The sequence below is a fragment of the Marmota monax genome, unplaced genomic scaffold (genome assembly GCF_021218885.2).
Source record: "Marmota monax isolate L192 unplaced genomic scaffold, Marmota_monax_Labrador192_F-V1.1 WCK01_AAM20220418_F8-fsc00030, whole genome shotgun sequence".
Lineage (NCBI taxonomy): Eukaryota > Metazoa > Chordata > Mammalia > Rodentia > Sciuridae > Marmota > Marmota monax.
This window is the reverse complement of record NW_026691988.1, coordinates 4,663,562-4,735,650: the sequence shown is the minus strand read 5'-3', so window position 1 is coordinate 4,735,650 and position 72,089 is coordinate 4,663,562. Positions and strand designations below refer to the sequence as shown.

General features: G+C 37.5%; 4 protein-coding genes and 1 pseudogene across 4 annotated transcripts; 1 reads left to right on the top strand and 4 right to left on the bottom strand.

Moving 5' to 3' along the window:
* Positions 1-9,208: 9,208 nt before the first annotated feature.
* Taar5 (trace amine associated receptor 5) lies at positions 9,209-10,225 on the top strand. Its single transcript, XM_046448571.1, has one exon. The coding sequence runs from the start codon at positions 9,209-9,211 to the stop codon at positions 10,223-10,225; it is 1,017 nt and encodes a 338-aa protein (XP_046304527.1).
* Positions 10,226-23,659: 13,434 nt separating this feature from the next.
* Positions 23,660-24,697, bottom strand: LOC124095434 (trace amine-associated receptor 6). Its single transcript, XM_046448557.1, has one exon. It carries the CDS (start codon positions 24,695-24,697, stop codon positions 23,660-23,662), a length of 1,038 nt encoding a protein of 345 aa, XP_046304513.1.
* Positions 24,698-32,076: 7,379 nt separating this feature from the next.
* LOC124095424 (trace amine-associated receptor 7a) lies at positions 32,077-33,251 on the bottom strand. The gene has a single exon (XM_046448551.2). It carries the CDS (start codon positions 33,234-33,236, stop codon positions 32,205-32,207), a length of 1,032 nt encoding a protein of 343 aa, XP_046304507.1. The 5' UTR covers positions 33,237-33,251; the 3' UTR covers positions 32,077-32,204.
* Positions 33,252-40,855: 7,604 nt separating this feature from the next.
* On the bottom strand, positions 40,856-43,562 carry LOC124095705 (trace amine-associated receptor 6-like; annotated as a pseudogene).
* Positions 43,563-51,144: 7,582 nt separating this feature from the next.
* On the bottom strand, positions 51,145-52,185 carry Taar8 (trace amine associated receptor 8). The gene has a single exon (XM_046448544.1). It carries the CDS (start codon positions 52,183-52,185, stop codon positions 51,145-51,147), a length of 1,041 nt encoding a protein of 346 aa, XP_046304500.1.
* Between the last annotated feature and the right edge of the window lie 19,904 nt (positions 52,186-72,089).

Sequence of the window (72,089 nt, the reverse complement as noted above, 5' to 3'; positions counted from 1 at the left end):
CTTGATCCCAAGGTTTCTAACTTAATGAAAGTTTCATGAACATGTGAGCAGTTTCGAATCTACCCTCACTCCAGCATATGTATTGAGAAACTACTTATTATTCCAAAGTACTTTTAATAAAATATCTCTATTCAATTGAGAATCCCCCTTGACTCTCTTGATCTACATGTTCTATTGAACATTTTAGCTTCTAGAGGTCAATATTTGTAATTTGATGAGTTGAATATAGCATTTTAAGTTACTGAGATGTTTCACGAAATTACCACGGTTATCACAACAGTAGTTGAAATAAAAATTGGATTTTGAGATATTCAGTAGCTTATTTATTATCTTGTGATTGCAGGAATTTAATCCTTTAGGAGATTTCTTTTGACTATTCTTGAAGGTAGCACTCAGAAGCTAGGGCGTTTCTTTTTGAAGAGTCAAAGGAGCAGGAAGTATTCCTCAGGCTTCAGGTGGAGTTAGATCTCAATGAAAGTCTCAAAGGGGCAATAGGTCACCTTTTAATAGCTGGAGCATTTTACAGTTCACTTTCTATTATGAATGTCCTTTCCTGTCTAGGATTTAATCAGGACATCTACAAGGAAGAATCTAAGAGAATGAATATGAAGGGCAGTCATTCATTCAATATGTACTCATTTTCTCAAATGATCCTCAATGTAACACAAAATATGTGACAATCACAAGAAACTGTGGTTTGAGGGCAAGAAGTGATCCTCTTCATAGATAAGCATTATGTTTCACTCACTCGGACCAGTAAATTGAGGAAAAATGAGAAGTAGGTGGAAACCTCTGTTTCAGTTATAATCATTTTTTACCTTAGCAAAGGACTTTTACAACTTACAAAGGTGTCCATAAACTTTATTAGCTCATTTTTTTTCTCAGAATATCTCCACATGCTTTTGCTAGGCTAACCCAAGGAGAAATGAAGCATTCCCGACATTATTGTTATTTTAACTCTCTTCTTTCCAAAACTTATATAGGTTGAACAGAGTAACCTCAGGATGAGGATGACTACCATGGGTACTCTGGCTGTGTGTTGAAAGTCATTTAGCAGCTTCACTTCTGCTCTAGAAATCTCACACGTCCTTTTCATGGGGAATCCAGAAAGAGATTGAGCAAAAGCAGTTTCCAGCTTAAGTTGACAAAATACAATAAGTGACCTTGAACAACTTATTTTGTATGGCTGAACCTCCACCTCTAATCATTAAACAAGACCAATAATGCCTTCTCTGTTATGGTAGAGATCAATGGCTTTGCACACAAGTGGTGACCAATAAATTATTACCATTATTAACTTTTTTTCTCATGAAGATTTTTAAAAACTTTTAGAGTTTAAAGATTTTTTAGGGGCATCTAGTTTGGTTCCACAGTTTAGTTAATGTGAATTGTGCTGCTATAAACATTGATGTGGCTGTGTTCCTGTAGTTTGCCGTTTTTAAGTCCTTTGGTTACAGACAAGGAGTGGGATAGCTGGGTCACAAAGTGGTTCCATTCCCAGTTTACCAAGGAATCTCCATACTGCTTTCCATATTGCTGCACCATTTTGCAGTCCCACCAGCATTGTATGACTGTGCCTTTCCCCCCACATTCTCATCAACACTGCCATTCTGACTGTAGTGAGATGAAACCTTAGAGTAGTTTTGATTTGTATTTCTCTAATTGCTAGAGATGTTGAACATTTTTTCATATATTTGTGGATTGGTTTTATATCCTCTTCTGAGACGTGTATATTCTTGGCCCATTTATTGATTGGATTATTTGTTTGTTTGGTGTTTAGCTTTTTGAGTTCTTTATATACCCTAGAGATTAGTGCTCTATCTGATATGCAAATGGCAAAAATTTGCTCCCAAGCTGTAGACTCTCTCTTCACCTCACTGGCTGCTTATTTTGACAAGAGGAAGCATTTTAGTTTGAATCCATCCCATTTATTAATTCTTGATTTTAATTTTTGCACTATAAGAGTCTTATTAAGAAAGCTGGGGACCTAATGCCACATGATGAAGATTAGGGCCTACTTTTTCTTCTATTAGGCACAGGGTCTCTTGTTTAATTCCTAGGTCCTTGAGTTGAATTTTGTTCATGAAAGCTATGGGGTTTAATTTCATTTTGTTGCATATGGATTTCCATTCCCTAGCACCATTTGTTCAAGAGGCTATCTTTTCTCCAATGTATGTTTTTGGTGCCTTTGTCTAATATAACTGTAATTATGTGGGTTAGTCTCTGTGTCCTCTATTCTTTACCATTGGTCTGAAGTTTTCTTTTCTTGATGTGTCTTTGCCTGGTTTTGGAATCAGGGTGATATTGGCCTCATAGAATGAGTTTGGAAGTGCTCCCACTTTTTCTATTTCCTGAAATAAATTAAAGAATATTGGCATTAGTTCTTCTTTAAAGGTCTTGTAGAACTTGGCTATTTATCTATCAGGTCCTGAGCTTATCTTGGTTGATAGGGTTCTGATGCTGTCTTCTATTTTCTTGCTTGGAATTGATCTGTTTAAATTGTGTATATCTTCCTGATTCAATTTGGCAAATTATATGGCCCTAGAAATTTGTCAATGCCTTCAATATTTTCTATTTTATTGGAGTATAAGTTTTCAAAATAATTTCTAATTATCTTCTGTATTTCTGTAGTGTCTGTTGTTATATTTCCTTTTTCATCATGGATGTTAGTAATTTGAGTTATCGCTCTTTCCCTTCATTAGCATGGCTAAGGGTTTGCCAATTTTACTTACCTTTTCAATGAATCAACTTTTTGTTTTGTCAATTTTTTCAATTGTTTCTTTGTTTCAATTTCATTGATTTCAGCTCTGATTTTAATTATTTCCTGTCTTCTGCTGCTTTGGGGGTTGATTTATTCTTCTCTTTCTAGAGCTTTGAGATGTAATGTTAGATCATTTATTTGTTGACTTTTTCTTCTTTTAAGGAATGAACTCCATGCAATGAACTTTACTCTTAGTTTACTCTTAGTTAATTGCCTTATAGTGTCCCAGAGATTTTGATTTGTTTCATCTGTGTTCTCATTCACCTCTAAGAATATTTTAATCTCCTCCTTGATTTCTTTTGCAACCCATTGTTCATTCAGTAGCATATTATTCAGTCTCCAGGTGTTGGAGTAGCTTTTATGTTTTATTTTATCATTGATTTCTAATTTCATCCCATTATTATCTGATAGAACAAGGCAGTATCTCTACCTTTTTATATTGGCTAAGAATTACTATCCTAATAACTCTTAAATTTGATCTTTTCATGCTATTCCATATTTCTTGAATGTTCTACTCATGGTTTCTTAACATTCTTACTGTGTGGTCTATATTCTTTTCAAGATTATATATTTTGTCTTCATTGTCTGAGGTCCTGCCTTCCAAGTGGTCTAATTTCTTGGTGATGCTTTCAATTGAACTTTTTATATGATTTATTGTTTCTTTCATTTCAAGGATTTCTGTTTTTTTGTTGTTGTTGTTGTTGTTGTTTTGTTTTTAGAACTTCTATCTCCCTATTGAGGTAATCTTTTGCTTCCTGTATTTGTTTATATAGCTATTTGTCAAAATGGTCTTTTGTTGCCTGTATTTGCTCTCTTATATCATCCTTTAATTCACAGAACATTTTAATTTTGTACATCCTCAACCCCTTCTCTGTGATTTCTTCTGTTGTGTTGGCCATGGATTCTAATAATGTGGTATCTTGATTTGTTTGGGACACTTTCTTCTTTTGTCTTTTCATATTTCCTGTGTGTCTTTCTTTATAGCACTGTGGATCCAAGGAGTTACCATTTTTATCCTGTAGGCTTATAGTGCCCCTGTAGGGATCCAATACCTCTCCTTTGAGGTGAAGGACAATGTTAACAGATCCCAATATGAACAATATACATCCTACAAAAACAAATGTTTGCTATTAAGATGCTTAGAGTTAGGACACAATGTACAGAAATGGTGAATTCAATTATTATTTACAATATACTCAGTAAGTTTGTAAAAGGGTCTACAGTTTCTGATGGTGGACAAAAAACTGAGGGTGAGGAGTAGGATTATATGCTGAGGAGGTAGGAGGTGAGGATATAGAGTTATTATGTTTTAGGAAGTGTTAAATAGAAATCTAAAGAAGAAGGAAGAGGAATTAATTTGGGGTAGACAAGTAAATGGGAAGACAGTAGAGTACATAAAATGAACACAGACATATATTTAGAAAAATAAAAAAATATTAAAATAGTAGAAATTGGTGGAAAAGAAGAAAGAAGAAAATAAAAATAATATACAACACAACTGTGATATACTATTCAGACATCCCAGACCTTGAAATCCTAATTCATGCAAAGTATTTGGTTATACATATATTGGAGATGTGAGGGCAAGAGAATAGAGAGGGAGTGGGGGGAAAATCTTGAAGGAAGAAACAGGTATTATTTTGGTTGGAGATCAGTATGGTTCCTGCTTCCCTTGTCATCCAATAGGTGGGGTCATCTGTTGTTAGGTGGTATCTCCACCCTCAAGATGGTGAAGGTAACCAGGATATCACTGTGCCAGGTTAGCAGCTGCTGAGGAGAGGGGGGAGTTAGAAACTGGGTACCTGGCTGGCTGGAGTTTCAAACTGGGAATTGCCCCCACTGAAGATGGTGATGAAGGTGGCCCAAGATGGAGGTGCCTGCTTTCAGTGGTGGATTGTCAGGTCTGGGGAGGGGAGCTGAGTGATGGTTTAGGACAATGAGTTCAGAGAGGAGCTCCATGGCTTGCAGTGTATGGTTGCCGCTGACTTCAGAGCCTGTGTGGGGTTCCGGGTGCATACAGGCCACTATGTAGGGGACTGTCTTTGCTGCTGCAGAGTCCCCAAATGGTGGTGATGGGGGCCCCCTCGTTGGTAGATAGGGGTCCACACGGGAGTGGGAGCTGGAGTACCTATTTGTGGGAAGCTGCTGGGTGTCCTGTATGGGAGTGACGTCAGTGATTTCTGCTTGGGTGGGTGGCCAAAAGTTCTGTGTGGGTGCTGCTGCTGCAGATGATCTTGCTCAGGTACCAGTATTCCTGCATGGGTGAGTAGTTAGGAGACCTACTCTGACACTGAGGCCCGAAGCCCTGAATGGGCATGGGACTGTGATTCTTGTGCAGGAATAACAGGAATATTGCTCGCAGAGAAACAGTATTCTCACTTGAATACTTGAATCCCCCAGGTTATGGAGGGACACAGAATGCTACCTCCCTCTGGCCTGCCATCTTGGATCCCCCTGGTAGCAGCACTCTTGACCATAAATGATGATTAAGTAGCTATCACTAACATCCCATGAAACCTTTGAAATCACTAAATTATAGAGGTACATACCAAATTAGGAGGTGCTGTGATTCTGAGACTATTTTAAATTAGTTATCTGGGATACTCCCCTTTGTGAATTTTATTCACAGATAACAATTGAAAAGCGCAGTATACCTGGTTAGGGGACCTGAGGCAGAACTCAATTTCTGAGCACACATAAAATCTATGCATATTTCTCGGAGCAAAATTAAAAACTCTCCCCCTTTGGTTAAAATCATACAAACTTACTATAAAGAATGAAACAAAACTTCAAGCACTAAAAAAAAAAAAAAAAAAAAAAAAAGTACAATGAAGGCAATAACTCCAAAACAGCCCAGAGAGTGCTACTTTCAGCTCCTTCTCCTTGTATAAATGGGCCCATAGAAATATTTATGTTTAGTTTTGCTATACCTGTTTTCTTGATATCTGTCTTTAGCACTCAATAATGTATCATGAATATAATGGTTAATAGAAAAGAAAAAAATCTTCCCTGGATTGTTGAACCAGAGTATACTCTTCATTTACCTTTAAAACACATTCTAGTTATTTAATTTCATGTTTTTTGTTTGTTTGTTTCATTTTGCTTTTTAGTACAAGGGGGTTGAACTCAGGGGTACTCAACCACTGAGCCATATCTCCAGCCCTATTTTTGTATTTTATTTACATAACTGTATTATTAGCTTTAATAATTGCAAAATATTTTATTGCATGGTATATACTGCAGTTTCTTTAATCCATCCCATGTTAGAGGATATTCAGATTATTTATATTTTTCACTACTATTAACAATATTCCATAGAATATCCTTTAGCATGTTTATCTTTGTGTGGTTATCTCCCTGGTATATATTACTTGAATTTGTACTGATAATTCCAAGATTCATAATAATAATAATAACTTTTACTTCCACCTCTTGCTCCAGAAAGGATTTAAGAACGATTTATATGAATGTGTACAAGAAGGAGAAATACCCAAATTAATTTTTAAACTTAAAAAAAAAAAAAGCAGAACAAAGAGGGAAGTGAGATTAGAAAAACAAGGTGAAGACACTGGATCCAGGAATGGTTCCAGGCCATAGAACTGAGTCCAATGAACTTGAACCCTAAATCCTACCCCCAGGCCAATGCTTTTGTTCTCACCACCACCCTTTCTGCTCTTTCAAATCCCTTCCTGGTTCCCCCTGTTCCCATGCTACATCTGGAGACCACAGATCCTTACAGCCAAAACAACTCTGTTAAAGCAACCGCACAACAATGTCTAAGTGAAGTTGCCCTCCATGTCTCATAACTCGCCTTGTACCTGAGTAGTAGGAGAAAGCTACTAATTAAAGTCACACTGTTGACCAGTATTTTCATAGCATTCTTACAGTGCTGGCTTGTCTAGGCTGTGATGAATCACATTCGATGCATGTTCTTTATGTGACTAATATGTGCCAGGCACTGAAACAGGCATCAAGCCCTATGGGTAAATTACATAAACTCCTTATCTCATGAAGATTGTGATTGATGGAGCCCTGAAAAGAAATAAGGTCGTAATGGCTGCTAAACAATAAGGAAGTACAAGAATTAAAGAAGCACATAAGTAGGACATGGAGTCCAAGCTTTGGAAATCTAGGATCAATTATTTCAGCATTAAGTACAGTGCAGAGAAGGCTATGTACAGCACAGATCAGAAAATTCCTGTATTCAAGACATTTACCAGCACACTGGGGTAAAATATGAATTCCTTGAGGACAATTCCAAAAGCATCATAAAAGAAAAACTCAAGCAAATATCTGACACAAGGTATAAATACAGAGAGGATATAAAATAAAGGCAATATAAGAAATCAATTTTTATTAATTGCTTATTATGATTCAGGTGACTGGTTTGTATTTTATTAATCTTCTAAATATTTTAACACCCCTTACAACTTGTATATTAGAACTTTTGATTCTCGGAGAGGTTAAGCAACTTTTCTGAGACCAAATAGCTCATATGTTAGGAGCAAGATTTAGAACCAGTTCTCTCTCTATATAAAGTCCTATTGTTTGCATTGTCTAATGATTACCACTGCCTTTCCTTTGTCAACATTTAATTTACCTTTATTGGATTGCATAGGTTCTACTAAAAGTGGGTAGTTCTGTACTCCATACACAAGTTCTGAAATTGCTTCTTTGTTTGCATCTCTAAAAAAGTAGCTTCCCGGGTTTTTTGTTTGTTTGTTTGTTTGTTTTAATTCCCACTTTATTGGCCTTACAGCAATTGCTCATCTGGCTTACAAATATGACTAGAGGCAGTTTTTGGAAACTTACTTCTTGTCTCAAATGCTTCTGAGGACACATGGGCTTCTTAAAAGTCCTCAGCTAGAATTTCTTCCCTGCCGGAATATCTCCTTACAGCCTTTCCCTCCCCATGACCAACATTTAGAACTCTTTCCTCTGGTAATGATTTGCCAAAAAGAATTAATTCTCAACTTTTGCTCATATTGAGAAACTCACAGAAAGAATTCTAAAGTAGAAGGGATGTATGGAACTTACGGAAAATGAAATAAAATAAAATGGAATTTGATAAATATTAACATCAAATATTTTAATTGTCTATAGTTGTGGATAGAAACTATCCACACATAAGAAAATAGAGTACCTTTGTGAATAACCCAGAACTCAGGAGTGAAAGAAAAAGTATATCTAAATCCATTATCTTTAAATTTCATCTCTAATTAATTTTCAGAGTAAATAATCCCATATTGAGAAAGAAACCTAAACAACAGAGACTTGTGAATAGTGCAAACTAGGTCCCTTGGTACTCCTCCACTGCCCATTTGTATCCCACTACATGGGGAGCTGTTTCTATGGAAAGTATAAATCATGAACTGGTAGCACATCTGTCATCTGTGGGGAGAGAGTATTCTACAGTCCTAATCTCTACCTGCTTACACAGAAAACCTTCCTGTGAAGTGACTCTGTAAGTAGCTTAGAAACCCTGAATTCAGATCATTAGAATTTTTTTGATAGTTTACAGACTAGTGTTTGTTATACAAAATACTTTCTCATATAGTTTCTCAGATAGTTCTTCTAAGATGTGTAAACACTGTGTATAATCTTTAGAAAATGTGCAGTATGAAAAACTAAAATGGGGAAATTTTTTATTCTTTTGATTATGTGGCTGCTGAGTTTTTCTTTTTGGAAAAATTGGCCTAATTAAAAGCTTTAATTGATTTTAATTTATTGTTGATTTAATTATTGAAGAGAGGTGATAGAATTTCCTTTTCCTGAAACAATGATTTCTTAACAAAAATTAATTTGTCACTTGGCTCAGATTCATAACTTTAAATGTCACTTTACATTTGACAAGTACTTTATTAACATGGGAAAGACACCCTTTAAATAATTTTATTCTAAATAGTATCACATGATCAGTTTTTCCTTGAAGGATTATTTAACTTACATCCTTCTCTTTCCATAAGGATCTTGTATGCACTAGTTAGACAAACCAAGACTAGCAGAAGTAAGTTCAACAAAACCTTGAACCCTATGCTACTTTTGATTTTCAGTGCACTTTTTTGGGGGGTGGATACTAAGAATTGAACCTAGGGCTATTTTACAATTGAGCTACATCTTAGTCTCAGCCCTTTTTCTTTCTTTATTTTTTAAATTTAAGCCAGGGTCTCATTGAGTTGCCAAAGGTCTTGCTAAGTTGCTGAGGCTGTCCTCAAATTTGCAAGCCTGCCTCAGCCTCCAGAGTCACTAGGATTATAGGCATGTACACCACACCCAGCTTCCAGTGCACTTTTGATTCAGTACCCAGGGAAACTGTACTAGGTTCAATTGACATTATTTTCTCTTTTGCTCTCACTTTCTGATTTTTTAGCAGAAAAAAAAAAATATATGTACTTTTTTTTTTAATTTTGGTGGCCAGTTCCAAAGAGAGAAGAGTAGAACTTATCAATGAGAGCTGTGTTCACCCATGGTGGTGCTGAAGAACTCCCTGCAGCATTCTGTTACCAGGTGAATGGGTCTTGCTCCAGGACAGTCCATCCTCTGGGTATCCAGCTGGTCATCTACCTGGCCTGTGCAGCAGGCATACTTACCACAGTCCTAGGGAATCTGTTTGTGGTGTTTTCTGTGTCCTACTTTAAAGTGCTTCACACTCCCACTAACTTCTTACTGCTCTCCCTGGCCCTGGCTGACATGCTGCTGGGTCTTCTGGTGCTGCCACTAAGCACTGTTCGCTCTGTGGAGAGTTGCTGGTTCTTTGGGGACTTCCTCTGCCATCTGCACACTTACTTGGACACTCTTTTCTGCCTCACCTCCATCTTCCATCTCTGTTTCATTTCCATTGACCGTCACTGTGCCATCTGCGACCCCCTGCTCTATCCCTCCAAGTTCACAATCAGGGTGGCCCTCAAGTATATCTTAGCAGGGTGGGGAGTGCCAGCAGCTTATACTGCCATCCTCCTCTACACAGATTTTGTAGAAAGAGGACTTAGCCAGTGGCTGGAAGAGATGCCTTGTGTGGGCAGTTGTCAGCTGCTGTTCAATAAGTTTTGGGGCTGGTTAAACTTCCCTGCATTCTTTATCCCCTGCCTCCTCATGATCAGCTTGTATGTGAAGATCTTCGTGGTTGCGACCAGGCAGGCACGACAGATCAGCACCTTGAGCAAAAGCTTGGCTGGGGCTGCCAAGCGTGAGAGAAAAGCTGCCAAGACCCTAGGCATCGCTGTGGGCATCTACCTCATGTGCTGGCTTCCCTTCACCGTGGACACCCTGGTGGACAGCCTCCTTAACTTTGTCACACCACCACTCATCTTTGACATCTTTATCTGGTTTGCCTACTTCAACTCAGCCTGCAACCCCATCATCTATGTCTTTTCCTACCAGTGGTTCAGGAAGGCACTGAAACTCATCCTGAGCCAGGAGATCTTCTTGCCACGAACCTCCACTATTGATTTGTACCAAGAATGACTCCTTCTGCTGAATGCAGGCAAGAATCCTGTAGGAAGGCATGGTGGGTAGGATGAGTGGCACTGGAGCTGAGGGTTGCGTGGTGTCATGAGTTTGTAGGTAGCTTCCAGGGTTCAAGTGCAGGAGAAAGACAACTTAATTTGGAAAGAGATGAGTGCTCCTCTTATTCAGTTCTCTCATAGTAGAATGTAGGGAAAGGAGAGAGGTAACTCATCTAAAGACCTCCTGGATAAGCCACAATGCTGGGAAAATATTTGACTCCTAAGTCATTGCTTCCTTGAAACAACTAAGATGCAGAGGTGGAAGGATTGAGCTCCAGGGCCTGGATTTCTGAGCTCCTGGTTCTGCCACATGAAGCAGCCAGGTGAGACTTCAGCTATCTTTGAATCCTCCATCTCCCTTGCTATATAGTGTCCTCATTCACAAAATCTGGGGTTGGTACTGTTTTCTTTTTAAAGTGTCCTGAAGCTAAAATATTGTATAGTATAATATTGGAAACCTTGTTTAAATCATAATTTTACTTCACATTTTTAAGTCATTGTCAAGAGTTTGAAATACCTCTTTTTAAAAATGTTCATTTTAGAGTTCTTGTCCTCTTGGAAGTCAACCACTAAATAGAATTATAAGTCAGACTTGTTTATTTTAATGACATTGAGTAAATATATTCTGTTCTTGAAGGAATGTTGTCATTTTTCAAAATTATCATAATTTGAAAACATATGGAATATTTTAGTAAGTGATAATTATTCACATTTTGTCATTTTAATTATTTCCTCCTTTAATCACCAGTTAGAATCACTATCTTTCCACTAGCATGAGCTCATGGTTTTCACTGGGAAAAAAGTACCTATGTCACATACTTCTCAGAATTGGATCAAGTGTGTCTCAGCTGCTATTACTAGCAATGGCAATAAATCTGTGAGTAGGACTGGCATTAAAAATCAGGAAGGAGAATCAGCTTCTAGAGAATGAAAGAAATACAGAGACATGAGTATAATGGTACAGTTTCTATCACCAATGAATCAGGGAGGAAGGAGAACAAGAATCAGACCTGTGATGGATACCACATGGGGAGCTTAAGCTGATGGGTGGACAGGTAAAGACCTGACCCCAGTACTTGAAGTCCAGCTCATCATCATTACTTATGAGAACAGAGTATAAAAAGCAAATGTTTTGCACCTGGCAAATCTGTTTAAGTCCTTGGACAAATGGAAACCTGCTTTCCATACCAATTTCCTGAGACCCTGATGTCTAAACAGAACGTTTCTGGTGATACTTTATTATGGGGTTATTGTCCCTCTCCCTTACTGAGAATTAACTATACTTAAGGCAAATATTCTTACTTTTTGTGCTATGACTGTTTTGACACTCTGGTTATGATCATAGACTCCCATCCCATAACAAGACTTTCAAGTGAATAAAATTGTTTTTAAGGTAGCATTGTAAAAGAAAATAGTTACTCTGAAATATAGTTATCATGAAGTAACACAGGTCAACACAGCACAGTCTTGAGATCTGTTCCTGATCACCCAGCTGGTATTCATGCCATTTAGATATGGTGACAACATCAGTGCATCTTTGTTCTTCCGGATATGGTCTAGATCCCATGGCTGACTGTGAGTTCACCTCCTTATCCCAAGAAACTAGCATAATGCCACCCACACAGTAGGTACTCAATCAATATTTATTGAATCAAATATATGCAAATTAGGAGTCAAAACATTTTAAATACTTTGAATCAAAATATTTAATATGGAATTTTATGAATTCTAAATGCTCTAAACTCTGTAAAATCTCTGGTCCAGTAAATGCTCTATATTCTTCAAAAAATAAAAAAGAAATACAGTTTATCATAACATCCTAGAAATAACCAAGGCTGTAATATATATTCATATGTGGCCTTTTTCTGAAGGCATTAGATAAGATCTTCTGGAAGGTGCAATAAAACCATTGTAGTTCAAAATATTGATGGGTATAAGTGAAACTGCACAAAATCTGCAACCATTGTGTGATATGAAAATATCAATTTCTACAGAGGACAAAAATCAGTACTAATGTCACTGTATTTTTTTGCCTACTTTCCAAATGGAAGGAAGTGCTAAAATTTCAGGAAGAGGTTAGTGAATATAAAGATAGAATATTTTCCCCATATAAATTCATGAACACCGGAAGTAAGAATCTCCTTTAAACACAAACACCAGGACATTCTTCCAACCATGATGGCTTTGGGATCAGATTTGAATACAAGGTAGTGGCAGTCAGACCTCACTATTAACTGTGACAGCTAATGCCTGATGAGACTCATCTTCATCAAGAGCCTGCCACTGATAAACATGTGGACAAGCACAGCAATTTCTTGCTCTTTTTGTGCTTGTTTAGAATGTTTTTTTGGTTTTTAAAAAAACTTCCATAATAAATATCAACAGAGTTTCAAAATCCTTATTTTGTATGAACCTACATACAAAATCCTTATTTTGTATGAACCTAACCATTATTCTTTTTTTCTCTAAACATCTCTCAATTATATTGCTTTCTTATAACTCAGTCAAACCTTTGTAGCTCACCCCATGAGTGAATATGTAATACACCTGAGTGTATATGTATATGAGTAAGTTTGTGTGTCTATGAACTATATGCCAGAAACTATATAGACAAGGGTTCTGAGCAAGGTGACTTCCATCGCTAGGGGCCTTTTGTGTCATTTCTCAGTGCCTCTGTTCTATTCAGTTAGTCCTGCAAGATCAGGAATCAAGGGGTCATCTTGGTATGGTGGCACACATTCATCAATCCACCTGGTAGCTATTGTGCACAGAAGCTACCAGAAGCCAAGACAAAAGAGCACTGGCAAATGAATCCATTGTTCTGCCTGGGTCTTTTCAAGCCAACTTTATCATTGGGAGTCAGATTGCAGGCATTTACTCAATGATCCCTCCACAGAGTAAAAGTTTAAGAGTTTTTAGTACTTACAGATCCAATGGGTAAGAGGTATGCACACTCAGGACAGGGAACTCAGGCAGAGAGAGAAAGAGGAGTTGTGGACCAACACTTTTATTAGGGTCCAGGACATCATCCCAACAAGGTTTCCCATGGGGAATTTTAATTGGTGGGCTTAAAGCAAGCAGGCATGAGTTGCAGAAGGCCACACTGTGACTGAGAGGTGATCACTGTGTCATATCTGCACAGTCCCTGTGGGGCATGGGAGATACTGGAGTCAGTCAAACTGGCTGCATGTAGCTCTCCCATAAGGAAGTGGTTACTAGGGACCAGCTGTGTAAGTCAGATATTTGCACGGGCCACAGGAAGGAAACACAGGAGGATGTGTACAACTGGAAATTATGTCAAGGGTGACTGGGCCCTGCTCCTGGTATGGAAAAGTACAACTTGTATTCAGAATGGATCCTGAGGCAACATTAAATTATAAGCATTTGTTCTAGCTGAAGAGTTGACTAACACAGGCAAAATCCAGTGGCTGTCTTGTCCTGCCCTCTGACTATTCAGTTTCTTTTCCAATATTCACTCAACATTGAAGTACCTGCCAATGTTTAAAGTGACCTTCCTCTACTTCCACAGTTTGACATCAGCTACATGTGGGGGTAGTTTGAACTCACAAGCAAGCTCTCTTAAAAACATGTACATTCCTACATGCCTGTTTAATTCTTTCCACTTAGTGCAACTCCCACTGCAGGGCTGAGTCCTAAGCAGAGAGCCTAGGAGTTCTGAGGGCTTTGTACACGTTGCTGAAATTCCTGGCTCACTTCTTCCCAGCCTGAGGTTCTGCAATATTACTTTACATACTCAAATACAATATATTTAAGACTCTCAATTAGCATTTATTGAGAATCTATTATATGTAGAGTGTGATGCTACTCTGTTGGACCTGAGATTCCTGAAATGTGAAGTGAACATTGCACTCAAAAAACATTTGTCCAAAGGGATAGAAATAACTACAAATAAGAACACACAAAGCAGGATAAAGTCAGTTCTCAATAAAGATGGACTGAAGAGCTAGAGTAATGAGAAGAGGGAGTATTTCTGCGTAAGTCAATATTCAAGTGCAAGGTCTAAAGAGTCAGATGGCCTGGCCAATTTCAGATTTAATCCTTTCCTTTTCCTATAATCTTGGGCAAGTTACTTCGCTACAGTTTTCTCCTCTGTAAAAAGGAACTAATAATAGCTCTTCCCTAGGGTCTGGACAAGGAATGAGATAATTATGTAAATAAAGTGCCTGCCAAAATACTGGGCACATATTAGTGCTCCATTAATTGTCCACTCACAAAGAATTACAAGAGGAGTGGCATTTAAACTTCCCACCAGGGGAGGGAAAGATAGAGAAATACATTTTAAACTCAAGGAACTCTATAAAAATAATATTTTAAAAATAATATTTAAATAAAACCCATACTGAATTTGAACACTTACACAAAAAATATATCCAAAGACAAGGCCAAAGAACAAGGTTCAGAAAGGTTAAGGATGTTGTCCAAGGGCTGGGGTGTGCCTCAGTGGTAGGGTGTAGTTAGTAAAGTGCTTGCCCTGGGTTTGATACCCAGCACCTAAAAAAAAAAAAAAAAAAAAAAAAAAAAAGAATATTGTTCAACAGATATCCCCCTCTTGTGGTCTCTCATGTAAAAGCTAAAAATGTTTGTCTCAAAGAAGAAGAGAGTGGAATGGTAATAACTAGAAGATAGGAAGGACAGGAAGAGGGAAGAAGATTGGGTGGCAGGTAGATAAAAGGAATAATTTCTGGTGTTCTGCACACAGTAAGGAAACCCATTATATATCTGATGATGAACTATAAGGGAAGAGCTCAAAGACTCTGAACATAAAGAAATGATAATTATATGAAAATTTTAATCACCCTAAGTTGATCAGTATGTGTTGTATGCATGTACTAAAATAGCATACTATACCCCATAATTGTGCACATGTATTACATGTTGATTAAACAGAAAAAGTAAAGTTAAAAAAAGTGCTATTCTCTCTTGTTCATACATTCAGCAAGGAACAGCTCTGAGATTGAACCACCCACACCCTCCAACAGTGCCTCTCTTGAATACCACCCTGTCTCTTTTCAAGGAGCAAAATTTGAAGGACTTCTGCAGGCTGAGTCTTTTTGGACATGGTAAATGTTTACTGAACTGAATTATTTCATATATTGGAAACAATATATTTGATGCATTTTTATGTTTTTATTTTTTAAAAAATAAATTATCTTGTTCATAAAAATAATAATTCATTGCCTATGTGCACAATTTGGAAAATAAAGAAAGCACAGAGGGGGAAAAATCCTTTCCCTAATTCTCACTTGCTAGAAAAGACTACTGTCTATTTTATATATTCCTCCAGTCTTTTCACTCAAGAAATGCTGCTTTAAAATACAGAATCTTGCTTGTATTTCTCTTACTTATTTTGCCCTGGGCTCATGGTAATTTGTGAACTTCATACTTTCTTTATACCTGGAAAGGGTTCTAGTGATAGGCCCAATTAAGAATCGCAGATTACTACCACTTAGTGATTTAAAATGAAACAAATTTGGCCTTTGGATTTTTGGCACTGGCTTATTTCACTTAGCATGATATTCTCTAGTTCCATCTATTTACTGGAAAATGTCATGATGTCGTTCTTCTTTATGGTTGAGTAACATTCCATTCCAAATGGATGGTTGTACTCTGTGGATGTATAATATGTCAAAAATACACTCTACTCTCATGTATATTTAAAAACAACAAATAAAATAAAATGAAACAAATTTTATTATTCTATAGTTCTGTAAGACAGAAGTTGGAAATGAATTTTATAGAGCTAAAATCAGGGTGTCCACAGGGCTGTGTTCCTTTGAGAGATTCTAGAGAAGAGCTCCTCTGTGCCTTTTCCAGCTTCTGGGGTATTCTTCTGATCCTTGTCATGTGGCTGTGTCATTCTACCCTCTGCTTCCACCCTGCCTTCTCCTCTCTCTTCTCCCTCAAAAGAACCCTGGTGATTGCAGTAAGCCTACACTGGTAATCCAGAGCAATATTCACATCTCCATATTGGCCAAGACCCTTGGCTAAATAAGGTAACATAGTCAAAGGTTCTGAGGATTAGCATGTGCTCACCTTTGGGGGTGATTTTCCTTCCTACAAATCACCTAGGTTTTCCTTCTCTTGTATTTAACCCAAGATTTTATGTTTCCACTATCAATAACATTAATGTCTGTATGGTTGAGGTCACACATTTCCATATGCTCTCGACCTAAAATTATGACTGAATTTCTTTGACTTCCAATTACACACCTTCAATTCTAGCTTTGAGAGAAAAAAAATGTAGAGTTAGCCTGAAAGCACAGGAAACCTACTAAACAACACTGATAAAGCAGAATTTTTGGCAGGGAGGTATGTAAGAAATAATCAGAAGATCAAATGACAATTATAGATGAATTTGACTTCAGTCACCATGCAGTTAAGTTATGGGAATCCATTCCAAGGGCCTGCCACTGCTCCAGTTAAATCCAGGCATTGTTTCTTTGTTCCTTTAATTTAGGAACTAGACATTGGGAGGTAAACCCTCTCTTGGTCTTCCTACTACTCTTTCCTGTGGGTTCCAGGTAGCTCACATTCTGCTTCTGCCATGGCACAGGCTGGCTTGGCCTACAGCCGTGACTTCTACTACAGTCCTCTCTACTCTTCTCTACCCTAGTGTTCAAACTGCTTATCTCATTCTAGGGGAGGCTCTTGCAAAGTATGAAAACTTGTGTGGCCAGACTGAGACCATTTACTTCCTAATTTATTCTTTAGATAGTAAATATAGTGCAGCACTTACACGTTTATACACCGTATTAAACTCTCAAGGAATGGAAAATTCTGTACAACTCCATTGTCTGGTATATTCTGACACTTTTAGGTCCTCCTAAACCTAGTCCTTAGGTGCATGCTGAACCTGTCACTCATCTGTGCTTTTCAGTGGATTCCTTGACTTCTTGAAGTACATCTCCTATACTTCCTCTGTTTGGATCTTAACCCTGAGGATCAGAATTTTGAACTCAGTTCAAAGCTGACTTAATTATGTTCCATGCAACTTGAGCTATTTTGCAAATGGGCTCCCCAAAGCTATTCATGACTAGAACCGTAGGCACACACAGAAAGTCCTACTATGTTGCTCAGATGTACTTTATGTTAGAATTTCTAGAACTGAAAGGAAATTTAGAGGCCGTCTATTTGAATTCTGCATTGGGATCTACTGAGGTGAACTGACTTGTCCAAAATCCCACATGTCTAAGTGACAGAACCAGCACTCAGGACCTAGATTCCCGGAATTTCTAAAGTACAGATAGCACACTTTGTACCACCTCAGGATCACAGAGTAGGCAAAAGGAGGAACATCATACCTGTCAGACCTGTTTCCAAATCCCAAATTCCAGCTGCATGGTCTGGTCTAGATTTCTGTTGAAATCTTAGGAAGAAGAGATCTGGATAGATGGGATTAGCCTGTACCAGGATCCAGAGGCATCTGGTAGGGTCACTGAGGGGAAGGGAGTGGGGAAACATGCTACATAGTGAAGTGAAGGAGGGTACAATTGGATGTAATTAGAGAGTTTTGCAGGACTAAGACTGTGAAGCCTCACAGACAACAGCAACAGAGTTAGAATCTGATTCTAAATTCTATAGGAATGAGGCTTTGGGCTTTGGATTATGAACTCTTCACAGAACATGGACACCAAGATATGAAGCTGGGGCCAGTCAGGATCTCTAGGACATGGTGGTGTTTGGCATATGCCACCTACTCTCCATGCCCTCATCTAGCCATCTGGTGGAGGAGGGCCCTCTTGGGGAGATATTTTGAGGGGAAGAGGAGAAAATTTTTATTTTTAAACTTCCTCATTCAAATCCATACCACGTACATTAAAGGCAACATAAGATTATTTTTTTGATATGCTATATTTGACTCAGACAATATTATTTCATCTGAATTTATTTAGAGAAATATTACTTCACCATTTTGCTTGTAAGTATCAATGAAGTTCAAATGAGGAAAAAAGACATTAATAACCAGAATTATTAAATTGGTCTCACAATTTTTTCTAACTTGCTATTGGGTTAACTGCTATAGTCCAGTGAGATTTTAATTATTCTTTGTTAGGCATGGATAAGGTGTTGGTTAGCTTTCTGCTGATTGCTCAAAGACTGCACCTTATTTTTGAATGATTATGACACTGTGAATCTTTGACTCTGTCCCTGGTGCTGATTTCCTTGTGAACTCCAGGAAGATGTCTCTGTCCTAAGATGAGAACTTCAGGTGATGCTTGTCACCCCAGACTTTGGTGACAAGTCTCTGAAGTGACTGGGTCTCATTCACTCTCATGTCTCATTCATGTCTCATGCATTTGCCAAATCAGTGTTTTCTACATTGTGCTGAATAAATGTTCATTAGTTGAAAAAAAAAATAATACTAAAGGAGAAATTTAAAAGGTCAAAGATGTCATTGAGAAAACCTTAGTTATTTTCTTCTGTTCTATCTCTCTCAATTTACTCTCTTATGGATTTGTAGAGAAAACACATTTGAGAAGATTCAAGGCATTTTTGTTGTTGTTGTTAGGTTTCATTTTCTCAATTATTTCAGGGCAGGAGTGCTTATTTCTCACCTAATTGCCGTGGCCTCCTTTCTCCACGGCATCAGAACCTTCCCTCCATAGATGAAGATGTAGCTGTTGAGAGAGGCTCCAGGAATGCCCTCTCTCCCTGTCTCTTGCTCCTCCCTGTGTCCAGGAATATGTGAGATTTGGCTGGAGCTCCAGAGGCCACTCCAGAACCAGTAATGACATTATCAGGGAATCATGGCACCCTTAACAAAAGGTGCTTTAGATTTAAAAATTATATTTAAATCATAATCACAATATTTAAATCATAATCACCAAACCAAAGCCAGCAACCTCTTCTTTCAGTTTCACTATTACTTAATAAACTCTAATATGTTTAAGCCAGTTTGTGTCAAATCCAAATCCTGAGAGATATGCCTTAATACACAGCAGAGGCACACCAGCAGCACATTCCACTTGCTCACCCTACCTTTCCCAAACACTAGGTGGGGCTGCCTGCTTGGTTCTGCTCTTCATAGACTGCCCTGATAATTTACTCCAGTTGAGGCACTAACTGGTCTCTTGCTAAAAAAATGGAGCCACAAAATCAAAGGGGTCTGCATCACAGATGTTGAGGACAGCTGCCGAGGATAGTGCTCCAGATTCATAGTAGACTTCACACGAGCAATAAATAAACTTCTCTTATGTTAAAGTTACAGAGATTGTTGAGGTTTTTGTACTTCAACCACTCTAATTTGGGCCTGACTTGGCAGCAGTGTACCCATGACCTCAGGGGTTTGGGAACCCTAGGAATAGGACACTAAATATTATGAAAATTTGATTATGTGAATTTTTTTCTTGGCAGTGGATACTTAGATTTTAGTATATTTTTAATGTGACTATGATCTAAAGTTTACCAGGAACTACTAGCTTGCATGATAAACTCTGAGTGCTGGGTACCTTCTTATGGGTAGCATTTATATAATTGTATTATTTTGTGATATCCACTTTTTTCCCCTAAATTCTCATTTCTGTAAAAAAATTAATTTGAGCTTAAATTTTAATGATTTGAATTCAAATTTTGGCAAATAGATTTTTACTAACTGTATAATTTCTTGCAAATTACTTTGTTTCTCTAAGATCCCAGTTTCCTCATTTGTAAAATGAGTCAAACATAGGAATAAGTTCTATATGCATTTTTACACACCAGTTGGAAATAAATAGTCTAGTTTTATTATAGTTCATATATTTTTACTTACTTGTTATGTTTATGCCCTTGAGAGTTAGAATCCTAATTTTTAAGCCCTAAAGGGATTAAATCAGGTCTTATGATTCATTTTTATTCTCTATAAAGTACAACTGTCCTATAGAAGTATGTTATGAACTACGTATGTAGTTTAAGACTTTTCTAGTATCCAACTTGAAAAAGTTTAAAATTGTATTTAAATTATAATTTAACCCAATATATAAAAATTGATAGTTTCAATTTTTCAAATATATAAATATTAAGTTTAAAATGTATAAAAAATAACCCAATATATAAAAATTGACAGTTTCAACATGTAATTAATGTAAAAATTAATGAGAGATTTTACGTGCTTGTTTGTGCTAAGTTTATGCAAATCTGATGGGCATTTCCTACTTACAGCCTACCTCAATTCAGACTAACATTTTTCATGTGCTCAATAATCACATATTGGTTATGTTATGGTTGTTCATTGGGTGGTGTAGTGATAGGGTCTAAAACAATACTGTGATTGATTGCGGCACTCCAACACAAACACTGCTTTGTTCTGACTGGTGTTTTGACTGTTCGTTTTGTATGCTTAATGATGCTTGATATCCCACCAACTTTATATATTTCATGAAAATTTACTCTGAGTAGGAATTGTCTCTCTACTTTTATTCTATTTAAATGAGTGATCCATGCTCAGGCTATATTCTGAGCTCTCCAAGGGACTTTCTCAGCTTCCTCAGCTCTTAGCATTCTCTTTGCCTTCTAAGTCACACTGTGTTGTGTATTACATATCATATAATTTATCTTATATATCACAGTTGATAACAAGTACATCATGAGTATTATTATTCATTATTATACCATGAGTTCTAAAACCATCTTTGCCTTTTAGAAATATACGTTGAACTGCAAGAATGGGATCCTAATTAGAATGCCATACTCCATGTATGTATAATATTTCAAGATACACTCTACTGTCATGTATACCTAAGAATAACAAATAATAAATAAGTGAAATTGTACAAAAAGAAATACACATTGAACTTGGTGGATTATAGTGAAAAAGGCCAAGACAAGTAAGGAATGTATTTGATTAAGTACCAAATCAATGATATAGACCAACGTTTTCCTAGGACAGGAGTCCTATTATTCAGCCTTTCACCTCAAAGAGGTCTTCATGGGTTAAACATTTTTTAAAAATTCATATTTAAACAAGGTCAGATGGGTTTTTGTTAAAATAGGGTTTCTCAGAGTCTTTAATAGGACTTTGAATAGTGGTATACTCCATGAGCAGGATATATTAAGCAAACTATCTCAAATGTTATTGATACAGAAACTCTTTTCCTTGGAATAACTTTATGTAATGCTCACACCAGGAAGCTTTAAAGGGTGCGTGCTCTTTGTGTGGTTGTTAATTGTTTTATCTCTATATTCTCTGAAAACTATACTTTCTTGGTTTCTTTTCTCATGCTCTTCCCTCAGCTTGATAATCCCATTTCTTCTTTCCTTCAAAAATCTTTTTATAACTTAAGGCCTAACCTAAATGGTACTTCTTTGTCTCCCTGGTCTGCCATTCACATATGAATTCTCCTTTCCTCTGTGCTCCTCAAATGTATCTTTTACAGCTTTAAGTCCTATGAATTATAAGACATAATTATTGGCAATTTGCTTTTTTCCCATTGAGGATTCTGCATTCTTTGTTTTCTATTTCTAATCATACTGAACCCAAAACGGTACACACTATCCTTCACAGACATTTGTAGAGTGGAGAAATGAATGAATGTAAGGGATGTGCCTTGTTGTCCTCAGGTAGACCAGTTGTAAACTTCATCAAGCAAGAATTGTATACTCCATTTATACACACACACACACACTCACACACACATCTATTATTTTGGAGTAGTTTTAGATTTACAGAAAAGTTGCAGAGATAATGCAGAGAATTTCTATATACTCACCCACACTTTCTCTAATTATCATTTTAATTACTATGGTGCATTTATAACAACCTATAAACAAATGTTGGTACATTATCATTAAAATATTAATAAAAAGTACATTCATTTTCAGATTTCCTCACTTTCCCTGATATCCCTTTTCTGCTTCAGCTTCCCATTTAGGATATCACAGCACACGTAGTTGTCACATGTCTTCAGGTTCCTCTTGACTTGGACAATTTCTCACACTCCTTATTTTTGATGACCTTAACAGTATAAAGATACCAGGCATGAATTTTGAGTAGTCCTTAATAAGAATTCTTCTGATGTCTTCTTTTATATGTTTGTGGAGGGGTGATCACAAAATAAAAGGTCCTTCTCATTGCATAACATCAAGAATACATGCCATCAAGAAGACTGCTCACCATGGATGTGAACCTCCATTACCTGCTTGAGCTAGTGTTTGTCCTTTTAAAACCTGTCCATCGTGACCAACATTGCATATTGCTAGAGTCAAAGCTTATTAAAGACAAATGTTATTACTTACATCCAAGGCTCTGAGGACAGATTTCAATATGATGTAGGCATACACCCTATTTGGTAATTGAACAAAATGAATGGATACCCGAATGTTTGTTATTGATTTATATTCCACTGGCCTTTTAAAACTTACAAATTCTCTATTCTGATTAAGCTTTTTTAAAAGAAAATGAAAGAGAACTAGAGACCACCACAGTCAAAAGAGATTCCCCCTCCAAGAACAAGTGATAGCCATTGTGTTTAAACAGAAGCTTGTAACACAGGATGTTGACCATACAAACTATTCAGTGTCCAGCAATAGCAAGAAGAGAAGCCACATGATCACCCTAACACCATTCTGGTAACCATGGGAGCTTTTGCCTCCTACTTTGGGAGGGAATATGATGACACAGAAGGATAGTAATTTGTTAGACAATCACAACAATCTGGTCAAGAAGATGTCTATATTTGAAAATTGCCCCCACACCTGAGATCTCCCATCAGACTGAATAGATTAAGCAGCTATCCAAGAGGCTCCTTTGGTAAAAATTATTTTTTTAAAAAAAAAGGTAAAAGAGAACAAGAACCCAGAAAGGCTATTCATGTGTGAAATTTTTAACAGGCTAAGATCAAGTAGCAAACTTTGTAAGGAGAAAAAGAAAGGGAATCAAAGGAGAACAAAGATATTGTCAGGGAACATACCGCAACAAACAGAAATTCTGTAACTTGAAGGAAAAGAGAAGGGAGGGAAGTTTCCTCAGGGATGAGATATGTTGAGCTCTGAGCAATTAAATAATAACTTGGTATTTAATAGTCAAATTGATATTTTTGGAGAAGTGGCAGAGACATCTTAACATGACTGAAAACATGGGCATATCCTATCTATTTTAAGAGCAATTTATTTGTATTCATCAGTAGTCTTTCTTGAGTTTTTAAAACACTTCATTTGGGTTTTATTTTTTATTTTTGTGATGCTGGGGTTTGAACCCAAGGCTTTATGTATGCTAGACAAGCATGCTACCACAGTCTTCATTTGGATAAGTTAAAGATATCTACATACTAGAGAATGAAATTGAACAAATTATGTTCTATGAATCTATGAATGTGTAACAACAAATCCAATTAATATGTATAATTATAATGCACAATAATTTTTTAAATGAAATCTTCTACTTCTTCAATCCAATTGCTTACATTTGATCAGAGAACAAATTCATGGTTGCCGAACTGTTCCTTAAGATCTGACCACTAATAATAACTTTAATAGCTTTCTTAAACCATGGGTAAAATAAAGCATAAATCAAAGGATTCATGGCTGAGTTATAATAAGCACACCAAACACAGATCTCATAAATATAGGCAGGAGTGATAAATCCCATAAAAGCATCAACTAATGAATCAATGCTGTATGGTAACCATGAGATCATAAATGCTATCACAGTGATCCCCAAGGTTTTGGCTGCTTTTCTCTCTCTCTTGGCCACTCTGGCTTTGTAACTTTCTGAAGATGATTCTGCTTTGCCACTAACATTTTCAATCTTTTTAGCCTGCTGTCTAGCCACAAGAAAAATATTACCGTACAGAATTATCATAACAATCGTAGGTATAAAGAAAGAAAGAAAATCTATCAAAACCCAGTTTTGATTGACAACTACCTGACAACCTCCTATGCAGTTGAGGGCATTGGATAATTCTTCCAGACCATCATCATAGACACCTGTGTAGAACACGGCACCACTGTACACCAGGGGCAGGATCCAGGAGATGCAGATGCAAATCCCTGACACAGATACTGTGAATTTGGTGGGATAGACCAGAGGGTCGGTAACAGCAATGTACCTGTCAATGGAGATGAAGCACAGGTGGAAGAGAGAAGAGTAGCAAAACGCCACATCACAGCAAGTGTGAAAAGTGCAGAAACTTCGGCCAAAGTACCAGCAGCTCTCCACGGACCTGACCATGCTGAAGGGCATCACGGTCACTCCCACCAAAAAGTCAGCACAGGCCAGAGAGGCGATGAGGAAATTGGTTGGAGAGTGCAGCTGCTTGAAGTGGAGAATGGAAGTCATCACCAGCAGGTTTCCCAGCACAGCCAGCACAGCCCCAAAGCCAAACACTGCATAGAGAATCACCCGGGGCCCTGGCGAGTAGGGAGTTTTAAGACAGGACCCATTCAGGTTCTCATAGCAAAGCAGCAGAGCTACAGGTGGGGATGAGTTGCTGCTCATTGGTGCTGCTGCTTGCATGTGCAAAAGCTTCACCTCTGATTGTCAAGAATGTATTATTCTGATCCTACATGCACCAATACAACAGAAAATTATCAGATATCATCCCTACAATAATTTTCCATTTGCATTATAAATTCTAAACTCTTTCTAGAAAATAATAAAGTCCAAAAAATAATATTGTAAAAGATTACTGAGGGTTGATTTCAAGCAGCCAATGTTTCTTTTCCTTAATTTGATAAAATTCGCTTTTACTCATAATTTTTGTTTTACATTTTATTTTTACCTCTACAGTTCTTCTGAGCAACGGTCACTAATAAATGTGATTAGAGTTGATGGATCATCTTCTCCAGATTTATTTCCATGTTGAATGTCTTGCATCATTGTGTAAAGGTTCAGTCCTTCCAGCTAAACAGACACTTTCAATGGGAACTCCCTTAACAGAATCCCTGTGGTACAAGGTGTGAACTAGAAGACTATTTCCAACAGTGGTTATTAGGAAAGTTATTTTACAAAACAAGTCTCTATTCTACATTAAATTTAATTGACATTATGTATTTGGGGCCAAAGATTTTTTTTCCTTCATGTATAGACTTGAATAGGGGTGTTCCCAACCATGACCTAGCCACCTTACTGGATCTTTGTACCTTGAATTTTTGTTACTAAGATTTTTGTACGTTGGATTTTTGTTGCAAAGATATAATAAGGTACAAACTTTAAAGTTCAAGTTGGCTCTTTATATCCTGTCAAGAATCATTTCTGCATTTGCAATATCTACCAACAATCAAAAAGATAAGATGCAGTGGGGGAAACTTGAGATTGATGAAATATATTACTTCAAAGCATTAAAGATTTAGACACGTGAACATTCCTGAGATGCTGGTAGAAAGTCAGCTCTTCTCTCAGGACCTTGTCACCTGAAGCACATCTGTAATGTCTATCCATCTATGTGACAAATAGGCGGTGAACCTTATCACTACACATTCAGCTGTGGTTCCTGGTGATTGGTCTTTCTGCCCAGTGATAAAGAAGTGTCATAAAAAGGAATAATGAGAAATGAGGACTGGGTATGTCACTCAATGAAAGAGCACTTACCTAGCATGTGTGAGGCCCTGGGATCAATCCCCAGCAAAACCCACACACACACACACACACACACACAAAGGAGTAATGAGCAGGAAGAAGTGAGAATGTAGAAATGAATTCCTTAGGAATTGTTTCAACCCTGGAACGGTGGAACATTGAAGAGCAAGGAAAAGCAATCTTCAGTCTTCCTGAGGAAGAATTCAAGACCTTGGCAGTGCAGGGCTGGTTGAGAGATATTTGTGAACTTGCTTTTCACATTATAAAAAGCAAAAGGTATTTTTTTTTCTTTCTTTTTTTTTTTTTTGTGTGATACTGGAGATTGAACCCAGGGCCTTGTGCATGCAAAGCAAGCACCCTACCAACTGAGCTGTATTCCTAGACCCAAATAAGAGGCATATTTTTAGTAATCCAACTGGCCATCTGATTACTAATGAATAAAATTAGTGTTATTAACCAAATATTCTTTCAGATTTCTCCTAATTCTTTCTGAGTGTCTTTTTTTTTTTTGGTGAATTGATGTCGATTGCTTAGTAGACACAACCCTATTGAGGTTTTTCTCAACATAATCTGTATTGACATTTAAATTTGAAGATACTTCGGTGTGGGGAGTTGTCCCATAGGTTTTTTGGCATTTAATGTCATCATAACTTTATGCCTCCCTCCAACCTTCTGAGATATATTTATTAATGAATTCCTGTATTGAAAATATATTTAGTGAATCCTTTAGGTTGGTATAAAATAGTGGCCCAAACACATATGATGCCTATTCTTATGATGTTTTAGGTCTTGAGAGGATAAGAAACATGAAGCTAGTAAGTATAGAGATGGATTTATGAATTCAAATGGTGATAAGCACTTTAAGGGAGAAAGACAATAGCTTGTGAGTATAGTAAGCCAAAGACAGGCAGATACAATCAAAGGAGTCACCAAAAATAGCATTAAACAAACAAGTTTCTTCAATATTTGTATGTTTTTACTGTATCATCTAAACTTGATACAGGAATCTAATTCAATTGGCATTTCCACATTGGCACTTAGTCAATAAAAAGCACTTCACCCAATACTGAGGTGGGATGGGATTAGAAGTTCTTTTCCAAAGCCTCTAAAATTCTTGTACATATCTGACTCTTCTGGTGTTGGTTGTAAGACCATCTTCAGGAAGTTAAGATTCTAATACCCAAGGCATTTGCAGGCAAATTTTAGGTGGTCTTGCATCAGCTGAAGTTTTCAGTGTCATTTTTACATTGACCTTTAGCTTGTGTGTTGTGAAATCCTCAAAGACATTTCAAAAATAAAAGCCCACTAACTTGACTTCCTCCCCAGTGACTGAGAGTGTGAAACTCCCTCATTATGACCAAGGAAAGAGAAAAATGTGATAATGATGCCCTGTAGTCATGGCAGTGCCCAAACTCAGAAGACTATTAATGAGAGGAAGAGGAGAGAAATGATCTGTACCCTGTCTCTATGGATTAAAGGCTACAGGTCACCAAACAAACAGTTGGGCCAAAGCGCTAAACAATAAACGAAGAGTGATGAGCATTGTTTATATGCAATTAATTCATTTCAGTAATTATCTAAGCCATTCAACAAGTGAGCATTATCACTGAATTAATTTGATTCGCTATATAATCCATTTGGGTTTGATGAGTTAAATATTCATTAACTGCTTATGGACTACTTTGAGTATGATGACGAACAAGAAGCAATCACATTTTCTGTGATAACAGCCTCCCATGTTCTTTTGTTTATACCTCAGGTATGACTCATAATGGTCCAGTCACTTTGAGTATTGAAAATTTCAGTTTCAGGGCACTCCAATTTAAAACCTCAACCTATACCTACTTGAATATTCCTGTCCTCGCTGCCTCCAGGAAGCAGGTATGAGCTTAAAGGGCTTGGTTTTAGGAAAAGGAAATACCTGCTTTTTAATTTCTTGTCCCTCATCCCTTACCCCCCACTTTTCTGTATCTATTCCTCAGAGAAAAAGAGAAAGTGTGTGGGGGAGGAAGGACCACATAATTTTATACCAAATTTGGTCTGCTTCTAACATTCACTTTGTGGGCATGGTTTCTGTATATTGAACGTCCAGATCATGACACTCTCATGCAGTGCAAACCTAAAGTCTTCAATAATCTCTGCAGGAGCATTCCCACTCCCCAGTTACCTGAGGCTCATGGTCACTCTCCTCAAAACTTGCATTTTCTTTACCAATTCCTATGGGATGTGTCACAGAGACTTGGTGTACCTTGAAATAGAGCAATTGCAGGAAGGGTTCCCTTCTCCCTCCCATGTGTTCTCTAAGCCACAAGAACTCCAGCTCCTTTACCTCCTGGACAGTGACAGCATAGGCTTCTCTCCTCATCAGCCCACTTCTCCTCCCACCATATCTGCAATTCTATCATCCTTCTGCTCAAAATGAGCACAGGGCAGCACAGTGAGATGAATGAATAAGGAAAGCTAAACAGGGAGTTAAACTTGAATAATCTTACTAGTACTCTCTTCAATGGAGTGGTTCCCTGGACAGAATGATCCCTGATGCAAAAGTCATAAGGTTTCTTCTCATGGACATACTCAAAACAGGAGTTGGAAGGGATCCCAGGAGGCTTACCCCATCAGGGATCTGTGTGGTATGCAAGCTTCCCCCAAAGATGTACCTCATCACAGAGCCTACATTTGTACATTGAGAGCTTGGTCCTTCAAGGCTACCACACTATGGGGTATGATTTAAAACTTCTGTACCATTGTTGATGTTCTCTATTCCATTTCTGCTCTATCCTGGAGGGTGACTGCATGAAGAAAAGAGACCTCATTTAATTTTAGAAGGTAATAATGAATAAATAATAATTAAATAATAATGTGTTAATTCTGAGTCCATTATTCAATTTCCCCCATTTAAGATAACATGATCAAAAATAAATTTATTGTTGAGCAAGTCCCCTTCAAAATGTGACCACTTAATTTATGGATCAACATTCAGACTTGATATGCAAACACTGAAAATACAGTCTTGCAAGATGTGGGCCATGATCTGTCAGAAAGGAGGCTCCTCTCAGAGGTGGACATGCCCTGAAGATGCCTTCCTTTGCCTAATATTTGTCATTGCTTTTGTGGATCATGAAAAGTCTTGGGAGGTGTGAGGTGAGCTTGCATGGTGGCTCACACCATAGCAATAGCTACTTTCAAAGTAAATATGTATCTTTGTCCTATAAACAGCCATTTAAGCATTCCAAAATTTTAACTGTGGAATGGTTGTATTTTTACATATCGTCTGAAGATCACCCCTGTTGAACAAATTGAGCATGTAGTTTTAGTTATATTACTTCTGAAATTCCATTGAAATGCCCCCCAAATAGAAAGCAGATGGGATCAAACCAATTAGAAAACCAGAGAATTACACAGCCTGTGCATGCACGTGTGTGAACACACACAAACACACACACACACACATACACACAATCTCGAGGCTATTCTTTCTTTTACCTCTCAATTGATTTAGACCAAAGTTCCAAGTTACAAAAAGAGCCACCAAAGAGAAGAAAGGAATGAATATAATAAAAGCAATTCTGGAGAAAGTTTCTTCTGGGTTAAAGAAAGGTCTAAGATTTCACTTCAAAGTGTCTGCCATCACAGAAAGGCAAGTGCCACATATTTTCTTTTCTATGGGGAAGCTAAAAGGAGTGGACCTAAAAGTAGGCTCAGTGGCCAGAGAAAGACAGTTGTTTTAAGATGGAAAATGACTATCAAATTTCTCAGTATCCCACTAGGTCCTAGAAGGCAATGGAGAAATAGTTTTCAAGTTCCGAGGGATTTCTTTTTGAACTAGAGTTCTATTTCCAGTTAAAATTATAATTTTAATAGAATTACCATAAAATCCTCCATAGGTAATTCAGAAATAAAATTTAGTATATGTGTATAGTAGAGTGTGGAAGAGATAGCCATGGATCTATAGAACCAGGCCAACCCATTTAAGAGAGGAACATTGAGGCAATCCTCATAAAGAAATTGCACTTTGACTTGTTGTTGGTTCCAAAGAGGGATAACCAACAGGCTATCCTTACAAGGCCCAATCCTAGTCCCATGGACAGCCAGACTCACAAATACCACAAAATTAACACGTAGCATGTCCACAGTAGTGTCGGATAACTACCTTTGTGTATAATGATCCATTCATAATCATATTCACTCAATGTGGACATACACATTCTTTTTTTTAAATAACATTTTTTATTGTTGTTTATTTTTTTATGTGGTGATGGGGATTGAACTCAAGCCTCATGTATGCTAGGCAGGTGCTTTACCATTGAGCTATCTCCCCAGCCCAAACATGCACATTCTTATATGAACTCATCAAAATATTTCTGTATATAGCTTGGCATGGTGGCACATGACTTTGATCCCAGTATCTCAGGAGGATTGCAAGTTCAAAGCCAGTCTCAGCAATTTAGTGAGGCTCTAAGCAACTTAGCAAGACTCTGTTTCAAAATAAAAATAATAAAAAAAAGAAAGGAAGGAAGGAAGGAAGGAAGGAAGGAAGGAAGGAAGGAAGAAAAAGGGCTGGGATGTGGTTCAATGATTAAGCACCCTTGGGTTCCAATCGTGGTGTAAGTGTGTGTGTGTGTGTGTGTGTGTATTTCTATATTTAAAGGAAATGCACACATATTTATTCAGTCAACATTTATTGATCAACTATTACATTCCATATATAGTGGAGAGTCCCTGCTAGAGGCATAAAGAGGAACAAGAAAAGACAATCTCCTGAGGAACAGATTTTTTTAGGGAAATGAATATGCACATTGGATCATTAAAATGCAGAAAATAACATGACAGGATGAACAACCTGGCTTCTAAAAAGTGGGAAGCTAAAAATGCATCCAGAATCTCATTTGTTTTAAACTTTTATACGTGAAAAAGGAAAATTACCAAGTTACTGTTAAATATATGAGTTACTAAAGGTGCACACATTTTGCAAACATAATCATATTATTATTCATACTAATGCACTAGTGTCCATGGAGAAAAGTTAAAGGCAATTTGTAATCTCAATGAGGCTTAGGCGAATGAATGGATTTGTTGGGGAGAAGAGGAACAAGGGAACCAAATGATTTAAGAGTATGAAATAACAAAAATCACAATTTTGGTTAATTTTTGTGGGCCAATTCTGCTTTAGTACTTAGAGTTTATCTGAATGGCCCCTAGGAGCCTTAAGGGAAAATAATCCTTTACAATAAAAACAGTGATTTTTAATATAGAAGTGTAGATGAATAGAAATTTAGATGTTCAAATGTTGAATCACAACAAATAAATTATTCCCTCCCACATCTACATCTCTTAATAGAACTTTGTACTTTTCCTTATAACATAGTATTGTTCCTCTGAAATAATTTATATGAAAATTTTGTGCTCCAGATAGCTCTAAGCAACCTGACTGCAGTCTGAGACTCACTCTTCTTTCTCACTTACTCTCTGACTCCCTGGAAGTAAATACACAATCCACAGTTAGTAAAGTTGTAAACAAATGGTATTTATAATGCTATTATTCTTTCCCATTTTAAAATATTGAATGGTACTACAATTAATATATTTCTTCATTTATTTTTCATGGCTCTTAAATTGAACTTTCAGACCCACAAACCTGAATAACAGATTGTGTAGACTCCCTTGGACCTCTCTGAGCGAAGAGCCAGCACCTAAGTTTCTCTTAGTTGCATTCACTTTTTTAAAGGAAATTGACATGGAAGAATGGAGAAACGATATGTCCAGGATTTAAACTAATATAAAGAAATAAATGCCAGAATTTAGAATTTAAAAATACATTTCAATAGTTCATTCATATTTATTCTCCTAAATTTTCTCAAGGATACTACAAGGAAAGGCTTACTAAACTCCTTCAGATATGTCCTTTATTCTTTTGTACACTAATTTGTGTCAAAGAAATAAAATTCAGAATCTTAGTTCATTACATGGAATGTTACAGGTTTAATTTTATCATTCTGATTTGGAAAAGTAGAGTACAAGGTGTTTTTCCTGTGGAATCAAATAAGGGATGTGTAAGTACAAACCCAAAGTAGTTCCTTTTAAGGTTTATTTGTTTTTAGTAAGAATTATTGGAAAGGTGTTTTTAAAATAAAATGTAGAAAGAATCTTCAAAAAAAACTAAGTATCTCAAGATCACAGAGATAAATGGCAGAGTTGCTGTTGGATTTCAGACGTTTCTGGCTCTGAGGTCATGCTATTTGCAATACAATTGGGTTTTAATGTTATATTTATCAAAGACCATTGCACATGAATTTAAGTGTTCAGATCAAATTGAAGCATAATTTAGTTATTTCACATTTGGAAATCTTGCACATGTATGACCAGTTCTTTTCCCCACGATGTATCTGAAGTGAGTCTCTTTTTGATTCTCCCAATTTAAAATAAGAAGCTACTCAAGAGACAAGTTTATTATTGAGGAATTCTCTCTCAAGACTTCACCAGTGACAATTAGTTTGATGGCTTTTCGAAACCAAGGATAAAAGAAAGCATAAATCAAGGGATTCATTGCTGAGTTATAGTAGGCAATCCAAACTAATATTTCATAAACATACGTGGGTGTGATGAAACCCAGGAAGGCATCGATGATGGAATCAATGAAGTACGGTAACCACGATATCAGAAATGCTATCACTGCGATTCCCAGCGTTTTGGCTGCTTTTCTCTCCCTCTTGGCCACTCTGTCTTTGTAGCTCTCTGACGATTTTGCTGTTTCATTGCTCATGCTTTCAATTTTCCTAGCCTGTTGTTTAGCGATGAGGAAAATCTTGGAGTAAACTGTTACCATCACAAGCATGGGCACAAAAAATAATAGAAAATCTATCAAAACCCAACTCTGATTCACTGCAATTTGACAGCCTCCCACACAGGTGAGAGCACTTACTAGCTCCTCCAGCCCAACTTCATTTGCCCCAGTATAGAGAAGGGAAAAGCTGTAAATAATTGAAAAGAGCCAGGAGAAGGCAATACAGATGCCAGAAACAGATGCAGTGAACTTGGTTGGATAGATCAGAGGGTCTGTAACGGCCATGTATCTGTCAATGGAGATGAAGCACAAGTGGTAGATAGAAGCATAACAGAATGACCCCTCGAAACAAGAGTGGAATTTACAGTAGCTGTCCCCAAAATACCAGCAGCTCTCCACTGACCTGACCATGCTGAAGGGCATCACAGTCACTCCTACCAAGAAGTCAGCACAGGCCAAAGAGGCGACCAAAAAATTGGCTGGAGAATACAATTGCTTGAAATGAAGAATTGAAATCATCACCAGCAGGTTTCCAAAAACAGCCAGCACAACCCCAAAGCCAAACACTGCATACAGAATCAGGCGGGGGCCTGGAGAGTAGGGAGTTTTGATACAGGACGTGTTCAAGTTCTCATAGCACAGCTGGACTGCTGAAGGAGAGGTCAGATCGCCGCTCATGACTTTCTGTTTTCATACGTGGGAAAACTGTCATCCTCTACAGCCAAGTTTATTATTCCAGTTTTTGAAAATCTCAACAACAACCAAAAAGATAAAATAGGTCAATAATTGTTAGTGCACTTTGTCCCTTTTTCTTTGTACTTACAAATCCTTATTTTCATGTTTGGAAACTGAATCATATCCTCATCTCATAAAATTATTTCCTTTCTAACTTACAAGCAACCAACTTTCATTATTATGGAAAAGGCTATTTACTAATATTTTTAAAATATTTATCTGCTTTGCCCAGTTCCTCACATCTGAGAAGTGCTTCTCTTCAAAAAGAATGATCTGTTTCACATGACTGAATGCCCCTTTTATTAGCATTCTTATCCTGACTTAACAAAGCCAAGGCAATGCCAAGAGCCCTCTATCCCCTCAGGAAAGTAACCTAATGATTTTGAATACCTAAGCCCCCTGAGATTGAATCCCCATAGTGCAAGTTCTGGCAAATAAGAAACTTTTAAATATTTATATTTATGTCAAAACCCAATTAATGCCCTCCTAATTTTCTGATGAATATGATCTTTTCCTGAAATGGAAATTATACCTGTCCTGAAAAAACTTTGTTCAGAATTTGAAAGCCATATTGTTTGCTCTTGTTAATTATTGGACAGTATATTTCCATTTTTATGAGAACTGCTTATTAATGATTCTCAAGTTGACTGCCACTAAAACTCCTTCAGATATGCCCTTTGTTCCTTTGTACACTAATTTGTGTCAAAGAAATAAAATTCAGACTCTTAGTTCATTATATGGAATGTTAAAAAGGTTTAATTTTAATCATTCTGTTTGGAAAAGTAGAGTACAAAGTGTTTTCCTCATGGAATCAAATAAGGGGTGTGTAAGTACAAACCAAAAGTAGTTCCTTTTAAGGTTTATTTGGTTTTAGAGAGAATTATTGGAAGGGTGTTTTTAAAATAAAATGTAGAAAAATCTTCAGAATGTAGAAATTCCAATATATGAAAATTCCAATATATGACTCCGTTCACCTTTGACGCATTTTCTTTTTCTCTTAGAATTCCAGAGCAGGGTTCATGTTAGGCTTTAATAAGATTTTTCTGGCAAATGATTCTTGGAAATTTTTAAATTGTCTTTTTAATATTAATGTATAACTTATATTAGAAAATTTCTTACTTTTAAAATGTGTTCTAGAAAATTTGAAATATTGGGGCTGGGATTGTGGCTCAGTGGTAGAGTGCTTGCCTACATGGGCAAGACCTGGGTTCGATCCTCAGCACCACATAAAAATAAATAAAAGTTTCTTATTTGCCAGAACTTGCACTATTTTTTAAAAAAAAATTTGAAATAATTTTAATTTTTAACATACATGAACACGCACATTCCCTTTAATTTGAAATTAACACAAAATTTTATTATTATTTTTTTTTATTTTTTTATTGTTGGTTGTTCAAAACATTACATAGTTCTTGATATATCATATTTCACACTTTGATTCAAGTGGGTTATGAAATCCCATTTTTACCCCGTATACAAATTGCAGAATCACATCAGTTACACATCCATTGATTTACATATTGTCATACTAGTAAAATTTTATTATTTTAACATTTGCTTTTGTGTAGAAAAAGGAAAGGTAATATGTTTTGGAATATATTTATGGGACTATAAACAGAATGAATATATTTCATACATGTATAAACAACTTGTTTCTTTTTCTATTGAGCAGTGAATTGTACTACTTTATAGACTTTATTTTGGAATTTTAAGTGTTTTATTTATAGGTTTTTAAAGGATGTACAACATGATGCTTTTATGTACATTTCCAAAGTAGAATGATTCTTGTACATAATAATTTAACATATACATTTCCTTTGCTAGTTATAGTTTTCTTGTGATCAGAATATCAAAATATATCATTTTTATTTTTACTAATATTAATGCTTTGCCCAATGCTGCAAATGTTTTCTTAAGATTTTATTGGCCATTAATTCTGTAGATGATATTTTAGATCTTCATACATTTCAATGCTACACAGATTTCTAAAGCAAATTATATTAAATAATTGGAGATAATGTTGATGAATATTTCCAAGTAAAGGAAAAGTTTTCTGGATATCATAATCTTTTGAATTAATGCTCTCTGTTAACTAAAGAAATAGCAATCAGATGTCAGCATTCTAATTTAAATCTGCCTCATTTACCTATAGGCTTCCTGGGTTGGTCAGTTCATTCTCCAGAATTCCAACAGAATAAGTTTTAATATATGGCCAATTTCCCAGATTCCCAGGCCTAATCTATTGTTTCCTTATAGATCATAAACACTGAAACCATTTCTCACTCTCAATCCCTTGGATTGAGATCTACTCACTGGTTTGGGCCTCCTGACTAGGACCTGGCATTTGTGACTTTGCCTTTTTCCCCAAGTCCCACAAAGCTCAGGCTGAGCTCTGACTCATTTTGTGTCCCCCCAATTCTTTCTTCCTTATCTGAAGCTGAGCATCCCTTTTATCCTTTTCCAGACTTGGATCCTGCATACCTGTCTCCTGGGCCTTCCATGTGGAAGCCATACAGAGAAGATTTGCCTTTCAGAGTCTCAAAAACTCCTGACCACAAGATTCGTGACTAGAAAACACTCAAGAAGGTTGTTGAAAACAGAACTGGGCAAAGGGAAAGGGTGAGTCTAGAAAACCTAGTGGCAATAATAGAATTCAGGAGTTCCCATTTCTAATATTCCTCATGTCTGGACCATTGGAAAAATCTGTCCCTCTGACTGCTGTCTTGTGTCAGCTCACATTCCCTAACGTGCACACAGTCTGTATGGAGCCATGTCAGTGTGGTTCAGGCCCCTGGTAACAGCTGTCAGGGCTCATACTCTGTCTTATACTCTTGCTCTTCTTGCTTCCGTGCACACTGGCTTGATCTCCAACTGCCAGCAATGAAACGTTTTCCCCAAGGTCTTGCTTTTACATCTAGATCTGCAGAGTTGATAGCTCTTGGCAGTGGCTCTTATCCAATGAATGACAGGAGTTGGTGTATAAATTCTCTAGCTCTGTTACCAAGTAGAAGGGATGACTCCAAGGTCTGTGCCTTTCACTGGTTGCCCCTTTCCCCTGTAGGAGTGTTGCAGGAATCAGGTAAGTAGCGGCAAAGTGTGCTCAAAGAGTGGGAGAAACCAAACTTTATTTTACACCAGCAGGCCCAGAGGAGATCAGCTCCAGATTCTGAGCGCCCCTTACCAGTTTTTCACAACATTTATAGGCTATCTAGTGTCATAAATTTTCTAGTCTAAAACGACACATGGTTGACAAGGTTTCAAAAGTGATTTATGATTGTGTGTAACGTTTTCAGGCAGGAAGCATGCTTACCTAAGCAGAGTTTGATAAATGAGACTTGCTCCTCTAGCCAAGGCTTTTGGCCTGGAGCCTTCACAGGGTATTTACACTTCAAAGGAAAGTGGTTAGCTCCTAGGGAAAGTCCTGGCCAATCTAAAAGGTAGGAGTGAATGGTGCTAATTAGGTTCCCGGAAACCAGGGGGCTGGAAAGGTGAGGGAAGGGGAACTCTCCCTTTCCCAGGCATTAATTTTCATGGATAGTGTCCTTAGTTTATTTTGTATCCAGTCCTGGGTTAGTTACCCATTACCAGAGGAATTGCTCTCCCTTCAGCCAGAGGTATCTTGCCCTGGCTGCTTCATCGGCTTCTCACTCTCTTACATCTGTGCTAATCTTTCCTTCACTTTCTCAATGAGCTTCATTCACTGGAATTTTTGTCTTTGGGTAGCCTTCTGGGGGACCCCTCGTAACTCAATTAACCTCCTTCCCTTGTGGCTGATTACCTATATATCAGTAAAATTTTTGAATAGATAAAAGTTTATCCATAATATTTTATTTTACTTCGGCAACTTTTGGCATGAGATGTTAACATGTAAACAAATAAAGATAACAGATATTTGATTATTATAATAAGTACATAGACTAAGGGGAAGAGCAACATAACAGAGCACCTCATTTTATCCAAGAATGTATGGGAAAGTTTACTGAAGAGGTACTCGTTAGGGTTGGGTCAATGGGTTGAGGAGATTGAAGGTAAAAGAGGGAAAGGATATTTAGAAAGAAGTGCATGCTGAGTCTTGGAGATGAGGAGGTGTAAGGGATCCTCAGGATTGACAAGAGAGGTTGAGTTGCTGCTGCATGGGAATCATGTTCCAAACAGCATGAGATAAAGGAGAAATGTACATGGGGCTGATTGATCACATGTATATGTCTTGCAGCAGAGGTCATGTGTAGAGGGGAGAGGAAAAAAATACACGGGAACAGGTATAAATGTGAACTACTACACACTCAGATTTGTTATAAATATTTATTTTTCTGCAGTCACTTAAATTTGCTTACAGGTTTGCTTTTTATGAAGTTCAAGAGATGAATCTTGATAAATCAAGAGTTTACTCCTTTTCTCCTTTTCAGGGTAAAATCCAGGTTCCTGTGTACTTGGATCCCACCATCCAAATAGTAGCTATAGATTTTTATTTGTGATCTGTCTTGTGGAATGCATTTCTAACTCCAAAAAGCAGAATGAGCAGAATGCTCCCTCCAAGAAAGGGAAGTGCTTCCTCCAGTCTTATCAAGGCAAAATCTTCTTTTTCAATGCAACTGCCCTGAAAAATGTATCTGTACCCTGGGGCTAATGCTGAGATGCTGCACTCAGTCCTCTTTTTGTTTCTAGGAAAACATTGTCTTGAAAGAGAATTCAAGTCAAGAACTGGAACGTTAAAAATAGTCTCCTTTTCTTTCCAAGTTCTTTTCTGGGAGTCAATGTCTCTAAACACTCCACTTTGCTCTTGTTTGTTTGTTTTTAAATTTTCCTTTCTTAATTGTTCCACTTTTTTCATGTAATGAAAAACTATAGAGAATTTTTCCAACACCTCCTTCACCGTCCCTTGACATTTTTTAAACCAGTAGTGACTCTTGATAAGCCACTTCCACTCTCAACCAATGCTCTCACAGGGTCATGCTCATAACACTATGTCAGGACTTCACTCAGAGTGTAATTCATATATTTGCAGCCAGAGGCACCTGAGAAAACTCCAGAATGCCTCCCATATCTAATCAAGATGACTCAGGTTACATCCCAGGTCTCCCTGCTAATAGAAACTGGCACACTAAAGATCACTTCTACCTTCTACAGAAATTCTTCCCATCCACTCATCCCTCACTGAACTCTCAAAGTTCTGAGACTGATCATATTATACTATGTGTGTATACAAGTATGTCACAATGAATTCCACCTTTATGTATAATTATAATGTACTATTACAAACTCTTTGGGACTTCATTTTACCATATTAACAAATTATTGAATTACTTATTACTATGATAACTATCTACAGGTTTCTGGAGGAATGGATTTTGTGAATTATTCTTATAGTTTCAATAACTTCTAACTACAGCACATAATTAATGTTTAGTGCAAGGAGAGTTAGAAAATCTTAAAGATCTGCTCAAAACATGAAAAAAACTTTAATAACTTTACATTGTAATTCTCAAGATACATTAATCACTTTAAGTTGTAGTTCCTAACATACGCTAAATCATAGTATCATTAGGTCAATAATAATATGTCACAGATATATTCTCAAAAGATATTTCCCTTAAATTAAAACATGCAAACAAACAGACACAGCTAATTTCAATGCTCATATGAGAACTTAGATATGTGAAGTGGCAACTCAAATTTTAATGTTTTTATTTTATCACAAATATTGAAATGATAGAATAAATTTATAAGGTATATTCCCAATCCACTCTATCATATATAAAATTAGACTTTGCAAAAACATATATACATGTATTCATGCCAGATTACTTAAATTCTTTTGTAATCTGCATGAATCTTTTTGTTTTAATTTTTGTTTAATTTTTGCAGAACTTCTTACAGCTTTTTAGTGATTTCATAAAATTCCATTACATAGATAAGGTATAATTTATTTAACTTATCCCATATCAATCTACGGGTTTATTCCCATTAACAGATGAGAGTTATACAATGAACATCTTTGTCATTATGAGGTTGGGGAATCTTCACCTGGTTCTTTTCTTAAATTACTTGCTAGAAACAGAACTGTAGAATTAAGTGATATGCATGCTTTAAATTTTTGAACAATTTTTTTGATACCCCTTCCAGAAATGGGATACTGAATCATGTGCTTCTGAGATGAATATAAATAGGCTCAACTTAGAAACATGCTCAATTCCCCACACTCTCATTCCTATCACATATTACTAATTCTTCTAAAATTTATTAACTTGATATATAAAACTATTATATTTAGTAGCCTTTTTTGATTATTTGCAAATTTTGCATTTTAATGTATTCGCTAGTCCTTTTTATTTTTTTATTTACAGTAGTGCCTATTCATTTGTCTAGGAAAGTGTTGGTCTCTGTCTTATTGTTTTATAATAATCATCATCATTAGACATTCTTTTTCATTAGTCATTCTTTTTCATTACATATTCTGTCCATAGTTTTTTCAAGCTTCTCTCTCCTTTTTAAAATTTACCTTTTTTACTTTTGAAGTTCAAAATTTGAGTACATGAATCTATTTGGGTTTTCTGTTATGATTCTGACAACAAGAAATTATAAGAGTAATGTTTGCTCCTAATTTTTTATTATCTAGAAGAGAATTAGTTTGATTTCATAAGGGATATGAGGTAAGGTACTTAATAATATTTTTTTTGCAAAAAAAAAATGCCCTATAGCCATTTCTTTTTGCGTGTGTGTGTGTGTGTGTGTGTGTGGTACTGGGGATTGAACCCAGAACCCAGGCCTTGTGCATGCAAGGCAAGCACTCTACCAATGGAGCTATAACCCTATCCTGCATTATTATTTTTATCTACAACAGTATGCAAACATTGGATAGCATTTATAGAAAACCTAAAGAAAATTGACCTACATTACTACTAGGAGATATAATATAAGACCTTATAGAACAAGGAAAACAACCTAATCTAAGACAATCACTCTGCAATAGCGATTGCAGAAGTTGTACCATTTGCTCATGGTTATTCCCGCATTTGTAAAAAAAAAAAAAAAAAAAAAAAACCTCCCCAAATACAAAATATGATTCCATTCTGAGCCTGAAATGGTTGCTGTATATAACTCAGAGTCCTAATAGGAGCAGAAGAAAGACTGGACCCCTTCAAAAAACCCTCAAATTTCTAAAAATTAAAACCAAGTACATACAGGGTAGAGGAAGACACAGGTTCAGAATGTTGACAGGGAAGAAGGAATGGAACCTTTGGAAGGCACAGAACTGAAGCACGAATGGAAGGCCTTCAAGGGGAAAATAATCAATCACAGAGCAAAGCAAGGAACTGGGCAGGTTTGAGGAATCTGGGAAATATACATCTTGTGTCAATTATCATTTAGTAAATAATGTTTCTCTCAAATGCTTCAGGATGTTTATTTCACCAAGAAGCTACTAGCATGAAGGTTATGCTGTAGAATTGAGGTGACATTTCCCTTCTTCAATTTAATGTATCATATGCGTTTCCTGTGTAACTGTCATAATGACTGGGAAATTCTCATGATGTCAATGAATTCCTCTATCAAAGTTAGCTGATTTAGAAAAATAAATGTATGGTTGATGAACTATCTCTTAGTACCTGGCTGGTCATAGTAAGTTTTATTGCTCTCTTAAACCAAGGGTATTATAAAGTATTTAGAAAAGAGTTACCATAACTAAACCAGCAAAATACCTCATAAACATAGGAAAGACTTATAAAATCAGCAAAGAATCAATGAATTGAATACAGATACCATGAGATGACAAAGGCTACCCGGCTGCTTTTCTTTCTCTCCTGGCCACTCTGGTTTTGTAACTCTTTGAGGATGACTCTGATTTGCTAATATTTTTAACTCTTTTAGCCTGTTTTTCTGGCCACGTAAAAAATATTACTATACAAAATTATTAAAATAGAAGTAGGAGTGAAAAGTAACAGAAAATCTGCCAAAATCCAAATTTGATTTATAATAGGCTGACAACCTACTATGAAGTTGAGGGCACTGGAAAATCACTCCACTCCATCATCACTGACACCTGTGTAGAACACAGCACTTCTGGACACCAGGCGCAGGGTCCAGGAGATGCCAATGCAAATTCCCAACACAGACACTATGGATTTGATAGGATAGACCAAAGAGTGAATAACAGAGCACTGTACCTGTCAATGAAGATGAAACATAGGTGGAAGAGAGAAGAGCAAAATTTCACATCACAGAAAGTGTGAAAACTGCAGAAATTTCTCCCAAACTATCTGAAGGATGAGATGCAGTCTGGCTCGTTCTACCAAAGTAGATCTGGATGGTCTTTGCAGGTTCCATCTCCTACAAAATGACCATGGCTTTCACAATTGAAGAAGGAATGTTGACCACTTCCTAAACTTATGATGTGCCCAATACTGACTGCCAGGAGCCATCCATGAACTGTGCATGAACCAGATCAAAGCCATCAGGCAGGAAAGCCTGGTATCAGAAACTCCCAGCGCAATCCTGCTGGTTTGGGAATTCTGGGTTCATGCGGCTTCCTACCTAGCTCCATTGAAAGTTTAGCACAGCTCCTCAGCTAATTTATTGATTGGGTTGTTTGTTTGTTTTTTGAGCTCTTTTTATCTCCTGGAGATTAGTGCTCTATCTGACCTGCCAGGTATAGCACAGCATCAGAGATGGGGTGACCTGTTGGAGCCATACAGCTTCTCAGAGATGGATGTGTCAAAAATTTGCTCCCCAAATGTAGGCGCTCTCTTCACCTCATTGATTGTTTCTTTTGATGAGAAGAAGCTTTTTAGTTTGAATCCATCTCATTTAGTGATTCTTGATTTTATTTCTTGTACTTTAGGAGTCTTGTTAAGAAAGTTGGGGCCTAATCCAATGTGATGAAAGTTTGGGCCTACTTTTTCTTTCTATTGGGCTCAGGGTCTCTGATCTAATTTCTAGGTCCTTGAGCCACTTTGAGTTGGGTTTCGTGCATGGTGAGAGATAGGTTTTTTGTTTTTTTTTTCATTCTGCTGCATATGGATTTCCAGTTCTCCCAGCACCATTTGTTGAAGAGGCTATCTTTTCTGCAATGTATATTTTTTGACACCTTTGTCTAGTATGAGATAACTGTGTTTATGTGGTTTTGTCTCTGTGTCTTCAGTTCTGTACCATTGGTCTACATGTCTATTTTGGTGCCAATACCATTCAGTTTTTGTTCTCTCAAGTGAATGCTGATCCATAACGGGGTGGGAGGCACATGGGGAAAATAGAGGAACTCTGATGGGGCAAAGGGGAGGGAGAGGTTGGGAGGGGTATGGGGGTAGGAAAATTATGGAATGAGATGGACATCATTACCCTAGGTATATGTGTGACTGCACATATGGTGCGATGCTACGTCATGTACTACCATAGAAGTATAAAATTGTGCTGCAATTGTGTACAATGAATCAAAATGCATTCTGCTGTCATATATACCTAATTTTTAAAAAAAGGTGCAGCACAGCATCAGAGATGCGGTGACCTGCTGGAGCCATACACCCTTTCAGAGATGGGTGTGGCTTGCCAAAATGCCAACCAACCTGTTTATTGCAAGACCCCTGCCACACAGAGAAGCAAGCACCAAAACAAGATTACCCAAACTCCTGCTGCTGAAACTTTTGATGAACTCTCCCTTAAATAAAGAACCAGAGGCACTTTTTAGTTGTTCAGTTTCAGCTCCTATCAGGACTAGAAGACCTATCAGGCACTCCTTTTTAATTAAATTTCTGTCTCTGTCTCTTATTTCTTACTAATTATTTCAGACTTTTTATTTCTCAAGCAGCTCATACCTCCTGAGCAGGAATCTACCCTGGTGGGGTACTGGCCTCCTCGCAATACAGCACATCCCCTCCAGGCCTTGGAAGGGCTATGAATCTGGTGATCTCTTTTGCAAAAGCTACAGAGCACCTATTTGTTACCAATTTCACAGTTTCCTGGTTTGGTTATTTTAGACTTGAGAATCAATGTATTATAATTGGTTTTTTCTCTATCTCTGGGAGAAATCTAGATGTTCTTAATTCTACTTCTCAAGAGATTTTGCTCTATCAAACTTTTCTTCCCAGTATTATCTCCATCTTTTCATCCCTTCATCTCCCCTTAGTCTCCTCCTGATTTTGTCTGTACAGGAAATTAGAAACACTCTGTAGTTCTTGTTCAAACTCTGCCTCATCACAGTTACTTGATATTTCTGAGTTCAATATGACTGCAGAAGGCCCAATTGACATTTCACACCAATTTTCTTGGAATCTTGGTCATAGTTCTTATCTTGTGGTTGCTACTCAGTCCATTGTACAGGTAATGTGCTGCTTAAAGTGTGGTAGGAATTCCAAAAAGCTGCATAGGAAATTCCTATAAGTCACAATGCACAATTCACATGTGCAAAGCAGGTGACTTTTATACACACACACACACACACACACACGGGATTGAACCCAGGTCTACTTTATCACTGAGCTACATTCCCAGACTTTTTTAATATTTTATTTTGTGATAGGGTCTTGCAAAGTTGCTTAGGGCCTCACTACGTTGCTGAGGTTGGCCTCAAACTTGGGGATCCTCCTGCCTCAGACTCCCAAGTCACTCAGATTAGAGAGAGGTCTGCACCACCTCACCCAGCAGATGACTTTATCTTTAATGCCACCATCATGATAGCAGTAGCAAGCAGCTTTTGAATAACTCCTATGTCTAGGTGGTCTACATGCCTTTCATCTATGTTGAAAAAACTGTCAGTGAAGTAGATCCTCAGATATTGGTTCTGCATTACTCATCCAACTTTAAATATTTGGGGATCATGGTGTACTACTTTAGACCTTTTTATTATGACCTATAAGACTTAAACTGTTTTCTGTATTTTCAAAACACAAAATTATTCTCTGGATATTTTCTATTTACCAGTTTTTGTTCACTAATCCTCTTTTACAGTTTTTAATCTGCTCTTAAGCAATAATTAAACTTTTTATTTCAGTATTTTCCATTTTGCTCCTTATATGTTTCAGTTTTCTGTTGAAATTTCTTTTTTAAGATCCAAGTCTCTTAGGCCCAACATCCAGGTCCTCGATGGGTCTTTCTTTCCACTTAGTGTTCAGTTAGTCCTAGCTCATGGAATGTCTTGTTATTTTCATTGAGTACTGCTGATTAGGTATGAAAACTGCAGAGAATATGAATAATGTTGTTTTGTTTTCTTCCAGGGAGGATTTAGATTTCTTCAGCCTGGCAGAGTATAACCAGAGCAGGTATTTGATGTGTCCAGTTTAAATTTCAGAACTAGTGAAAGCTAATATTTTATGATTTTCCCTTAGTCAGAGGTCTCCCTTGAAATATTGGGGTATTTACTTTGGTCTTATTCTGTGGCAAACCCAAACTCCAATTTTTGCCTGACCAGCTATGTAAGAGTGCCAAAGCTCTACTTAACTTCATAGCAATTATGTTCTTCTTTGTCACTGCCTTTAACCAGGGAACACTGTTGAATCTAGAAAAATCCTTAAGGGCAAAAGCAACACAGTATGCTTGTCTCTCTTCTCTGCTATTCTTATTTCTCCTGGGTCATGGCATCTCAAACACTGGCTTCTTTAATTCCTAAAATACAATTTCCACAATCTCCCTCCAATAGTTGCTTAAAATCAGTGACAACCTTAGGTCACCATTTCTGCTCAGTCTCTTTGTGTCACAGAAGGAAGATGTGGCTATGAATATGAGTCTTTGCAGAAGGTGCACCTCATCTCCATGAGTGTTCTAAGTCTCTGTTCCCCATCTTCTCACTTCATTGTACCTGGTAACATATGCTCCTCAGAATAAGGTCAGAGAAGGAATGTGGGGTACGGGTATAAGTCATCTGAGGTAATGACACATTTCCTTTATATTGTAGAATTTTTATAAATGACTACAATATCTTTAACCTTCCCTTCAGCTCAACAAAATTTAAAACAGCATTCCTCTTGACTCAAGGCCCCAAACATTTAGAAAAAATAAAATTCTAAATACTTCCTCAGCCCCTTTCAGATGTAAAACTCTATGAAACCTTTTTGACAGTTTTACAAACCAGGAATATCTTTTCTGAGCACCTGGAAGCCATTGATGGTAATATAAACATCAAGGAAGACAGCATCTCTATCTCCCAGTCTCTGTGTAAGGTAGGGAAGGAGCTTAACTTCAGAAAGTGCCTCACTCCAAGTTGAAAAGCTACTTCCTGTTGTCAAGATAGGAGAAAATTTACTTTCCTTTTGGTAAGGCCAATCAGCAAACAGAGGTGGCCACAACCTCCTCACCCTTAGTTCTCAAAAACTCTCCAGCCCTAGTTTTTGTGATGTTGAGTTTATTAGACTAGAGTTCTGGCCTTTCTGCCCTACTGCAGTAGTCTTGGATGAAGTATTCTTTGTCCGGTGAAAGTTTTTGCTTTGACATAATAAAAACATACTACAGTGTTCGTCAGTTGACAATTGTATGCAACAAACACCAATTCTTAAGTTCATTTAACATTAAGCATTTGTTTCTTACACATTTAGCTAAGACTGAGCCAGATAAACACTAAGCTCCAGCAACTTAGGAGAAGGGGGCTTTTTCAGTGCTATAGTGTGTTTCCTGTATCTCTCATCCTCCTCAGATCTGAGAGAAACCAGAGCATGTGCTAGTGGTGAAGGCAGAGTTCAATAAAGCAAACAAAAAGAGTAAGGCCTCATAAGACCTGGGCTCAGAACCTGCACACTATTGTTCTCACTCTTTCACTTGGGAAGCTGCAGAGTTATATGACAAAGGGCGTATTATAGTTACGGGTGAATAATCCCAAAATTAAAGCAACTACAAAGTATTAAGGATTGTGTCCTTTCCTATAGTATGCCATAGAAGAATAGGAAGCAATGAATGTTTCCCACCTTGCTTGTCACCTGCAGAAAAGACCTCACAGTGCCGGATCCTGCCTGCACATTGGGCAATATCAGAAGCCATTCAGTACAGCTGATTGTGGCCTGAGTCTTCTTGCTAAGAGCAGTGGCCAAGTCTGACTGCCCTGAGTAGTGAGTGAATCAGTATCTCCTGGTTATATGGAAACCATTTTCAGCACATTATTGGTTGAGAAATTCTGCCTTATATATCTAACAGCCTGATGACCCATCAGATTTGGACCAACATTTTCAATAAGTTTTATATTTTCTCAACCCATGTCTCTAATCAGCCTTGATATGATGTATTACCACCCTCAAAATGATGCTATTATTTGCTGCATCTTTATGGCATACTCAGAGAGACATTGCTAGAATTGTTCAGATCTCTCTTCAGGAAAGCGGTCTGAACTGTTTAGTCATCCTAGTTTAAATCACATTGATCTGGAACATTGATAATATATTCTTTAGGGCATTTGAGCAAGTGGTACCTAGCACATAGGAGGCTTGGTAAGATGTGTGCTTACTAGAATTTTGGAGATAGGCCATTTGAAGATTCAGGGGCCATCAATAAAGTTGATAAAGAAGACCCATTCAAATTAAAGGACAAATTATAGCATCTTGTATATCTCCTCCAGCAAAGAAGGAAACATAATGCCTAGTAGAACTCTATAGGATCTGGAAGCAGCAGATTCCATGCTTTGGAATACCACTCTGGGCAGGGGATGTATCTCAGTATCTAGAGTGCTTGCCTAATATGAATAAGGCTCTGGGATAATTCCCTAGAACTGGGGGGGGGAAAAAAAGAATACCACTTTATTCCATACAGTGGGTAACAAAATTGTCTGCCAGATTTTTGTGGGGCCTAGAGCAGGGTCTAACTGTACAGTGAGATGGAAATATAGTATAACAGCTATGCAAATTGACAACTCTGTGGTACTAGAGGTGTTAGTTGCAGAAAAAGTTGCAGTATAGATGTTATGGGAGGCTCCACTGGAGAAATGCAATGCACTTACCTGGGGTTCTAGAACAAGGCTAGGCTATTTTCAGTGGCAGATAAAACACTTTTTTTGAAATATGGTTCTTGGTGTGCTACTAACCCCAGGTGGTGATTGAATATTTCACCATATGACATCAAGTGATTGCGTCTGAATGACAAGAATGAATAAGACATTATTACCCTATGTACACATATGATTACTCGACCAGAGTGAATCTACATCATGTCCAACCAGAAGAATGAGAAGTTATATTCAATTCATGTATTATGTATCATAACACATTCTACTGTCATGTATAATTAATTAGAATTTTTTTTAAAAGATTAAAAATTTTTATTTTTAAAAATTTAATTTATTTAGCAAATTAGCAGGTAGTCTCACTGGTGCGAAGGGATATAACACAAGCAAGTTACTCCTGAAAATGTAGGGGAGCTCCTAAGAGAGAGTAAAAAGTAGAAAATGGGCAGATAGAGGACAGCCAAATGGGTTTGGCCTACTTCACAAATTTAACTAGCGTGTATCATTACAGGGACCTTGTATGTTGTTATTGTTGATATGGTCTGTAAAGCTTAGCTTAGTATTGACCTTAGGAAATGATGAAATATTGCCCTATGGCATTAGACTCATGTATACCTGTGGTGTGTGTGTGTGTGTGTGTGTGTGTGTGTGTGTGTTTGAAAAGAATAAAGTATAAATGTCAAGTCCCATGTAATGTCTGGGGGAATCATCTCTGACTTATTTCTGGAAATACTGGTTTTTATAAGTGGTTCACAATGTCAGTAAAGCATTAATTTTTGAAGACAGACACGGGTCTCAACAACTCAGCTCCAAAATATAGTACATGGAATCTCTTCAAAGCTTAACACTTTGTTAAAAATTCCTTTAATTGAACTGGGTGTGTAGTTGCAGTCCTATAATTCCAGAAACTTGGGAGGAGAGGTAGGAGAATTGCAATTTGAAGGGCAGCCTCAATAGCTTAGCAAGACCCTGCCTTGAATAAAAAATAAAAAAAAGGGCTGCAGATGTAATAGGTGGTAAAGAGCCACCAGGTTCAATCCACAGTACTGCAAATAATAATGATAATAATAAATAATTATTTTACTTAATATCAACAATAAGAAAAACAAAATGCTAATTCTAAAAACCAACATAGAAAGAATGGAATATAGGCAGTTTAAACAAATATCATTTCATTTATGTAGATATATTATCATTAATCTGTTTATTTGTATTTCTGCTATCTCTCATGGAGATGTAATTATTAATTTGACATGAAGAATTTACCTTTGAATTCATTTCATTGAATCAGACAAGACACTCTTTCAACAGAACCCTACAGTTTCTCCTTAGCTCTGATTTCTAATTATAAAAGAATATATTTTCCAACATTGTGTACAATACTCAAATTGTCTGTTTGCCTAACAGAATTATGGGATTTCTGAAAATCAATCTTAACAAAGGTATGTTTTGAAAGTTCCTCGAATAAAACAATCTATAAAAGTCTTATCTCAGAATATTTATAAGACATGAAACAATATCATAGAAGTGAAATAAAGAATAAAGTAGTAGAGTTTTTTTTTTTTACATGTAAAAGGACTAATAGATCCTTATTGGCAGGTGAAAATAAAGAATAACTGATCATTAACTTAATTGAAAAATATCCTTATAAACTTAAAAAGTGCAAGGCAGTGTGTTAGGTACTGAAATAATGAACACAGAGTTTCTGGAAATAAAAAAAATACAATAACATGGTATTTTTAGTCAACCTCAAATTATGATTTATAAAGTACAGAAATGTACCTGTGTATAGGTAAAAATGTTTCAAAATTGTTGCTTATGTACTGCAACATAATTAATTTTTAAATTTAGTATATGGAGAGGGGAGGTAATGAGGAAATGTAGGTCAAATGATGGAAAGAAGAAAAACCATAGTATAAATAAGCCTAGAGATCTACCTTGCAAGAGGAGTCTCATTTATGAAATTCTATTATATTAGGGACTTCTGTTAACATTAGTAGATTTTAGCAGTTCTTTTAACAACAAAGTAGCTATGTGACACAATTTATAACACTTCAGTAACAATGTCACTATGCTTCTAGATCCCATATAATTATGTAATTCACTTCAAATATATACAATAAAATTTATTTTAAAATAAAACATAAAAATAAAGGAAAAAGTACTGTAAGTTATAAATTTTTAGGCATCCAAAGGCATAAAGTCATCATTTAATACTCATGTCAAATAGTTTGATTTTTAAATTAATATTACTAATGAGTCACTGCTTTTTTGAATATAAATGTAAAGCTGAAATGTTATTCTTTAAGATGACCTTTAAATGGGCTGCAGTAAGTCAACAATGAAGAATGAGATATAAGTCAAAATCATGATAACTAAATAAAAACAAGTAAAGTATGTTCACAGGTTGTAAAAACATCATGACTTCATAAGTTTCAGTTAAGCATCTACTAGGTCATCAGTAATAAATAAACTCTGTTGCAGTAATACCAAATCAGGAGTGGTACTAGGAAGCAACAGTGACCAATTTATATTGTTAAATTGTGTATACAAATTTGTTATGACAAATCCCACTCTGATGCATAATTATAATGCACCAAAAAATGATGTTTTGAAACAAACAAACAAAAAACAGTAATGCCCAACCACGTAGCTCTCTCAGAGAACCTACGTGTTAATGATGGGCTATAGTGTATTTTTTGTTTGTTTCTGTTTTTATTTTTCACTATGCTGGGGTTGGCAACCAAGGCCTCACATATGCTAAGCAAATACTCCACCACTGAGCTAAGCCCCCGTCCCTTATGATGTCTTATAACTTGTTCTTGATGGGTTATTCATAGTCCTACCACCAAATAATTGGGAAAGTTATCCTAATCCTGACTGAAACTGAGGCAAACCATAGTAATTATTTGTAACTCCCATAGATCATTTCTAAATTCATAAAAATACACAGAGGTCCACATCATGTACTTGTTGTTATCTTAGTACTACCAAATTGAGAAAACACACATGGACTATTATGGATTAAGTTATTATGGTTTAAGCAAGAGCTTAAATAAATATATCTTTTATCAATCACAACAATCTTGTATTTTTAATAATTGTACATATATGTGAGAGGCACGGCATTTCTATGGCTACACCCCAGTCATAAGGGGATTGCAACAGTTCTGCAGCCCCCCTTTGGCTGAAGCAAACAACTTGGGAATCAAAGCTCACCAAGATTGAGATACCTAGCTCAGTAATTTGTCTCAAGGTCAGATGTTATTTTGAAGAGTCTTGCAGAGTGAAGTTGCTTTCCATCTTCAGCGTGTCCATGGCTGTGCAGTAACTTGATTTGCAGTTGTCAAAGACGTTTAGAGCTCATTTGGGTGAATAAATGAGGTTCAGAAGAGAGGAGTGGGGATGTACTAATAGTGCATTTCATTTTGAGGAAAACAGACAAGGACTTTTGACAAAAAGACTTCCTTTTATAATTAAAACTAACATACTACAGCAATACATGCATACCAATGTTTATATTAGAGCAACTTACAATCACCATATTATGGAATCAAATTAGGTCTCCATCAACAGATGAATGGATAAAGAAAATATAGTATACATGCATAATGAAGTGTCATTAAGCCATATAGTATTAAAAAATTATGTCATTGCTGGGGAAAAGATGAAACTAGAGAGCATCCTCTTAAGCTAAATAAGCCAGACTACAGAGTCCTATTTTGATCTCCTACCTAGAAGCTAGAGAGACAAATGGAAAAAAGTATCTCATGAAATGTAAGGGAGACTAGTAGGGTAGAGGAAGAAGGTCAAGGAGAGAGAGAGGAGGAAAGAAAAAGGTGAAATACTAGAGACTGAAACTGATCAAATTATGTTTATTCATGTTGTATATTTAATTTCATCATAAGCACATAATTTTGAAACTAGCTTCCTTCCACTTAATGCTTACACTTTTTCTGAAAATACACTTATGGTTGATGAACTACCCTTTAAAATTTCTCCACTTAAAATAAATTTTACGGCTTTTCTAAACCACGGGTAAAATAATGCATATATTAAAGGGTTCATGGCTGAGTTATAATAAGCACACCAACAGCAAATTTCATAAATGTAGGCAGGGGTGATAAAGCCCATAAAAGCATCAATTAATGTGTCTATTGTGTATGGTAACCATGAGATCAGAAATGCTACCACAGTGACCCCCAGGGTTTTGGCTGCTTTTCTCTCTCTTCTGGCCACTCTGGCTTTGTAACTCTCTGAAGATGATTCTGTTTCACTACTACCCATACTGGTTTCAATTTTTATAGCTTGCTGTTTAGCTACCATAAAAACCTTACTATATAGAATGACCATAACAAGGGTAGGTATAAAGAATAACAGAAAATCAATCAAAACCCAATCTTGATTGACAACAATTTGACAGCCACCTACACAGTTAAGTGCACTTACTAAGTTTTCCATACCATCATCACTGATACCTGTGTAGAACACGGCAGCACTGTACACCAGGGGCAGGATCCAGGAGATGCAGATGCAAATCCCTGACACAGAAACTGAGAACTTGAAGGGATAGACCAGAGGGTCGGTAACAGCAATGTACCTGTCAATGGAGATGAAGCACAGGTGGAAAACAGAAGCATAGCAAAATGCCACATCACAGCAACTGTGAAAGGTACAAAATTTGGCTCCAAAGTACCAGCAGCTCTCCACGGACCTGACCATGCTGAAGGGCATCACAGTCACTCCCACCAAAAAGTCAGCACAGGCCAGAGAGGCGATGAGGAAATTGGTTGGAGAGTGCAGCTGCTTGAAGTGGAGAATGGAAGTCATCACCAGCAGGTTTCCCAGCACAGCCAGCACAGTCCCAAAGCCAAACACTGCATAGAGAATCACCCGGGGCCCTGGAGAGTAGGGAGTTTTAATACAGGACTCATTCAGGTTCTCATAGCAAAGCTGCAAAACTGGTTGGGAAAAGTTGCTTGTCATGTTTTGCAATTTGATGCTTGTGGTATTTCTGCCCTTCTGTGGTAGGAAATATTTATTTTGAGTTCTGAAAATTAAAAAGAATCAAACTGCATATCTGAGCAGCTACCTAGAAATCTTGCCTCAGAGTGTATCATTTTTCCATTTTATTCATGAAGAAAGTTAAATAAATTTTAAAACTCAAAAAGTCATTCTCTCTTTAATCATATAGTTATTTCTGTCTAAACTGCCTAGTTAATCCCAAATCTACTGTGAATTTTCATCAGCCTAGGAATCACAATATGTGAATAATTGAAGAAATTTTGCTACTCAAATACCTGGTTCTTTACACCTGTGAAGTTCTTACTTGCAAAGGATAATTACATATAATGACATATTTGAGAAGTCACCTTTTATTAGGTTTGCATCTCCCAGGATGCTTTAGGAAGTGAGCCAATCAGGTTCACTCATCCTAAATCCCCCCACAAGAAATCCCTACAGTGTAAGGTGTGAATCATGAAAGGAAACTTACTTTTGATGATTCTAATTAATAAGTTCTTCTGTAAAACATGTTTCACTGTGCTCTGCTAATTTCTAGAAGCATTTCTGGTTTTCATAACAAAAAGATTTCTTCAAATTCAACTGCTTAACCAACATAGCTTAACCCAATATTTTACAATATCATTACCTATTATCATTTGTAAGTCTGTCCACATAATTTGCAAAACTCCATGCAAAATAAAAATTAATAAGGGAAAAAACATTTTGAAAAATGCGGAAAAAATTTGTCATGAAAATTTCTGAAGTATAAACCCTTTTTCTTAGATTTATAGCCTCTCTTAACCTGTCAATTTGCTATATGCTGTGTAAAGTCCCATCTCCTTGAGTACAAAAATTTTTGTGGGGTAAGTAAAGAATATCACAGTTGTCTGAATGCCCTACCCCCAGTATGCATGTGACCCACCCATGTGACCACCAGGTTTCCCTCCTGTCAGTCTCTGAGCCAATATACCAAGGCCAGGATCAGGGGAAAGAAGATAACTCAGGCATCTGTCTTACTCATGGACTTGTCACTAAACCAAAGGCAGAGAGGTGACCCTCCCCCCACCCCGCAAGAAACTGCAATCTTCAAACCAGAAAGAACTTGATACCTGCACTGTGGTGGTAAGAGACTTAGCCCTGCTAAGATACCCATTAAAGAGTTATGAATCTACAAGCCTGAGATGGGAACAGCAGCCTGTGCCTAGACCTGAGACTTCAGAGGGAACTCCTCACCACAACTTTCTCCATCTGGTATCTGGACCTCTGCAAGGGTGGTAAGAAGGTGGCAAGGTGGCCAGGAAAAGAAAAAGATTTGGGTGTTATGAACTGGAGATGCAGGTAAACAAGAATCCATCAGGAAACAGGGGATATGGTGTAGGGCAAGACCATGGGTAATTGGAGGTTCCAAACATCTAGTACATACTCTGTTGTCCCTTTGGATTTCATCAAACACAACACAAATTCAAAGACAAAATTGCTAAGACATTCAAGCCGGGTGTGGTGACACATACCTGTGATGTCAGCTACTCAGGAAGCAGGAGAACTGCAAGTTCAAAGCCAGCCTGAGCCACTTAGTATGACTCTTCTCAAAATAAAAAGAAAAAGAGTTGGTGGTACAGCTCAGTGGCAGAGAGGCTCCCCAGCATGCCTGAGGCCTTGTGTTCAGTAACCACTACTGAAAAAAAAAATTAAGACAATAACTATACACTTCAAATCCCAATCATAAGGTTCTAAACCTCTGCACTAATTGCATAGCCAAAGAACCATCCTGCCTACTTCATTTCACATATTAATTATTCTCTTTGTAATTTCAACTCAACAATGAAGCAAAGAATACCCTTCACCGTAGCAATGGAAAAAGTGGCAGGCAGGAACGTGTAGAGGCCTAAGGCCAGCCAGTTGTGATAATAACTTTTGCTTTTGCTGACCCAGAGCCTGGCTTGAGCACTACTCTCAGGAATTTAGGGAGTTGGGGAGAGAGATTAAGGGTTGAAGCTCCACAAAAGAATTTTACATCTGGGAAAGATGTTACCTTTGATCCCACAGAGCAGCAATCCAGTGGGAGGTGATAAAGACTCTTTTCTCCTCCACAGCAGTGTATTTAGGACTTGAAAACAGAAATATCATCTGTATCTTAGGATAAAAATATTTAAAATATATTTGAATAAAAAAAAGAAGAGTATATATTGAAGGTGGAACACGAAAACAATCATTCAATTAATCATCTACCAAGTTCTTCTTGGTAATGCTATCTTACATTCTTTATAAATTCTCAGACATAACTTGATTTCACCACCTCTCAGTTAGTGACCTTGTCCCCCTGTATTCTGAAAATATAATGTATGAAATTTAAAGACTGAAAGGATGTAGGGGCTTAGGGCTGCATGATGGCAACAAGAGACAAGGGCGATTTCCAGGTTTTAAATGTGCCCCCCAAAAGATACAGCATAGAGGAGAAAGAATACTTTTATAAGATAAAGATGATGGGTTGGGTATACTGTGATTGTAGGGGCATGAAGCTGGAGTTCCTTATTAGGTAGTATTGTCACTAAGTTTTCAGCTTAGGAAGGAAATTGGGACAGAGTTAGCCAAGTGGGATTTTTTTTTTTTTTTTTTTTTTACATTCTGGGCCTTTTGAAACCATAGGAGTGAATGCAAATGCCTGGTGCACACCTACCACAGCACCGAGGATGCAGACTCTCAGTGTTTGTTGACTGGACAGAGTGTGCACAGTGAGAACAGAAGGAGCTAGAGGAGCACCGACTTCAAAGTTATACCTAAAAAAGAAAGAGTAGCAAGAAATACACATGTAAAAACAGGAAACAGACTCCCTGGGATGAAAGATATTTGCCAAAGAGGGAATAGCAAAGAGTGTCAAATGTTGTACATGTGTCAAGTTAAATAAAAACGGAGAACCATTGGTTGCCATTCACAATTATATTACTGATGAGACTAAAATTGTACTCATGGAAGTGTGGGGACAGAATCTAGATTGCAGTGAATTGAGAATGAATGGATATAGAAGAGGTGAAGGCAAGTGTTATGGTCTGATATGAGGTGTCCCTCAAAAGCTCATGTGTGAGATAATGCAAGAATGTTCAGAGCCCAGCAGTGTGGCACACACCTGTAATCCCAGCAGCTCACTAGGCTGAGGCAGGAGGATTAGGTGGTCAAATCCAGCCTCGGCAATTTATCAAGACCCTAAGCACCTCAGAGAGACCCTGTCTCTAAATAAAATATTTTTAAAAAGACTGGGCATGAGGCTCAGTGATTAAGCACCCTTGGGTTCAAACAATCCCTGGTACCCAAAGGAAAAAAAGAAAAAAAGAATGTTCACAAGTGAAATGATTAGACCATCAGAGCTATAACCTAAGCAGTGGATTAATCTACTTGAATGTGTTAAGTAGATGGTAACTTTATGCAGGCAGGGGGTGGCTGGAAGAAATAGGTCAATGGGAGTATGCTTTGGAGGTGTATATATTTTCCCTGGCATCTAGACCAAACTTGTGTGACCCCTGCCTCTGGCTGTCATGTCCTTAGCTACTTTCCTGTGCCACGAACTTCTGCCATGATGTTCTGCCTCACCTTAGGCCCAGATTTATGGAGTAGGTATCATGGACTGAACCTCTGAAACGATGAATCAAAATAAGATTTTCCCCTTCTATGTTATTATTGTGAAGGTTTTTAATTTTTTTTTTGTAAGTGAAGCAAAGCTGACTAAAACAACAAGTTAGATAATGAAGAGAGACTGAAACTGTTTAAGTGTAAGGAAGAAGCAAAGTACATACTCATAGCAGGAGACAAAGATTCAGAGAGTAAGTTTCTATTTTTATTTTGTTTTTATTGATTTATCTGTTATTTTACTTTGAAATGATAAAAACTAAACTAGAATATGAAAGACTGAACTATAATCAAAATGTTTTATTTTCAAGCAGAAAACCATTCAGGCACAGATCTAGGCTCTGGGAGATGGTGTATGAGAGAGGAGAAACAGGACAGTTTCTTAAAGCCAAGGAGCCAGGAACTGCCTCTGTCCTATATCAGGAAAATGAAGTCTCTGAGTGGTGCTGATGGCACTGATAGTTGGGCTTATTGGTTAGGTGAGCATGGAATCCACAGGAGGTTTCTAAAGTTGCCTTGGAACTGTGCCGCTGTATCAGTTTCCTATTGCTGCAGTAATAAATGATAGCAAATTTAGTGGCCTAAGACAACACAGATGTCTTATGGTCTTACTTGACCAGAGATCTGGAGGTTGGATATTCCAAATGGGTCTCTTGGGACTCAAATCAAGGCACCAGCATTGCTGCAGTCCTGAGGGAGAACCTGTATCCTGCCTTTCCTGGCTTCTTGGCATTCCTTAGTTTGTCATCCCTTCCCTATCCCAAACTCCAGCTGCCTACCATCTTTAAGTCGCTCTCTGACTCTCATAGTCTCTTTTCCATCTCATACATTTTTAATGACCCTTGTGATGCCACTGGACACACCTGGACAAACTAGGATAATCTCCTTAAATCCTCAACATCATCACATCTGCACTGTCTCCTTTGCCGTGTAAGGTAACATATTCACAGGTTCTGTAGACTAAGACGCCTGGTGTCCTATGGACATTTTCTGGCTACATCAGGTATCCACCAGCTCTGCACTGACATGACGTGCACTCCATGGATAATGGTGTCCTACTGCTCCTGCTGTGTGCTCCTGCATCTAGGTTGCAGCATCCCATCAGGTAGAGAAGTAAGAAAATTTAGAAGGAGAAGCACATCGTATCTCAAGAGAAGTTGAAAAACCAAACCTCCATGTTCCTATCTTTTAAGACCAAAATCCCAGTTCAAATGAAAAAGTAAAGATTAGAAAATATATGCAACCAAGTATATAAGAAAACAGGTGTTTTCTCTTCCACTTTTACTTCTCAGACAAGATAAAGGTTTTATTAGGACTTTCATTCCTGAAGTTCCAATTCATTCATATGTCAACACCTGTGCTTCAAATATATGGGAAAGGCTGGCATATGGGAAGGGGAAAATACAGTAGAGTTCATAAGTAAAATGCTCTTCTCATGTGCAAGAAAACTAACAAACACAACATGTGAGCCAAATTGAAAACAAGGACATTTTGGTGTACAGGTTCAGAAGCCACAGTGAAATCTAGGGTCGTCTTTCCTTTACTGGGATCTGAAAGTGCCCCATAATTAGGATACTTTATGATATACTCACTGGACCTAGCATAATTTGGTAGAATTAATTCCCCAGTATTTTCCATACCCTTCTGCTCCTCCATCTCCATCCCCTTCCTCTACTCTATTGGCCTTACTTCTATTTTTGTGAAATTATTATTTTTTAATTCCTTTTATTTTTTTCTCACTGTAACTTCCACATGTAAGGGAAAGCATTTGAACTTTGACTTTCTGGGTCTGGCTTATTTCACTTGGCATAATATTGTCCAGTTCCATCCATTTGCCAGCAAATGACATAATTTCACTCTCCTTTATGGCTGAGTAAAAGTCTATTATGTATTTACAACACTGTTTTTTATTCATCTATCTGTTCATGAGTACCTAGATGTGTTCTATAACTTGGCTACTCTTAATTATGCTGCTATAAACATCACCATGCATGTATAAAAAGGATTGAGATAGCTGGATCATTATGGTTGTTCCATTCCTAGTTTTTTGAGGAATCTCCATACTGCTTTCCAAAGTATTTGTACCAATTTGAAGTCCCACCACATCCTAACCAGAAATTATTGTTATTTGTGTTACTGATGATTACCATTCTAACTGGAGGGAATTCCAATGATGTATGTAATTATAATGCACTAATTAAATAATAATGATAGAAGGGAGATATGTAGAATAGAGCAAGCAGATCAGGGGGAGAGAAGAAGGAAGGGAAGGAAAGGTACTAGGTTAGGAGACTGATAAAATCACATTATGTGCATGTTTGAATATAGCATAATGAATGCCATTGTAATGCATAATTATGATGTACCAATAAAAAATTTAAGATAAAATAAAAAAAGTTAGAATACCCTATGCAGACAGGAAATAGTACACGGTAACTGCACAGTCAGGTCATGATGCTCCTCACTCACAGCACACATCAAAGGATTCTGAAGCAATATGAATTGTCCCAATTTCACTTATCAATTTGTCTTTCAGAATACTATTCATCTAGAGACATCTGAGGACACAGATATAACTCCACAACCAGGACCTGGGCTGAGCTGCCCCATGAATGCATTGTATATCAGTGGCATTTGCAATATGACAGCAGGACAAGGACCCAAAGCACTATTGTAGGGTACGATTATGATTTGGGGGCATTCACAGCTTGTAGGAGACAATTTTAAAACTATCAGGCATCAAATGTGTACTTCATGTGGAGGGAGAATAAAATGAAAATAAAATAAACCCACCGATTCAAAATAAGAAGGCACAACACAATTTCAAAGCACATGAAGTGATATAAAGCTGATAAAGAATTAAATCATGTCAAGTGAAGAAAAATGGATGGAACTAGGAGACATCTTAATTGAAAGAAGCCAGATGCAGAAAATCAAGTATTGCATATTTTCTCTTATATATGGAGACAAGACGAAGGAGATGGAAGAGGTGAGGATGAGGAGGAGGAGGAGGAAGAGGAGGAGGAAGAAGAAATATGACCTGAAATTAGAAGGTAGATGAAGAATGAATAGGGGAGGGGAAGAGGACCCAGGAGGGGAAAGAATGAGAAGCAGGGAAGGATGATTTGATTAAAGCACAACTTACACATGTATACAATGTCATAGTGAAACCTATTAACTTGTGCAATAAATGCACAAATATTGAGCTGATTTTTATGATAAAAGAGAAATAAAATGCTAAAATACAGCCAATAAAATCAATGGTTAAACATAAAACGAAGAAATTGTTTTTTAAGAAACTTTTACATTGACAAGAGCAACACTTTGGCAATGTTTTTGAGCAAGCCCTTTGTTCAAATGTAGATTCCTTGACACACAGTGATTAGGGAGCCCTGGGTGGAAGCTTGAAATCTCTATTTTTAATAAGTACTTACAGGCAATCTGGTGTTAATAACAGCAGATGACAGTGTAAGGAGAACACTTCATTTATATTTTCTATTAGAATACTCAATTCGGTGTAAAATGCAGAGTAGCCCATAAACAAACATTTTCTAAGTTGGGATTTAGTCAAAGACTGCACACATTATTTACTTTTTTATATTGCACACTATGTTCCTTATAAATCACTTCCGGTTGTAGTCAGCCTTTTCGTTGTTGTGACTAAAGGATTTGACCAACACAAATGCAGGGGAGGCAAAGTTTATTTGAGGGCTCATAGTTTCAGAGGTCTTAGTCCAGAGAAGGCTGACTCTATTCCTCAGGGCTCCAGGTGAGGCAGAACATCATGGTGGAGTGTGTAGCAGAGGGAAGCAGCTCACATCATGGTGGTCAAGAAGCAGAGAGGTCCCACTCTCCAGATATAATATATATACCCCATAGCCACTCTCCAATTCCCATCCCCTCCAGCCACACTCTACCATTGTAGTTAATCCCACCAGGGATTTACTCACTGATTAAACTAAGCCTATAACTCAATCACTTCTGTTCCAAACCTTCTTGCCTTGTCTCACATGTGAGCTTTTGGGGGATACCACATATAAACCATAACACTTCCTAACTCTTCTCATTTTTTTCCTGCTATAATTTATGTCAAGTAATGAGTCCATGCATAAAGGAAAAAGAAAATTTCTCTAATGAGCAGCTCAGTGAGAAAGTGCCAGTTGTTGATTGCAGAAGCATACATAAGCTCTACTGCCAGCCTCACCACAAAAGAAGGGGTAAACCTTCAGATCCCCCATGGAATGTGCAGACACCTCCATAGCCAGAGTCTGCCTCCTTCGAGATAGCAGTGTGTTCACTGCCTCTGAGTCTCTGCTCCCCATCTTCTCACTTCTTTGTACCTGGTAACTTACATTGCTCAGAATAGGGTAAGAGAGGGGGCGTGGGGTATCAATATAAGACCTCTGGGAAAATGAGGCATTTCCTTTATATTACAGGATTATTATAAATGAACACAATAGCTTTAGTGCTCCCTTCAGCTCAACAAAATTTAAAACAGCGTTCCTCCTGACTCAAGGCCTGTGACCTCTCTTTTCTTAGAACATTTTGAAATTATAAATTCTTTCTCAGTCCCTTTCAGATTGAAAACACTGTAAAAGTTTTTTGAAAGATTTATAACCCAGGAATATATTTCTTGAGGACCTGGAAGCCACTTATCTCCCAGTCTCTGTGTAATGAAGGGAAGGAGTCTAATTTCAGAAAGTGCCTCATCCCAAGTTGGAAAGCTACCTCCTGTTCTCAAGGTAGGAGAAAGCTTACTTTCCTTTTGGTAAGGCCAATCAGCAAACACAGGTGGCCACAGCCTCCTCACTCTTAGTTCTCAAAAATTTTCCATCCCTTCATTTTTATGAGGTTGAGTTTATTAGACTGAGTCTGGCTTCTCTCCCCTACTGCAGTGGTCTTAGATAAAGTATTCCTTGTCTTTAATTTTGTCCACTGAATTTTTTTGCTTTGACATCATAAAAATATACTGCAACATTCATCAGTTGGTGATTGCATGCAACAAGCACCAATTCTTAAGTTCATTTAGCATTAAGCATTTGTTCCTTACACATTTAACTAAGACTAAGCTGGATTGATACTACTTTAGGCTTCAGCAACTAGGGAAAAGGAGGAGGAGTTCTGTCAGTGCTACAGTGTGTTTCCTGTATCTCTCATCCTCCTCATATCTGAAAGCAATGAAAACATGTGCTAGAGGTAAAGGAAGAGGTTCAAGAGAGCAAACAAAAACAGTAAGGCCTGAATTGGAGATATAGCTCAGTTGATAGAGTGCTTGCCTCATATGCACAAGGCCCTGGGTTCAATCCCCAGCACCACAAAAAAAAAAAAAAAAAAAAAAGGCCTCATAAACCTGGGCTCAGAACCAGCACACAGTCACTATCTTCTTCACCCTTCTCTTGGGAAGCTGCAGACTTATATGACAAAGGGTGTAATTAGAGGGAGTGGTGAATAATCCCAAAATTAAAGCAACTACAAAGTATTAAGGAATGTGTCCTTTCCTATAGTATGCTGTAGAAAAGTAGCAAGTAGCAAGCAATGAATGTTGTCCACCTTGCTTGTCACCCAAAGAAGATTCATCTCATTGCCAGATATTGCCGGCACATTGTGCAATTTCAGAAGATACTGAATGAAACTTGTTGTGTCCTGAGTCTTCTGGCCTAAAAGCAGTGGCAAATTTGGCTGCCTTGTGTGGATTAGTATCTCCTGGTTACATGTAAACCATTGTCAGCATGTCATTATGCCATTGGTTGAGAAACTTTGCTTATATATCTAACAGCCTGATGACCCATCAGATTTGGACCAACATTTCCAAAAAAAAGTTTTATATTTTCTAAACCCATATCTGTTATCAACCTTGATATGATGCATCACCATCCTCAAAATGATGCTATTATTTGCTGAATCTTTGTGGCATATTCAGAGAGACACTGCTAGAATTAATTGCTCAGAGCCCTTTTTAAGAAGGCAGTCTGAACTGCTTAAGCAACCTAGTTTAAATCACATTGATCTGGAACATTGATGACATATTCATCAGGCAGTCTGAGCAAGTGGTACCTAGCACATAAGAGGCCTTGATAAGATGTGTGCTTACTATAAGTTTGGAAATAGGCCATATGAAGATTCAGGGGCATCTACTTCAATATAGTTGACAAAGATGTCCTATCCAAATTAAAGGACAAATGATAACATCTTGTACTACTAACCCCAGGTGTAGTTGAATACTTGACCATATGACATCAAGTGATTGTGTCTGAAACTTCCCATTTTTAGTGAATCTTCTCATGGAAATGATACAACTGAGACCAAATGTGAACAAGGCTAGGAGACACACAGGAGCTGTTTGAGACCAGAAGTCATGTTATCTACCACTACTGCACCAATGCCCCTCCATCACAATTCAGATATCTGAAGAGCTTTGTTTTCAGATGGGCTGTCTCATTCTGTGTGTGCAAGCCAAAAATAGACAGCAGTTGTATTTCAAACTTGCTGAGCATTGGCCTTGGAAGAGTGAAGATGAGGAAAATTTCCACAGAGCTGGAATTTTGCTTTTTCCTGAGTGATATTAATGAACAGCAACAGGAAGTTGTCCCATGTGAATAAATCATCCCTTCCTAAAAGATCATTCCCAGTTTTTTATCTTCATATAAATTATATCTCTTCTGAATGTCTCCTACAATTTCTCTTCTATTTTTATCCATTACAAACTTAGAAGATAACCCCTCTGAGAATGGTACATTTTATTGCTAATATTTTCTCTCTTTTTGTTTTGGTTAATTTTATTCATGTAGAAAATTAGCAGCTTGTATTACTGGTGAGAAAGGATATAGCACAAACAGGTTTCTCATGACCTGGAAGGTAGGGGAGTAGAAAGTAGAGAATGGGCAGGCAGAGGACTCCCAAGTGTGGTTGGCCCGCTTCACAAGTTTAACTAGCGTGAATCATTATTGGGACCTTATATATTCTTCTTATCTTTGATATGGGTTATAATGCTTAGCTTAGTATTGTCATTAGGAAATGACGAAATATTGCCCTGTGGCATTAGACTTGTGTGTGCATGTGTGTGGTATACGTGAGTGTGTAAGTGTGTGTGTGTGTGTGTGTGTGTGTGTGGTGTTTAAACAGAATAAGGTATAAATGTCAACTCCTATGTAATGTTTGGGAGAATAGTTTATGACTTCTTCTTTCTGGAAGTACTGGTTTTTCTAACTGTTTCACAATGTTAGTAAAAACATTCATTTTGAGGATAGACATAGATCTCTATATCTCAGCTCCAAAATTTAGTACATGGAATCTCTTCAAAATTTAACTCCTCATTATTAATCACTTTACCTAAGTTGAGTGTGTAGTTGCATGCCTATAATCCCAACGATTTGGGAGGCTCAGGAAGGAATATTGCAAGTTCAAGGCCAGCCTCAATAATTTAGCAAGATCCTGTTTCAAATAAAAAATAAGCTTGGTGGTAAAGAGCCACCAGCTTCAATCCCCAGTACTGTAAATAGTAAAGATATTAATAAATAATTACCTTGATTAATATTAACAATAAGAAAAACAAGATGCTAATTCTAAGAACCAACATAATAGGAACATAATTTAGGCATCTTATACAAATATCCTTTTATATGTATAGATATATATTAACATTACTATGTATATTTGGATTTATGCTATGTCTCATGGAGATGTATTTATCAATTCCCTATGAAGGATTTACCTTTGAACTCATACCACTGTCTGAATCAGTCAAAAATCTCTTTCAATAGAACCCTGTGGTTTCTCCTTAGCTCTGATTTCTTATTATAAAAGAATATACTCTCCAGTGATGTGTACAATACTAAAATTGTCTGTTTGGCTAACAGAATTATGTGATTTCTGAAATTCAATCTTAACAAAGGTATGCTTTGAAAGTTTCTTGAATAAAATATCCTTATAAAAGTCTTTTCACTGAGAATATCTATAAGACATGAAACAAGGAATATGTAGTAGTGGTTTGTTTATTGGTACTTCGGTCTTCATATTTTATGGTGTCATTTTGTATTATGGTCATTGTTATGTTAAAATCTCAAAGAGAATTTTCCTTTATCATCTCCATCTTATGGGTGAGCAACTCAAATACATATAGGGTAAGTAACTTTCTAAGGTGGAAGCTAGTGGATGGTGGAGGTGGGACTCAAATCCTGGTAGCCTGCTTTTGGATGGTCACTCTGGAACTTTCCATCATGCACAGCCCTTGCAGATAAAAGAAGGTGTTGCTTTTCAAAAATAAACTTGCCAGGTATAATCCTCACAGTAAATCTCTGAGGGCTCACTTATGTATTGACACTTCAAATAAGGAGACCCAACATTAAAAAATGTTTATGTGATCTAACACTTTTTCTTAGTAAGTAAAAAATTACATTAGATAAAAGCTATGAGTAAGCTAAAGCTGGGCTTTCTCCAAATACTGACTACTAAACATTTTCTACTTTGGAGAAAACCAAATAAAGAATAAATTAGTAGAGTATTTTAAATGTAAAAGACTAATAGACCTTTATTTGATAGGTGAAAATAAAGAAGTGATCCTTAATTTAATTTAAAAATATCCTTATAGACTTAAAAAGTGCAAGGCACGGTGCTAGGTATTGAAATAATGAACAAAGACTTTCTGAGAATAAAAAATACAATGCATTATTTTCAGTCAACCTCAAATTATGATTTAGAAAGTACAGAAGTGTATCTGTTTATAGGTGAACATGTTTCAAAATTGTTAGTTAATTTTTGAATTTAGTAAATGGAGAGGGAAAGTAATGAGGAAATGTAGGTCAAAGGATGCAAAAAAGGCCCCCGCGCCTGCCAGGTAGGCGGAACTGTGACCACCGACAGAAAAGGCCCAGTGGCCCACGGCGGGACAGAGCTTCCAATCACTCCTGCAAGGTAGGCGGGCCTGCGACCCACCGGCAGAAGAGGAGCAGCGGCCTGCTGAGAGGCAGAGCCGCCCCCTCCCCCTGCGCCGGCAAGGTAGACGGAACTGTGACCACCCACAGAACAGGCCCAGCGGCCTGCTGAGGGGCAGACCCGCCCCCCACCCCCCGCGCCTGCCAGGTAGGCGGAACTGTGACCACCGACAGAAAAGGCCCAGTGGCCCGCGGAGGGGCAGAGCTTCCAATCACTCCTGCAAGGTAGGCGGGCCTGCAACCCACTGGCAGAAGAGGAGCAGCGGCCTGCTGAGAGGCAGAGCCGCCCCCTCCCCCTGCGCCTGCAAGGTAGACGGAACTGTGACCACCATCAGAACAGGCCAGACCTGCAACCGACAGACAGAACAGGCCCAGTGGCCTGAGGAAGGGTAGAGCCGCCCCGCCCCCCGCGCCTGCAAGGTAGGCGGACCTGCGACCCACTGGCAGAACAGCCCCAGAGGCCTGCAGAGGGGCAGTGCCGCTGCCTGTGCCTGCAAAGTAGGCAGAACTGCGACCACCGACAGAACAAGCCTAGCGGCCCGCAGAGGGACAGAGCCGCCGCCCGCGCCTGCAAGGTAGGCGGACCTGCTACCGACCCGCAGAGCAGGCCCAGTGGCCTGCCGGCGTGGTAGGCACATTGCCCCAATTGGAGGAGGGGCAGAGCCGCCGCCCGCGCCTGCGAGGGAGACTTTGCAACTATACAAGAGCAATATAAATGTATAGGGGGAAAATTCAATAGCACAACAGTTTCACCAAGTAGAAAGGAACGCGAACAGTATGAAGAGACAAGGAAAGAAAGGACCACAAGCAATGCAGGTCAACTCAACATTAGAAGAGGTAATAAATAGCTGCAGCAGATAGAATGTCAGATAAAGAATTCAGGATATACATGCTTCAGATGATCTGGAGTCTCAAGGAAGACATCAGACAGCAAAATCAGACAATGAAAGATCACTTCAACAATGAATTACATAAACAAATACAAGAAGCAAAAGATCAACTATACAGGGAGATAGAGGTTATAAAAAACAAACAAACAGAAATCCTAGAAATGCAGGAAGCAATAAACCAACTTAAAAACTCAATTGAGAATACTACCAGCAGAGTAGAACACTTAGAAGATAGAACATCAGACAATGAAGACAAAGTATTTCAACTTGAAAAGAACATAGACAGCTCAGCAAGACTGTTAAGAAACCATGAGCAGAACATCCAAGAAATATGGGATAACATCAAGAGACCAAATTTAAGAGTCATTGGGATACAGGAAGGGACAGAGTTTCAAACCAAAGGAATGAGCAATCTATTCAATGAAATAATACGAGAAAACTTCCCAGACTTGAAGAATGAGACAGAATCCCAAATCCTAGAAGCCTACAGGACGCCGAATGTGCAAAATCATAAGAGACCCACACCTAGACACATTATAATGAAGATGCCCAACATACAGAATAAGGAGAGAATTTTAAAAGCTACAAGAGAAAGGAAGCAGATCACATTTAGGGGTAAGCCAATCAGGATAACAGCTGATCTTTCAACACAGACTCTGAAAGCTAGAAGATCCTGGAATAACGTATTTCAAACACTGAAAGAAAATGGGTTCCAACCAAGAATTGTGTATCCAGCGAAATTAAGCTTCAAGATGGAAGATGAAATTAAAACCTTCCATGATAAACAAAAGTTAAAAGAATTTACAGCTAGAAAACCATCTCTTCTAAACATCCTTGGCAAAACATTACAGGAAGAGGAAATGGAAAATAACAATGAAAACCAACAGTGGGAGGTAGGACAGTAAAGGGGGGAAAAATAATCAAAGAGGAAAACAAACCATGTTTAGTAACATAAATAAACAAATATGGCTGGAAGAACAACCCATATCTCAATAATAACCCTAAATGTTAATGGCTTAAACTCACCAATCAAGAGACACAGGCTAGTAGAATGGATCACAAAACAAGACCCAACAATATGCTGCCTACAGGAGACGCATTTGATAGGAAAAGACATACATAGGCTGAATGTGAAAGGTTGGGAAAAATCATATCACTCATATGGACTTCGGAAACAATCAGGAGTGTCCATACTCATATCAAATAAAATAGATTTCAAGCCAAAGTTAATCAAAAGGGATAAAGAGGGACACTACATACTGCTTAAGGGAACCATACACCAACAAGACATAACAATCATAAATATATATGCCCCAAACAATGGTGCAGCTATGTTCATCAAACAAACTCTTCTCAAGTTCAAGAGTCTAATAGACCACCATACAATAATCATGGGAGACTTCAACACACTTCTCTCGCCACTGGACAGATCTTCCAAACAAAAGTTGAATAAGGAAACTATAGAACTCAAAAACACAATTAATAACCTAGACTTAATTGACATATATAGAATATACCACCCAACATCAAGCAGTTACACTTTTTTCTCAGCAGCACATGGATCCTTCTCAGAAATAGATCATATATTATGTCACAGAGAAACTCTTAGACAATACAAAGGAGTAGAGATAATACCATGCATCCTATCTGATCATAATGGAATGGAACTGAAAATCAACGATAAAAGAAGGAAGGAAAAAGAATACATCACTTGGAGAATAAACAATAGGTTACTGAATGATCAATGGGTTATAGAAGACATCAAGGAGGAAATTAAAAAATTCTTAGAGATTAATGAAAACACTGACACAACATATCGGAATCTATGGGACACATTGAAAGCAGTTCTAAGAGGAAAATTCATTGCTTGGAGTTCATTCCTTACAAAAAGAAAAAACCAACAAATAAATGATCTCATACTTCATCTCAAAATCCTTGAAAAAGAAGAGCAAAACAACAGCAAAAGAAGTAGAAGGCAAGAAATAATGAAAATCAGAGCTGAAATTAATGAAATCGAAACAAAAGAAACAATTGAAAAAATTGACAAAACTAAAAATTGCTTCTTCGAAAAAATAAACAAAATCGACAGACCCTTAGCCATGCTAGCGAAGAGAAGAAGAGAGAGAACTCAAATTACTAGCATTCGGGATGAAAAAGGCAATATCACAACAGACACTTCAGATATACAGAAGATAATCAAAAATTATTTTGAATCCTTATACTCCAATAAATTAGAAGATAGTGAAGGCATCGATAAATTTCTTAAGTCATATGATCTGCCCAGATTGAGTCAGGAGGATATAGACAACCTAAACAGACCAATATCAATTGAGGAAATAGAAGAAACCATCAAAAGACTACCAACGAAGAAAAGCCCAGGACGGGATGGGTATACAGCAGAGTTTTACAAAACCTTTAAAGAGGAACTAATACCAATACTTTTCAAGCTACTTCGGGAAATAGAAAAAGAGGGAGAACTTCCAAATTCATTCTACGAGGCCAACATCACCCTGATACCTAAACCAGACAAAGACACTTCAAAGAAAGAAAACTACAGACCAATATCTCTAATGAACCTAGATGCAAAAATCCTCAATAAAATTCTGGCCACTCGGATACAAAAACTTATCAAAAAAATTGTGCACCATGATCAAGTAGGATTCATCCCTGGGATGCAAGGCTGGTTCAATATATGGAAATCAATAAATGTTATTCACCACATCAATAGACTTAAAAATAAGAACCATATGATCATCTCTCGATAGATGCGGAAAAAGCATTCGACAAAGTACAGCATCCCTTTATGTTCAAAACTCTAGAAAAACTAGGGATAACAGGAACATACCTCAATATTGTAAAAGCAATCTATGCTAAGCCTCAGGCTAGCATCATTCTGAATGGAGAAAAATTGAAGGCATTCCCTCTAAAATCTGGAACAAGACAGGGATGTCCTCTCTCACCACTTCTGTTCAACATAGTTCTCGAAACACTGGCCAGAGCAATTAGACGAAAGAAATTAAAGGCATCAAAATAGGAAAAGAAGAACTTAAATTATCACTATTTGCAGATGACATGATTCTATACCTAGCAGACCCAAAAGGGTCTACAAAGAAACTATTAGAGCTAATAAATGAATTCAGCAAAGTGGCAGGATATAAAATCAACATGCATAAATCAAAGGCATTCCTGTATATCAGCGACAAATCCTCTGAAATGGAAATGAGGACAACCACTCCATTCACAATATCTTCAAAAAAAATAAAATACTTGGGAATCAACCTAACAAAAGAGGTGAAAGCCTTATACAATGAAAACTACAGAACCCTAAAGAGAGAAATAGAAGAAGATCTTAGAAGATGGAAAAATATACCCTGTTCATGGATAGGCAGAGCTAACATCATCAAAATGGCGATATTACCAAAAGTTCTCTATAGGTTTAATGCAATGCCAATCAAAATCCCAACGGCATTTCTTGTAGAAACAGAGAAAGCAATCATGAAATTCATATGGAAAAATAAACGACCCAGAATAGCAAAAACAACTCTAAGCAGGAAGTGTGAATCAGGCAGTATAGCGATACCAGACTTCAAACTATACTACAGAGCAATAGTAACAAAAACAGCATGGTACTGGTACCAAAACAGGTGGGTGGACCAATGGTACAGAATAGAGGACACAGAGACCAATCCACAAAACTACAACTACCTTATATTTGATAAAGGGGCTAAAAGCATGCAATGGAGGAAGGATAGCATCTTCAACAAATGGTGCTGGGAAAACTGGAAATCCATATGCAACAAAATGAAACTGAATCCCTTTCTCTCGCCATGCACAAAAGTTAATTCAAAATGGATCAAGGAGCTTGATATCAAATCAGAGACACGCCGTCTGATAGAAGAAAAAGTTGGTTACGATCTACATACTGTGGGGTCGGGCTCCAAATTCCTCAATAGGACACCCATAGCACAAAAGTTAATAACTAGAATCAACAAATGGGACTTACTCAAACTAAAAAGTTTTTTTCTCAGCAAAAGAAACAATAAGAGAGGTAAATAGAGAGCCTACATCCTGGGAACAAATCTTTACTCCTCACACTTCAGATAGAGCCCTAATATCCAGAGTATACAAAGAACTCAAAAAATTAGACAATAAGAGAACAAACAACCCAATCAACAAATGGGCCAAGGACCTGAACAGACACTTCACAGAGGAGGACATACAGTCAATCAACAAGTACATGAAAAAATGCTCAACATCTCTAGCTGTCAGAGAAATGCAAATCAAAACCACCCTAAGATACCATCTCACTCCAGTAAGATTGGCAGCCATTAGGAAGTCAAACAACAACAAGTGCTGGCGAGGATGTGGGGAAAAGGGTACACTTGTACATTGCTGGTGGGACTGCAGATTGGTGCAGCCAATTTGGAAAGCAGTATGGAGATTTCTTGGAAAGCTGGGAATGGAGCCACCATTTGACCCAGCTATTCCCCTTCTTGGTCTATTCCCTAAAGACCTAAAAAGAGCATGCTACAGGGACACTGCTACATCGATGTTCATAGCAGCACAGTTCACAATAGCAAGACTGTGGAACCAACCTAGATGCCCTTCAATAGACGAATGGATAAAAAAAATGTGGCATTTATACACAATGGAGTATTACTCTGCATTAAAAAATGACAAAATCATAGAATTTACAGGGAAATGGATGGCATTAGAGCAGATTATGCTAAGTGAAGCTAGCCAATCCCTAAAAAACAAATGCCAAATGTCTTCTTTGATATAAGGAAAGTAACTAAGAACAGAGTAGGGACGAAGAACAGGAGAAGAAGATTAACATTTAACAGGGATGAGAGGTGGGAGGGAAAGGGAGAGAGAAGGTAAATTGCACGGTAATGGAAGGAGACCCTCAGGGTTATACAGTGGAGGGGGTAGAGAGAGAGGAGGGGAGGGGAGGGGAGAGGTGGGGAGGGGGGAGGGTGGATGATGGGAAAGGCAGCGGAGCACAACAGACACTAGTATGGCAATTTGTAAATCAATGGATGTGTAACTGATGTGAATCTGCAATCTGTGTATGGGGTGAAGGTGGGAGTTCATAACCCACTAGAATCAAAGTGTGGAATATGATATGTCAAGAAATTTGTAATGTTTTGAACAACCCACAATAAAAAATTAAAAAAAAAAAATAAATAAATAAAAAAAATAAAAAGAAAAAGAAATGTTAGAAAAAAAAAAAAAAAAGAGAACAAACAACCCAATCAACAAATGGGCCAAGGACCTGAACAGACACTTCTCAGAGGAGGACATACAATCAATCAACAAGTACATGAAAAAATGCTCACCATCTCTAGCAGTCAGAGAAATGCAAATCAAAACCACCCTAAGATACCATCTCACTCCAGTTAGATTGGCAGCCATTATGAAGTCAAACAACAACAAGTGCTGGCGAGGATGTGGGGAAAAGGGTACACTTGTACATTGCTGGTGGGACTGCAAATTGGTGCAGCCAATTTGGAAAGCAGTATGGAGATTTCTTGGAAAGCTGGGAATGGAACCACCATTTGACCCAGCTATTCCCCTTCTCGGTCTATTCCCTAAAGACCTAAAAAGAGCATGCTACAGGGACACTGCTACATCGATGTTCATAGCAGCACAATTCACAATAGCAAGACTGTGGAACCAACCTAGATGCCCTTCAATAGACGAATGGATAAAAAAAATGTGGCATTTATACACAATGGAGTATTACTCTGCATTAAAAAATGACAAAATCATAGAATTTACAGGGAAATGGATGGCATTAGAGCAGATTATGCTAAGTGAAGCTAGCCAATCCCTAAAAAACAAATGCCAAATGTCTTCTTTGATATAAGGGGAGTAACTAAGAACAGAGTAGGGTCGAAGAGCATGAGAAGAAGATTAATATTAAACAGGGATGAAAGGTGGGAGGGAAAGGGAGAGAGAAGGGAAATTGCATGGAAATGGAAGGAGACCCTCAGAGTTACACAAAAGTACATACAAGAGGAAGTGAGGGGAAAGGGAAAAATAATACAAGGGGGACAAATGAATGTCAGTAGAGGGGGCAGAGAGAGAAGAGGGGAGGGGAGGGGAGGTGGGTAGTAGAGGATAGGAAAGGCAGCAGAACACAACAGACACTAGTATGGCAATATGTAAATCAATGGATGTGTAACTGATGTAATTCTGCAATCTGTATATGGGGTAAAAATGGGAGCTCATAACCCACTTGAATCAAATTGTGAAATATGATATATCAAGAACTATGTAATGTTTTGAACAGCCAACAATAAAAAATTAAAAAAAAATAAAAATAAAAATAAATGCAATGTAAAAATTAAAAAAAAAGGATGCAAAAAAGCAAAATCATAGTATAAACAAGGCAAGAGATCTAGTGTGCATGAGGAGTACCATTCATTGAATTCTATTATAT

What these genes read in the sequence shown, in the direction of transcription:
- Taar5 (XM_046448571.1), top strand. Translation starts at nt 9,209, where the DNA reads ATGAGAGCTGTGTTCACCCATGGTGGTGCTGAAGAACTCCCTGCAGCA.
- LOC124095434 (XM_046448557.1), bottom strand. Translation starts at nt 24,697, where the DNA reads ATGAGCAGCAACTCATCCCCACCTGTAGCTCTGCTGCTTTGCTATGAG.
- LOC124095424 (XM_046448551.2), bottom strand. Translation starts at nt 33,236, where the DNA reads ATGAGCGGCGATCTGACCTCTCCTTCAGCAGTCCAGCTGTGCTATGAG.
- Taar8 (XM_046448544.1), bottom strand. Translation starts at nt 52,185, where the DNA reads ATGACAAGCAACTTTTCCCAACCAGTTTTGCAGCTTTGCTATGAGAAC.